General features: G+C 71.2%; 1 protein-coding gene across 1 annotated transcript; it reads right to left on the minus strand.

The window, feature by feature from the left end:
• Positions 1-406: 406 nt before the first annotated feature.
• Positions 407-40,550, minus strand: LOC142825979 (atrial natriuretic peptide receptor 2-like). Its single transcript, XM_075918337.1, is given in 16 exon segments — positions 407-508; positions 510-622; positions 1,428-1,587; positions 1,980-2,008; positions 2,011-2,050; positions 2,952-3,056; positions 3,237-3,314; positions 3,755-3,829; positions 5,312-5,432; positions 7,514-7,597; positions 8,374-8,510; positions 9,007-9,101; positions 9,307-9,441; positions 14,835-14,952; positions 17,529-17,713; positions 39,781-40,550. Coding segments are annotated over 16 exon segments (2,259 nt in total). The 5' UTR covers positions 40,478-40,550; the 3' UTR covers positions 407-421.
• Positions 40,551-68,560: the final 28,010 nt, after the last annotated feature.

Consider the following 68,560-nt stretch of genomic DNA (forward strand, 5'->3'; position numbering starts at 1 on the left):
CCCGGCCCCGCACTGCCCCCCCCAGGGGCCCGGCCGCGCACTGCCCCCCTCCGCACTGCCCCCCCCAGGGCCCCGACCCCGCACTGCCCCCCCCAGGGGCCCGGCCCCGCACTGCCCCCCTCCGCACTGCCCCCCCCAGGGCCCCGACCCCGCACTGCCCCCCCCAGGGGCCCGGCCCCGCACTGCCCCCCCCAGGGGCCCAGCCCCGCACTGCCCCCCTCAGGGCCCCGACCCCGCACTGCCCCCCCCAGGGCCCCGGCCCCGCACTGCCCCCCTCGCGCTCGGGGTCCTGCCCCCCCCTCCTAGGGCCCCCGGCCCCGCACTGCCCCCCCCGCGCTCGGGGTCCTGCCCCCCCCTCCTAGGGCCCCGGCCCCGCACTGCCCCCCCCGCGCTCGGGGTCCAGGACCCTGCCACCCTGACCCTAGGGGCCCAACCCCCACTCACTGTAGGGACCCCGCCCCTCACCCTTGGGGCTCAGGTCCATGCCCTCGATGTAGAAGGGCCCGTTTGCGCAGGGCGATCTCCTGCAGGATGATGCCGAAGCTGTACACGTCGGCCTTCTGCATGGCCTGGGGAGCCAGGGGCCCCTTCTGCAGCAGCTCCGGAGCCGTCCACAGCTTCTCTGGGGAGCAAGGGCACAGCCAGGTCCAGGCGGGACCCACGTCCCCAGCACCGGGCCCCTTCTCCCCCCAACAGGGAGGGGGCAGGCTCCAGAGAAGGATGGGGACGGGCAGGCTCCGGAGAAGGATGGGGAGGGGCAGGCTCCGGAGAAGGATGGGGAGGGAGCAGGCTCCAGGGAGGCCGGAGAGGGGCAGGCTCCGGGGAAGGATGGGGAGGGGGCAGGCTCTGGAGAAGGATGGGGAGGGGGCAGGCTCCGGGGAGGCCGGAGAGGGGCAGGCTCCGGAGAAGGATGGGGACGGGGCAGGCTCCGGAGAAGGATGGGGACGGGGCAGGCTCCGGGGAGGCCGGAGAGGGGCAGGCTCCGGAGAAGGATGGGGACGGGGCAGGCTCCGGAGAAGGATGGGGACGGGGCAGGCTCCGGGGAGGCCGGAGAGGGGCAGGCTCCGGAGAAGGATGGGGAGGGGGCAGGCTCCGGGGAAGGATGGGGAGGGGGCAGGCTCCGGAGAAGGATGGGGAGGGGGCAGGCTCCGGAGAAGGATGGGGACGGAGCAGGCTCCGGGGAGGCCGGAGAGGGGCAGGCTCCGGAGAAGGATGGGGACGGGGCAGGCTCCGGGGAGGCCGGAGAGGGGCAGGCTCTGGAGAAGGATGGGGAGGGGGCAGGCTCCGGAGAAGGATGGGGAGGGGGCAGGCTCCGGAGAAGGATGGGGACGGAGCAGGCTCCGGGGAGGCCGGAGAGGGGCAGGCTCCGGAGAAGGATGGGGACGGGGCAGGCTCCGGGGAGGGGGGCAGCGCCCCAGGGCACTCACTGGCGTACAGCGCGTGGCTGTCCTCGGCGTCGCAGCTGGCGCGGAAGCTGGCCAGCCCGTAGTCCGTGATCTTGAGCACGAAGCGACTGTCCACCACGCAGTTGGAGGACTTGAGGCTGCCGTGGTACCCGATGATGCTGTTGTGCAGAAAGGCCATTCCCTGCGCCAGACACGCTGCTGAGGCCCCGGGCGTTCCGACCAGCCTGGCCCCCCTGCCTGGGATTCCCTGCGCCAGACACGCTGCTGAGGCCCCGGGCGTCCGACCAGCCTGGCCCCCCTGCCTGGGGCAGCCCATCGGGGCAGAGCGACAGAGCTGGCAGGTCCCAGCCACGGCGGCCAAGGGGTTGCCAGTGTCCTGGCCTGGCGAGGGGGCTGGTACCGGGGCAGATGGGGGAGCGTTGCACCCTCCTCGTGGGTGGGGTGGGGATAAGGGGGTCCCCCCAGCTCTGAGCAGGGAGGGGCGCCCGCAGGGCCGTGATGCTCGCTGGGGGGCACCGGAGCCCATGGCGGGGGGGGGCCTGGCTCCGGGACGCGCCCGCCCCACGCTCCTACCTTCACGATGTCGTTGATGAGCGAGTAGCGAACATCCAGTCCAGGTTGATGCTCTCGTTCTCCAGGATGTCCTGGGGGGGCGGAGGGGGGCCTCAGGCAGGCTCCGGGTCCCAGCCGGGCTCCCTGGCCTGTGCTGGGGGTTGTCACACGGCCCAGGCCCTGCCCCCCGCCGGCTCCCGTTTCTGACCCGATGCCTCCCCGCCCCCGCCCGATGGCGGGTCGTCTGGGCCAGCAGCAAACTCGCTGCCAACCCCACCCCTGGCTCCGGCATGTTCCTCCAGCTCCAGCTCCCCTCCGCGCTGGGGAGCCCTCTGGAAGCGGCGGCCCCCGGCCTGGAGCTGCCTCTGCTTGCCCAGTGACTGGGGCCCGGTCTCGCCCACCGGCCCTGGGCAAGTACCAGCCGCCAGGCCAGGGGCTAACTCGCCCGCACCCGCCTCGTGCGCCCCGGGCGGCCGACCCGCCCGACGCTCCTGCAGCGGCCGGACGTGCGGCTCCGGCTCCGGCTCCGGCTCCCTGCGTCGAGGCGACTCCCCCGCTCCGCGCGCCCCTCCCCCGACCAGGCGACCTCCCCCGCCCGCGCGCCCCTCCCCCGACCAGGCCCCTCCCCCGACCTGGCGACTCCCCCCCCAGCGTGCCCCTCCCCCGACCAGGCGACTCCCCCGCCCGCGCGCCCCTCCCCCGACCAGGCCCCTCCCCCGACCAGGCGACTCCCCCCCCAGCGTGCCCCTCCCCCGACCAGGCGACTCCCCCGCCCGCGCGCCCCTCCCCCGACCAGGCCCCTCCCCCGACCAGGCGACTCCCCCCCCCCCGCGTGCCCCTCCTCCGACCAGGCGACTCCCCCCCCGCGCGCCCCTCCCCCGACCAGGCGACTCCCCCCCCGCGCGCCCCTCCCCCGACCAGGCGACTCCCCCGCCCGCGCGCCCCTCCCCCGCCCCCCCGAGGCCGGCGCCGCAGCTCCCCGCGCCGGCTCACCTGCAGGCTGCCCCGGGGGCAGTACTCCGTCACGATGCAGATGTTGGGGGGGTCGATGCAGGCGCCGATGAACCGGGTCAGGTGGTTGAACTGGATGTCTCGCATCTAGGGCCGAGGCAGAGGCGGGACCCTGAGCATCGGGGCCCCGGGCTGGCGGGGGGGCCCTGCACTGCCAATGCAAAGGACGCCGGCGGCTCCTAGCCCCGGGCCCCGCCGTGTCTCGTGGGGGCCACAGGCCGGGCTCCGAGCAGCCGGGTCCCCTCCCCGGCCCGGCCCGGTACCTACGTGTTTGAGCTCGAAGAGCACCTGGCGCGTCAGCTCGATCCGCTTCTTGTTCGTGTGCTTGATCGCCACCACGTTCCCCTGGGGGCGGGGACAGGTCAGCATGGGGCTGGGCGGGGGGCGGAGTGTGGGGCAGGGGCGCGGGGCAGGAAGGGCAGGGATAGGTCAGCGGGGAGGGGCGCAGGGTGGGGGCGCAGGGTGGGGGTGCGGGGTAGGACAGGTCAGTGCGGGGCAGGGGCCGCAGGGTGGGGGCACAGAGTGGGGGTGCGGGGCAGGGGGCGGGGCAGGGACGCAGGGGGGCGGGGCAGGGACAGGTCAGGTCGGCGGGGCGGGCAGGGGCGCAGTGGGCGGGGCAGGGACAGGTCGGGGCGGGGCAGGGACAGGTTGGGGCGGGGGCGGGGCAGGGCGCAGGGGGGCGGGGCAGGGACAGGTCGGGGCGGGGGGGCGGGGCAGGGCGCAGGGGGGGCGCGGGGCAGGGGTGCGGGGGGGGGGCGCAAAGGGCACGATGCCCCTGGACTCACCTTGAAGTGGCGGTGTGGGCGAAGATCTGGTACTTGCCGATGGGCCGTCATGAGGGAGCCGTAGCTGGAGCCCCGCTGGAGGGAACAGGGCGTTAGCGGGGGGGGGGGGGGGGGGGGGGGGGGCGGTGCAGGGCCTGGCAGGGAGGGGACAAGTCGGGATGGTCCGTGGGCGCCTGCAGGTGACGGGGGCGTTCCAGGAGCCACGGGGGCTGGCTGGGGAGGCACCTGGCCAGGTCCTGCGTGGGGCACTGAGGGGGGCCGAGGAGGGTTGAGGGGGCTGAGGGAGGCCGAGGGGGCCGAGGGGGCCGAGGGGGCTGAGGGGGCTGAGGAGGCTGAGGGGCGCCGAGGGGGGTTGAGGGGGCTGAGGGAGGACGAGGGATGGCCGAGGGGATGGGCCGAGGGGGGGCTGAGGAAGGCTGAGGGGCGCCGAGGGGGGCCGAGGGGGGCGTGGGGGGCTGACGGGGGCCGTGGGGGCCGAGGGGGGCTGACGGGGGCCGTGGGGGGCTGACGGGGGCCGAGGGGGCCGAGGGGGGCTGACGGGGGCTGAGGGGGGCTGACGGGGGCCGAGGGGGGCCGACGGGGGCCGAGGGGGCCGAGGGGGGCCGTGGGGGGCTGACGGAGGCCGAGGGGGGCCGAGGGGGCCGGGGGGGCTGACGGGGCTGAGGGGGCTGACGGGGCCGAGGGGGGCCGACGGAGGCCGAGGGGGGCCGACGGAGGCCGAGGGGGCCGAGGGGGGCTGACGGGGGCCGAGGGGGCCGAGGGAGGCCGAGGGGGGCTGACGGAGGCCGAGGGGGGGCCGAGGGAGGCCGACGGAGGCCGAGGGGGGGCCGAGGGAGGCCGAGGGGGGCTGACGGAGGCCGAGGGGGCCGAGGAGGCCGAGGGGGGCTGACGGAGGCCGAGGGGGCCGAGGAGGCTGAGGGAGGCCAAGGGGGGCTGAGGGGGGCCGAGGGGGGCTGACGGAGGCCGAGGGGGGCCAAGGGGGCTGACGGAGGCCGAGGGGGGCCGAGGGAGGCGGAGGGAGGCCGAGGGGGGCCGAGGGGGGCTGACGGAGGCCGAGGGGGCCGAGGGAGGCCGAGGGGGGCTGACGGAGGCCGAGGGGGGCCGAGGGAGGCGACGGAGGCCGAGGGGGGGCCGAGGGAGGCCGAGGGGGGCTGACGGAGGCCGAGGGGGCCGAGGGAGGCCGAGGGGGGCTGATGGAGGCCGAGGGGGGCCGAGGGAGGCTGAGGGAGGCCAAGGGGGGCTGAGGGGGGCCGAGGGGGCTGACGGAGGCCGAGGGGGGGCCAAGGGGGGCTGACGGAGGCCGAGGGGGGCCGAGGGAGGCTGAGGAGGCCAAGGGGGGCTGAGGGGGGCCGAGGGGGCTGACGGAGGCCGAGGGGGCCAAGGGGGGCTGACGGAGGCCGAGGGGGCCGAGGGAGGCGGAGGGAGGCCGAGGGGGGCCGAGGGGGGCTGACGGAGGCCGAGGGGGCCGAGGGAGGCCGAGGGGGGCTGAGGGGGGCGAGGGGGGCGAGGCACAGGGCTCCCCGGGAAGGCGCGGGGCGAGGGGACGGGCGTTCTCACCAGCGACAGGGTGAGCCGGCTGCCGGCCCCTTTGTGGTAGCGCTCGGCACTGCCGAACTGCAGCTCCTCCCAGCGGATCCGCCACAGCATGCTGGCCAGCTCCTTCTCCAGCAGCAGCTTCCTGGGGGCGCAGGGCGTCGGGGTGACACCTCTGGGGGGTCCCCAAGGCCCTGGCCCCAGGGCGGGGACAGACCCCGGTGCCAGAGCCGTGCGCGGGTGCCGACGTGCGCGGTGCACCCTGGGGCCCTGTGACCGTGAGCCAAAGGGGGGGAGGGGCGCTGTCCCTGGGAGCAGCATCCCCAGACCCCCGGCCTCAGTGGGGGCCGCGGCGAGAGGGCAGACGGGAGGGGCCACTGCCGGCACGGTCCCGAGCTGCGCTGCATCCGGCTCCTCGGCCCTGGCTGGGGGGGGGGCCAAGGGCCTGGCCCCCTGCCGCGGGGGGTCACCCCAATGCTCTGTGCTAACCGGCCCTGCCGCACGGAGCCCCCCGCCTGAGGGTGACACACGGGGGGGCACCAACCCCCAGACAAGCCAGTCGGGGGCCCCCTCGCACGAGAGACGAAACCGACCCCCCCCCCGGTCTGGGAACGCGGCGCAGCCAGGCTGGGTCAGAGCAGGAGCCGCCCAGCCACCCCTCCCCCGCCCGGCCCACAGGCACCGAGGGACCCACCCGCCCCGGACCTGCCAGGCTCCAGGCTGGGCCCTGCCCCCTCCCTCCCCCCCGCGGGGCTGGAGCTCAGAGCGGGGGGGGCCGGGCCCCGGCTCTGGGGGAACATGGGGAGGGCCCTCGGCTTGGGGGGGGCGGCCCCCGACTGAGTCTTTTGGGCGTCAGCGGCCCCCGACCCAAAACCAGTTCCCACCCCGGGCAGGAGAATTGCTGGGGGGGCTCCTTGCCGGCCGGGGGGGCGCTGGGTGAGGCTGGTTCGGTGCCGTGCGGGGGGGACCCAGGCTGGCTCTGAGCCCCTCGCCCGGACCCGCCCCCCAGCGCTGCCCCAGACCCGCCTGGTTCACTGCAGTGACCCCTCGGCGTCTGGCTCCTGCTGAGGGGCTGCCGAGGAGCCCCCCACGCACACGGCCTGGCTGTGGGGGGATGGGACACGGGCCCTTCTCCCCCGGGGGCCGGGATCTGACCCGGCTGGGGTGCAGGCGGCCTGGGAGCCCGGAGGCTGGGCCCAGGGATGAGCCCCAACCTGGTCGCTGGGGAAGAGCCTGGCCGGGGTCTCCGGGAGCAGGGGGGTGCCAGCAGTGGCCTGGGAGCGGGGGGGGCGCCGGGAGCGAGGGCCCGGGAGCAGGGGGGTGCCAGCAGTGGCCTGGGACCGGGGGGGGGCGCCGGCAGTGAGGGCCCGGGAGCGGGGGAGGGGGGCGCCGGCAGTGAGGGCCCGGGAGCGGGGAGGGGGGCGCCGGCAGTGAGGGCCCGGGAGCGGGGGAGGGGGGCGCCGGCAGTGAGGGCCCGGGAGCGGGGGAGGGGGGCGCCGGCAGTGAGGGCCCGGGAGCGGGGGAGGGGGGGCGCCGGCAGTGAGGGCCCGGGAGCGGGGGGGGGGGGGCGCCGCGGCAGTGAGGGCCCGGGAGCGGGGGGGGGGGCGCGCCGGCAGTGAGGGCCCGGGAGCAGGGGGGGGGGCGCCGGCAGTGAGGGCCCGGGAGCGGGGGGGGGGCGCGCCGGCAGTGAGGGCCCGGGAGCAGGGGGGCGCCGGCAGTGAGGGCCCGGGAGCGGGGGGGCGCCGGCAGTGAGGGCCCGGGAGCAGGGGGGCGCCGGCAGTGAGGGCCCGGGAGCGGGGGGGGGGGCGCCGGCAGTGAGGGCCCGGGAGCAGGGGGGCGCCGGCAGTGAGGGCCCGGGAGCGGGGGGGGGGGCGCGCCGGCAGTGAGGGCCCGGGAGCAGGGGGGCGCCGGCAGTGAGGGCCCGGGAGCGGGGGGGCGCCGGCAGTGAGGGCCCGGGAGCAGGGGGGCGCCGGCAGTGAGGGCCCGGGAGCGGGGGGGGGGGGGCGCCGGCAGTGAGGGCCCGGGAGCAGGGGGGCGCCGGCAGTGAGGGCCCGGGAGCGGGGGGGGGGCGCGCCGGCAGTGAGGGCCCGGGAGCAGGGGGCGCCGGCAGTGAGGGCCCGGGAGCGGGGGGGGGGGGGCGCCGGCAGTGAGGGCCCGGGAGCGGGGGAGGGGGCGCCGGCAGTGAGGGCCCGGGAGCAGGGGGCGGGCACCGTGGCTGGGTCTCACCTGAAAATCAGGAAGCTGGAGATGCCGAACATGACGAGCGTGAGGCCGGTGCCCAGCGCCACGATGGCCAGCGTGGAGACGGGGCTGCGGACGGGAGCGCAGGCTCGTCAGGGGGCAGGGCTCGTCGGGGGGCAGGGCTCGTCGGGGGGCAGGGCTCGTCGGGGGGCGGGGGGCAGGGCTCGTCGGGGGGCAGGGCTCGTCGGGGGCAGGGCTCGTCGGGGGGCAGGGCTCAGGGCTCGTCGGGGGCAGGGCTCGTCGGGGGGCAGGGCTCAGGGCTCGTCAGGGGGCAGGGCTCGTCGGGGGGCAGGGCTCAGGGCTCGTCGGGGCAGGGCTCGTCGGGGGGCAGGGCTCAGGGCTCGTCAGGGGGCAGGGCTCGTCGGGGGGCAGGGCTCAGGGCTCGTCGGGGGGCAGGGGGGCTCGTCGGGGGCAGGGCTCGTCGGGGGGGCAGGGCTCAGGGCTCGTCGGGGGGCAGGGCTCGTCGAGGGGCAGGGCTCGTCGGGGGCAGGGCTCGTCGGGGGGCAGGGCTCGTCGGGGGGCAGGGCTCCCCACAGGCCCCCAGCTCGCCCTGCGCCCTGGCGAATCTCAGCCCCCTCCCTTGGGGCTCCCGTCACGTGTCGCCCGGGCAGCCACAGGCCTGTGGGCTCCCGGTACCCAGGGGACGGGTCCAGGGGGCTGCAGCCCGGGGGGGGCCTGGGAGGCCGGGCAGGGCAGCAGGCTGCCCACAGCTCTCAGGCTCCTGGCCCAGCTGGGCACTTTCCTGCAGGGGGGGCAGGAGCCCTGGCCCCTGTCCCCAGGGCAGCCGAACGGGAGGCGGGACACCGGGGCTCAGAGACAGGCCGGGGGGGGAGCCCCCCTCACACCCACTTTTGTCACAGGAGGGGTCGTCCGCATCGAAGACGCAGGGGGGGTTGTCGAGGGGGGGCGCCCCCTTCACCCAGCGGATGGGTCTCCCCAGCCAGATCAGCCTCTTCTCCGCGCCCACGTAGTGCCCGACCACCTGCACAGAGAGGGCACGGCTGGGCCTCTGCTCCACCGCCGCCCCGGAAGCCCCCCAGCCGGAGCGTGGGAATCCCAGCCTCCCGCCCCCCCCCCCGGGCAGCCCCCAGCCCGGAGCGTGGGAATCCCAGCCTCCCGCCCCCCCGGGCAGCCCCCAGCCCGGAGCGTGGGAATCCAGCCTCCCGCCCCCCCGGGAGCCCCCATCCCGGAGCGTGGGAATCCCAGCCTCCCGCCCCCCCCGGAGCCCCCCAGCCCGGAGCGTGGGAATCCCAGCCTCCCGCCCCCCCGGGAACCCCCCAGCCCGGAGCGTGGGAATCCCAGCCTCCCGCCCCCCCGGACAGCCCCCCAGCCCGGAGCGTGGGAATCCCAGCCTCCCGCCCCCCCGGGAGCCCCCCAGCCCGGAGCGTGGGAATCCCAGCCTCCCGCCCCCCCCCCCCCGGAGCTCCCCAGCCCGGAGCGTGGGAATCCCAGCCTCCCGCCCCCCCGCCCGCACCCACCTCGTACTCCCCGCTGGCGGGGTCACCCATCGCCCACAGGCTGAAGTCCGTTTCCCGGTCGTTGTTGCTGTCCATGCTCACCAGGCCCGTGACCCCTGCAGGGGGGAGGGGAGGGGAGGGGAGGGGTGAGCACCTGGGGACCCAGAAGGGCCGTGGGGACCACGCGGTGCCAGCTCCCCCGAACAAGGACCAGCAGCAGCTGGGCCTAGGGCCCTTCCCCCCTCAGGCCGGGCGCCCATGGGCCCCGCTGGCACAGGGACGCGGCACCGCCCCTCCCCCACAGGCTCCCCAGGCCGGTACCCTGGAACTTCCGGTCCCGCATCTTCCGCACGATGCGAGCGCCGTCCTTCTTGGAGCCGCCCTCGGCCAGCGTCTCGTTGAGCGCCAGGGCGTAGAGCAGCACGCCGTCGTAGAAGCAGCCGGCACCAGGTTCATCTGCCACAGGGGAGACACGTCAGAGGCCCCCGAGCCATCCCTGACCCTGCGCTAGAGACAGCCCCGCCCCCGGCACTGCCCCTGGCTCCATAGTCCTGATCCCGGACCCTGCGCTAGAGACAGCCCCACCCCCGGCACCGCCCCCTGGCTCCATAGCCCTGATCCCGGACCCTGCGCTAGAGACAGCCCCGCCCCCAGCACCACCCCCTGGCTCCATAGCCCTGATCCCGGACCCTGCGCCAGAGACAGCCCCGCCCCCGGCACTGCCCCCTGGCTCCATAACCCTGATCCCGGACCCTGCGCCAGAGACAGCCACGCCCCCGGCACCGCCCCCTGGCTCCATAGCCCTGATCCCCGACCCTGTGCCAGAGACAGCCCTGCCCCCGGCACTGCCCCCTGGCTCCATAGCCCTGATCCCCGACCCTGTGCTAGAGACAGCTCCGCCCCCGGCACCACCCCCTGGCTCCATAGCCCTTATCCCCGACCCTGCGCTAGAGACAGCCCCGCCTCCTGCAACCACCCCCTGGCTCCATAGCCCTTATCCCCGACCCTGCGCTAGAGACAGCTCCGCCTCCGGCACCACCCCCTGGCTCCATAGCCCTTATCCCCGACCCTGCGCTAGAGACAGCCCCGCCCCCGGCACCGCCCCCTGGCTCCATAGCCCTGATCCCGGACCCTGTGCTAGAGACAACCCCGCCCCCGGCACCACCCCCTGGCTCCATAGCCCTTATCCCCGACTCTGCGCTAGAGACAGCCCCGCCCCCGGCACCACCCCCTGGCTCCATAGCCCTTATCCCCGACCCTGCGCTAGAGACAGCCCCGCCCCCGGCACCACCCCCTGGCTCCATAGCCCTGATCCAGCAAGGATGCAGCAGGGATCAGGGCTTCTCAGAAGCAGCGGGGGGCTGGGCGACTCGGTACAGGCGGGGGCTGTGCAAGAGGGACCCGGTGCGGGGGGGGGCGAGGGCTGACGCGTATCCATCCAAGGCCGGATTTCCCCGATTTCCACCCCCACGGCCTGAGCGACGGGCCCAGGCATGCCGGTGGCCGTGCTCATTAGCAGGGAGACAATGACTGTGGGTGCCGATACACCCCTCAGGAACGGGACTGACTTGGGACACTTGGATAGTGGAAGCACCATGTGACCTGCAGTGACCTGCTCTGGCCAGGAGGATGCCAGGGCAGGTACAAGGCCATGTGGCCCCTCCGTCTGGTCTTGAGTTCAGCTCCTCATCCCAGAAGCATCCTGGCAGGGAATGAGCCAGGAAGAACCGTGGATCCATCCTGCCACAGGATGTAACCAGAGACTTTTAAGCCAGCAGCTGTAACATCTCTGCTAGAGCCTGCATCGAGAACAGGCTTGTAACGTATTCTCCTTAACAACCCCGCTCAGGCTTTTCTTCCTTTTAATAATAAACCTTTCGATTTTAAGATCTTCAGGGGGTAGCTGAGTTCGTCTGTTACAGAAACAAACAACCAATGGGCTGGTAGAATCAGAGAATAATAGGACTGGAAGGGACCTCGAGAGGTCATCGAGTCCAGCCCCCCGCCCTCAAGGCAGGACCAAGCTCCGTCTACACCATCCCTGACAGATGTCTATCTAACCTGTTCTTAAATATCTCCAGAGAGGGAGATTCCACCACCTCCCTTGGCAATTTATTCCAATATTTGACCACCCTGACAGTTAGGAATTTTTTCCTAATGTCCAATCTAAACCTCCCCTGCTGCACTTTAAGCCCATTACTCCTTGTCCTGTCCTCAGAAACCAAGAGGAACAAATTTTCTCCTTCCTCCTTGTGACACCCTTTTAGATATTTGAAAACCGCTCTCATGTCCCCCCTTAATCTTCTTTTTTCCAAACTAAACAAGCCCAGTTCATGACGCCTGGCTTCATAGCTCATGTTCTCTAGACCTTTAATCATTCTTGTCGCTCTTCTCTGTACCCTTTCCAATTTCTCCACCTCTTTCTTGAAATGTGGCGCCCAGAACTGGACACAGTACTCCAGCTGAGGCCTAACTAGTGCAGAGTAGAGCGGCAGAATGACTTCACGAGTTTTGCTTACAACACACCTGTTGATACAACCTAGAATCATATTTGCTTTTTTTGCAACAGCATCACACTGTTGACTCATATTCAACTTGTGGTCCACTATGACCCCTAGATCCCTTTCCGCCATGCTCCTTCCTAGACAGTCGCTTCCCATCTTGTATGTATGGAACTGATTGGTCCTTCCTAAGTGGAGCACTTTGCATTTCTCTTTATTAAACCTCATCCTGTTTACCTCTGACCATTTCTCTAACTTGCTAAGGTCATTTTGAATTATGTCCCTATCCTCCAAAGAAGTTGCAACCCCACCCAGTTTGGTATCATCTGCAAACTTACTAAGCGTACTCTCTATCCCAATATCTACATCATTGATGAAGATATTGAACAGTACGGGTCCCAAAACAGACCCTTGCGGAACTCCACTTGTTATCCCTTTCCAGCAGGATTTAGAACCGTTAACAACTCTCTGACTACGGTTATCCAGCCAATTATGCCCCCACCTTATCGTGGCCCTATCTAAGTTATATTTGCCTAGTTTATCAATAAGAATATCATGCGAGACCGTATCAAATGCCTTACTAAAGTCTAGGTATATGACATCCACCGCTTCTCCCTTATCCACAAGGCTCGTTATCCTATCAAAGAAAGCTATCAGATTAGTTTGGCATGACTTGTTCTTCACAAACCCATGCTGGTGGCACTGTAAAGACTAACGAAACGTGTCGATGGGACCATGAGCTTTTGTGGGCCCAGCCCCCTTCCCCCGATGACCGGAGTTACGAGAAGGGGCATGAAAACTAGAAATAAACAGGAGAGGGGAAGAGAAAGGGAAGAGGAAGGGGGGTGGGGTGGGGGGGGCAGAGCAGCATTAGGATCTGGAGAACGGGTACTTGACCCTACGCAGACAGATCAAAGTCAGTCGCCGATTGCTGAGACAGGGAGGCACCGCTCACATTCAGACGCTGAAGGATCGGCTCAGCGCGATTTGTGGGCAAGGTCCAGAGTGTCAATTGGCTGGGACCTGGGGCTGGTTCCTTGGGACCAGAGAAACCTGTTCGGGGGAGGTGAGGTTGGGGTCTAACCCCTCCCCTGTGTTAGGCCCGGGGCTGATTGTGGCACAGGGAGAGATGGGGTGTGGGAGGGGTTTTGCTCGGGAGGCTTCAGGCAGGCAGCTGAAGCGCTCGGTGCGACTGGTTTGTGGCCTGTTTGGAGAGGTCGCCAGTCGGGGCTGTAAGGAGCCCAGATTTGAGCAATTCGCCCTGAGCGGACGCCCTCAGCTGTGCCCAGACACGGCCCGGTCCATCACAACAAGTGAGAAGCAAAAAAGCCCCAAGCCCCCCCTGGGGTGTGTCCCCCGTCGCACTCCAGAGCCGTGGGGGGCCCAGGCTAGTAGATTGAGAGCTCCAGCCCTGCAGGGGGAGGCCTGAGCCTTGGGGCCCGGATCCAGGCGGGGGCCGGGGGCCGCAGGTTCCCACCCCGGTCCGGAGGGTGCTTGGCCCGGCCGGGAGGGCAGGGGAGCAGGCTTGCTGGCCTCTTGAGGGCCCTGCCGGCTCTGGGATTCAATGGCTGCTGTGTGGATGTCTGGGCCGCAGCCCGGGCCCGGGACCCCCCGAGCTTAGACTGCAGCCCCAGTCCAGACACCCAGACAGCAGGGAAGCAGCCCCAGGCCCCAGGCAGCTGGCACAGACCAGCCTGGGCTTTGCTTGGTCGTCTCATTCTGAATAGCAACAGCCGCACCTTCCCCGGGCTTGCAGCCTCAGTGGCACCTTGTGGCAGTGCGTTCCACAGGCCACTCCCACACTGTGCTCTTCCTGTGACCGGCTGTAGCAGCGCCACCCGCTAGTCTTCCCCCCCGACGCCCCCCAGGCACACACTGCACGTGCACAACGGGCGCCGCTGAGAGCAAGAGCCCAGGCCCCTCCCAGGGCAGCGAGCCGGGTCCACCCGTCCGGATCCGGGCGTTGCTAAGCGACGCTCCTGGAGCGCTCAGAAACCCAGGCACTTAGCAACGGGAGCGACGGGCCAAGGTCGCCCTCAGCCGCCTCCTGCTGTCACCGCGCCGGGCGCTGCGGCGGCCTTAACTCTGCCCCAGCCGGCCGGCAAGTCGCAGCCCATGTGGCCATCCAGGGACGGGAAGCCACAGAGCCACGGGCGAGCGCCCACCGCCGCTGCTCCCAGGGGGCGACATGCCAGACCCGGAGAGCGCCCAGCCCCGTGGCTCTGGAACACGGTGCGGGCATGGCCCCGGCTCACGGCCTCCCTTGCAGAAGAGCAACGTGTGTGCATGTGCACGTGGATATGTGTGCACGTTTGCACAGATGCACGTGGCCATGTGTGTGTGGACACGTGTGCATGTGGACACGCATGGACACGTGTGAATGGATGTGCGTGCATGTGGCCGTGTGTGCGTGTGCACGTGGTTCTTCCTCTCTCCCTGTTTCCTTCTCTCCATCCCTCCTCCTGGTTTGCACCCCACCCGCCCACAAGGAGAAGGCCGGAGCCTGCACACCTGCCTGCTCTATGCCACCTGCACAGCTCGGGAACGCCGGCCTGGCCCAGCCCAGCCACCAGGGGCCAGGACCAACATCCCACAGGCCTTGCCAAGAACACTCAGGCCACGGGGCCCGGCCCACGACCCAGCAGCCAGGCGGCCCGGAGCCAGGGGGCCCGGCCCACAGCCCAGCGGCGAGGAGCCAGGGGGCCCGGCGGCCAGGAGCCAGGCGGCCCGGCGGCCAGGAGCCAGGCGGCCCGGAGCCAGGGGACCCGGCGGCCAGGAGCCAGGCGGCCCGGAGCCAGGGGGCCCGGCCCACAGCCCAGCGGCGAGGAGCCAGGGGGCCCGGAGCCAGGGGACCCGGCGGCCAGGAGCCAGGCGGCCCGGAGCCAGGGGACCCGGCGGCCAGGAGCCAGGCGGCCCGGAGCCAGGGGGCCTGGTGGCCAGGAGCCAGGCGGCCCGGAGCCAGGGGGCCTGGTGGCCAGGAGCCAGGCGGCCCGGAGCCAGGGGGCCCGGCCCACAGCCCAGCGGCGAGGAGCCAGGGGGCCCGGCGGCCAGGAGGCCCGGCCCACGGCCCAGCGGCCAGGAGCCAGGGGGCCCGGCGGCCAGGAGGCCCGGCCCACGGCCCAGTGGCCAGGAGCCAGGGGGCCCGGAGCCAGGGGACCCGGCGGCCAGGAGCCAGGCGGCCCGGAGCCAGGGGGGCCTGGCGGCCAGGAGCCAGGCGGCCCGGAGCCAGGGGGCCCGGCCCACAGCCCAGCGGCGAGGAGCCAGGGGGCCCGGCGGCCAGGAGGCCCGGCCCACGGCCCAGCGGCCAGGAGCCAGGGGGCCCGGCTTGCACAGGCAGGCCCCGCCCACTTACCAGCGTGTAGCCGAGCTCCACCCCGAAGGTCTCCCTGGCTCGCTGGATCAGCTGGGTCTGGAAGTGCTGGTATTCGGGGTTCTGGGGCTCGTGGTAGGTGATCACCAGCACCGTCTGCAAGGCAAAGCACAGGGCCTGGCCTCCGTCCCAGCAGCAAATACCCCAGCCGGCCAGGCCGTCAGCACACGGGGATTCTCTGGAACACCTCTGCAGCTGTGTGCCTCAGTTTCCCCGTGTGCTGCAGTGTCAGCCCGTGGGCAGATGGGGCTGGTGCTCTCTGCAGAGGTCCCAGCTGTCTGGGGCTGCGCTCTGGAGAACAGAGGGACCCCCCCCCCCCAGGCCGCTGATCCCTAGAACCAGCGACACCGCAGGGCCAGGCAGCGTCCGCCCGGCTGGAGAACAGTGGCTGGGGCCGGGGGCTCGGTGCACCCTCTCCCTGGGGCCCAGCGCGCTCAGAGGGGCGGGGCTCGGGGCTCACCCAGGATTTCCTGCGCCGTGCGCCCCCCCCCGACCCGCCTGCCCGCCCACGCCGGGTCCGGTGCCCGTGCTGGCTCAGCACCCTGCGAGGGGGGGGGGACACACTGCTCCCCAGGACTGAATAAGCCTCCCCGGGCGCTGCCCCCTGGGACTCGCTGGTGGCAGGAGCAGGAGGGGTGGGGGCGTGTGCTACTCCAGCCTGGCTGGGCCCGGGGGGGGGGGGGCGTGTGCTACTGCAGCCTGGCTGGGCCCGGGGGGGGGGGGGGGGGGGGGCGTGTGCTACTGCAGCCTGGCTGGGCCCGGGGGGGGGGGCGTGTGCTACTGCAGCCTGGCTGGGTCCGGGGGGGGGGGCGTGTGCTACTGCAGCCTGGCTGGGCCCGGGGGGGGGGGCGTGTGCTACTGCAGCCTGGCTGGGTCCGGGGGGGGGGGCGTGTGCTACTGCAGCCTGGCTGGGCCCGGGGGGGGGGGCGTGTGCTACTGCAGCCTGGCTGGGTCCGGGGGGGGGGGGGCGTGTGCTACTGCAGCCTGGCTGGGCCCGGGGGGGGGGGGCGTGTGCTACTGCAGCCTGGCTGGGCCCGGGGGGGGGGGCGTGTGCTACTGCAGCCTGGCTGGGCCCGGGGGGGGGGGGCGTGTGCTACTGCAGCCTGGCTGGGTCCGGGGGGGGGGGGCGTGTGCTACTGCAGCCTGGCTGGGCCCGGGGGGGGGGGCGTGTGCTACTGCAGCCTGGCTGGGCCCGGAGGGGGGGGCGTGTGCTACTGCAGCCTGGCTGGGCCTGGGGGGGGGGGGGGGGGGCCCTACTCCAGCCTGGCTGGGCCCGGGGGGGGGGGGGGGCCCTACTCCAGCCTGGCTGGGCCATGTGACCCTGGGGGCCCTGCCCGCTGCGCTGGGTGACTCAGGACAGCAGGGCTCCCTGCCGGGCCACCCCCCCCCACACGGAACGAGGCCGCGGGGAGCGGGTGGCCAGGAATCGGGGCGGGGGGCGCAGAGCGAGGCCTGGCCCCGATCCGGGCAGGCGGGTCTGTGTCCGGCCCCGGCCAGCGCCGCCCGCTCAGCAACTTCGCCCCCCCCCTTTTATTCCTTCAACAAAATTCTCCCGGGGGCACCTCTGGCCCATGAGAGTCGCGCAGGCTGCAGGGTCCATGCACGTGCCAGGAATAGTGCTACGGCGGGTGTCACACATGAGGGACAGAGCTAAAGAGGGCCTCGCGCGCCAAGGGACAGGGCCACGGGGGGGGCCTCGCGCGCCGGGGGACAGGGCCATGGGGGGGGCCTCGCGTGCCGGGGGACCCGGCCACGGGGGGGGGCCTCGCGCGCCGGGGGACAGGGCCACGGGGGGGGGGCCTCGCGCGCCGGGGGACCCGGCCACGGGGGGGGGCCTCGCGCGCCGGGGGACAGGGCCACGGGGGGGGCCTCGCGCGCCGGGGGACCCGGCCACGGGGGGGGGCCTCGCGCGCCGGGGGACAGGGCCACGGGGGGGGGGCCTCGCGCGCCGGGGGACAGGGCCACGGGGGGGGGGCCTCGCGCGCCGGGGGACAGGGCCACGGGGGGGGGGCCTCGCGCGCCGGGGGACAGGGCCACGGGGGGGGGGGGCCTCGCGCGCCGGGGGACAGGGCCACGGGGGGGGGGGGCCTCGCGCGCCGGGGGACAGGGCCACGGGGGGGGGCCTCGCGCGCCGGGGGACAGGGCCACGGGGGGGGGCCCTCGCGCGCCGGGGGACAGGGCCACGGGGGGGGGCCTCGCGCGCCGGGGGACCCGGCCACGGGGGGGGGCCTCGCGCGCCGGGGGACCCGGCCACAGGGGGGGCCTCGCGCGTCGGGGGACACGGCTATGGGGGGGGCCTCGTGCGCCGGGGGACATGGCCACGGGGGGGGGGGCCTCGCGCGCCGGGGGACACGGCCACGGGGGGGGGGGCCTCGCGCGCCGGGGGACCCGGCCACGGGGGGGGGGGCCTCGCGCGCCGGGGGACAGGGCCTGTGCAGGGGGACCCGTTCCAGGCAGGAGGCGGGGGGCAGGGCCAAGTGGCCCCTGGGGGCAATCTCCATTTCTCTGGCCCGTGTGGAGCACCCCGGCTGGGCCCTGCAGACCCGCCCCGGCTCCCACCGTGCGCCGGAAGCAGCTGGCGCCGCAGCAGCACCTCATGGGGAGCCGGGACGGGCACCCAAAGGCCCCGCTCTGGACCTGGGGGCCGTGTGCGGGCCGGGCCGGCTGGGTACCTGGAAGGCCTGGCGCAGGGCCCCGTCCTGACTCTGCCCGTCCTGCCAGGGCCTGGCGCCGGCTCGCAGGCTCTCCCCGAACACGTCCACGTAGAAGAAGACGTAGTCACCGTCCGTCATGCTCTCCCGCTGGGCCGCCCGCATGATCCGGTGCAGCATCGCCAGGGGGCCGCAGATGTAGATCACTGTGGGGAAACACGGGGCAGCTTCAGTCCCTGGGGGGAGGAGATGGGGGGTCGGGGCGATGCTGGGGGGCAGCGCCGGGCGGGGGGCGGGGCGGTGCTGGGGGGGCAGCACCGGGCAGGGGGTGGGGCGGTGCTGGGGGGCAGCGCCGGGCGGGGGGGCGGGGCGGTGCTGGGGGGCAGCGCCGGGCGGGGGTCGGGGCGATGCTGGGGGGCAGTGCCAGGTGGGGGTCGGGGCGATGCTGGGGGACAGCGCCAGGTGGGGGGTGGGGCGGCGCTGGGGGCAGCGCCGGGCGGGGGGTGGGGCGGTGCTGGGGGCAGCGCCGGGTGGGGGGCGGGGGCGGTGCTGGGGGCAGTGCCGGGTGGGGGCGGGGCAGTGCTGGGGGCAGCGCCAGGTGGAGGGTTGGGGCGGCGCTGGGGGCAGCGCCGGGCAGGGGGTGGGGCGGTGCTGGGGGCAGCGCCGGGTGGGGGCGGGGCGGTGCTGGGGGCAGTGCCGGGTGGGGGCGGGGCAGTGCTGGGGGCAGCGCCAGGTGGAGGGTGGGGCGGCGCTGGGGGCAGCGCCGGGCGGGGGGTGGGGCGGTGCTGGGGGCAGCACCGGGTGGGCCGCAGAGCTCCCCACTGCACCCCGGCTCCAACGGGCACAGCTGGGTTCAAGTGCCACCTCCCCTTGGACCCGGCGAACCCGCCGCTCCCCGTGGAACACGTGGCTGGAGCCCAGAGTCTGCCCAGCCCCGGCCGAGCCCACGTCCCACGTCGCCGGCTCCCGGGCTCCTGCTCTCTCCTTGCCGGGGTGAGTTGAGGAGGTTCCCTGCCAACCCGGCCTGCTGCATCTGGCAACCACGCGCCCCACAGAAAGCCTCAGCGTCCGCCGGCCCGGCCCCTCCCCCCCGCGGGCGCCCCGCCAGACCGGCCCCTCCCCCCACGGGCGCCCCACCCCCGTGCACTAGGGATGGTAAGGACTAGTTACTGGACAGTCAGTCGACTAGTCGATTTTCCCCGCCCCTCCCCTCGCTGCCTCTAGCGCCGCGTGTCCCACGTTTATTCGGCCACGGGACCCTTTGGAACTCGGAAGAATTTTGCAGGACCCCTGAGAACAGTCTGACCCGTGGATTGGGGAAGGAGAGCGCATGGACGGGAGGATAATAATAAACAAGGGCGTGAGCGTGTCACGTGATCCGCGCCTGAGAGCGAGGGCGGGATTGACGGGGTAACGACCAGGCGCCCGACGACTGACTGCGCGCGGCGCTGAGCAGCGACTCCCCCGTGGCTCGGGCGTGGCACAGCGACACTCACGTGGCAAACACGCGGAAATTGTTTTCAATACAACTCGGAAAGGCTTCGATTGAATGATTATTTTTTAACCCATGAAATGTTCTTGCAATGGAATTCCGCTTTGCGGTGCCGGGGCTCCGGGAACACCGCCCGGGAAACACTGCTCTGTCCGACAGAGGCAGCAAGGCGGGGGGGGGGGGGATTCAAAGCAGCAGCGCCGCACGCCTGGGCCCGGGATCAGCTGGGCGCGTTTCAAAGGGGCAGCTCCCTGGAGCCCGGGATCAGCTGGGCGCGTTTCAAAGGGGCAGCTCCCTGGAGCCCGGGGTCAGCTGGGCGCGTTTCAAAGGGGCAGCTCCCTGGAGCCCGGGATCAGCTGGGCGCGTTTCAAAGGGACAGCTCCCTGGAGCCCGGGGTCAGCTGGGCGCGTTTCAAAGGGGCAGCTCCCTGGAGCCCGGGATCAGCTGGGCGCGTTTCAAAGGGGCAGCTCCCTGGAGCCCGGGATCAGCTGGGCGCGTTTCAAAGGGGCAGCTCCCTGGAGCCCGGGATCAGCTGGGCGCGTTTCAAAGGGGCAGCTCCCTGGAGCCCGGGATCAGCTGGGCGCGTTTCAAAGGGGCAGCTCCCTGGAGCCCGGGATCAGCTGGGCGCGTTTCAAAGGGGCAGCTCCCTGGAGCCCGGGGTCAGCTGGGCGCGTTTCAAAGGGGCAGCTCCCTGGAGCCCGGGGTCAGCTGGGCGCGTTTCAAAGGGGCAGCTCCCTGGAGCCCGGGGTCAGCTGGGCGCGTTTCAAAGGGGCAGCTCCCTGGAGCCCGGGGTCAGCTGGGCGCGTTTCAAAGGGGCAGCTCCCTGGAGCCCGGGGTCAGCTGGGCGCGTTTCAAAGGGGCAGCTCCCTGGAGCCCGGGGTCAGCTGGGCGCGTTTCAAAGGGGCAGCTCCCTGGAGCCCGGGGTCAGCTGGGCGCGTTTCAAAGGGGCAGCTCCCTGGAGCCCGGGGTCAGCTGGGCGCGTTTCAAAGGGGCAGCTCCCTGGAGCCCGGGGTCAGCTGGGCGCGTTTCAAAGGGGCAGCTCCCTGGAGCCCGGGGTCAGCTGGGCGCGTTTCAAAGGGGCAGCTCCCTGGAGCCCGGGGTCAGCGGGGGACTCTGACTCACTCGAGTCCCTCGCTAGCCTGCGCTTCTGCTGTGAAACGTACAAGAGCCAGCTGGGGCCTTTCGTACATTTCACAGGGGGAATGCGGAAGGGCCTCGTGACAGCGCGTGGGGAGCCCGACCCTGCACCCCAGAGGGGACTCTGCCAGCCAGTAGCATAGACATGGGCTGATTGCTTCTCCGAGATCCAGCCCAGCGCAGGCTTCATGTAGGCCCTAGTGCCCTGGGGGGCGGGGTCACAGGCCCCTGAACCCCGTACTGGCTTTTAGTCTCCTTCCTCCGTGCTTCCCCACGCTCCGACTGCCCCGCCCCAGGCCCCGCCCCCAGCCAGGTGGCATCTCCGCCTCCCTCCCTTTGTCTCTCTTCCCTGCCCAGGCTGGGACTAGGTGTCTGGGCCAGTAACATGTGGGCGAGTCAGTGGGAAGTGCACCCAGGTGGGGACAGCGGGTTACAGAGCAGACAGCCCCCCCCCCCCCCGGCGTCCCAGGGCTTTCGACGAGTCGACGGAAATTCCATCCACCACGCGACTAGTCAATTAACCGATATTTAACATCCTCACTCTGCACCCACATCCACCCAACGGTGCACCCTCCGCACCCCACCCCCGCACGATGCCCACCTCTTTATGGCTGACCTTGCACGTTTCCTCAGGTCTCCCCCAGCCCCTGTCCTCTACCTACGCTACGGTGGTGACACCTGCGCCGCACGGACCCGCGGGGACCCTGGAAGAATTCCACAGGGATTTCAACAACTTCCAGCAAGCTCAGCCTGACCAGTCCACACGAGAGACCCACGTCCTTGACCCTCCAGTACAAGTGCACAATCGACTCATTTCCACCACCTGTACCGGAAACCTGCCGACCTACACGCCTCCATCCCCGACACATTCCTCAATCTATTGTACACTGCCAGGCCCCACGGTACAACCGGATTGCCCCAGTCCCACGCAGAGACAAACTCCCACAGGATCTCTGGCGAGCATTCCTCACCCGGAAATACCCACCCGGAGACGTGAAAAAACATCCACGGAGCCAAAAACGTACCCAGACAGGAACTACTCCAAGAGAAACCAACAGAATCCCCCCAGCCACAAGTCAACCCCCCCCAGGCATTATCCACAATCCACAGCCTGTCCTGGAAAACCACCCCCCGCTCTCACAGGCCTTGGGGGACAGGCCAGTCCTCCCCACAGACACCCCCAACCTCAGACTGCCCAGCACCCACGCACCATGCGCATCCAGGACCCCAACTGCAACCAGCCCCTCTGCCCACACAGCTACACACGAGACAGCACCACAGGACACAAGCACATCAACGGCTCCTTTAACTGCCCATCCACCAGCGTGCTCCGTGCCAAGGCCCCGCGGCCTCGGATACTCAGGAATGACCTAGAGAAAGGGGTGAGCAGTGTGACGTAGTGGGGATACCTGGCTGGTTTCTATGCTGCTGGCTCTGGGGTAACCCCCACTGGCTGCCGTGGGTACCACGACCCAGCAAAACAGGATGAGTCACTATGCAAACCAGTGGCCAGACATCCCCCATGGAGAGGAACAAAGGAAGGTGAATGCTGCCCTGGCTGGGGGGCAGGGCTGGAAGTGAGTGAGTTGGTTGCTGTCTGGGAGCATGGAGGAGACAGCCTAGGGGAAGGGGCTGGAGTTTAGGGGCCCAGTCTCCCCCATCTCAAGGGGGCCTGAGGCATCCTAGCCCAGCTCTGTGACCAGATTCCATCTGTGCTGTGCTGTATCCTGGAGAGGCAATAAACTTCCTCTATTCCACCGGCTGGTGCGGTCTGTTTGTGCCATTTCGGGGTGCAGGAGACGGGGGACCCCCAACGCGCCGTCACAGCAGCGAGGTGGCAACATTTGCAGATGAAACCAAACTGCTCAAGGAAGTTAAGACCAAAGCAGCCTGAGAAGAGATTTCCCCAAACTCAGGGTCTGTCTACACTACCCTCCTAGTTCGAACTAGCGGGGTAATGTATGCATACCGCACTTGCAAATGAAGCCCGGGATTTGAATTTCCCGGGCTTCATTTGCATAAGCGGGGAGCCGCCATTTTTAAATCCCCGCTCGTTCGAACCCCGTGTAGCGCGGCTACACGGGGCTTGAACTAGGTAGTTTGAACTAGGCTTCCTATTCCGAACTACCGTTACTCCTCATTCTCAAGGAAGTGGGGGTGCACCCGCACTTGCCCACCGACGTGCTGATGCGGAATGACCTAGAGGAGTGGCCCCATGAATCCCAGCGGGCTCTAGTCACCACCCGGAGCCAGAGCCAGCGAGGGGCTGACAACCTGGGTCCAGGGAAGGACTCCTGGCAGCGTCCTCAGGGTCCCATCCCAGTGGACACGGGGTCCAGCCAGGGCAAAGGTGGGGGACAGGTCCCGATCCCTGCCTCAGCAGCTGAATTCCAGGCTGAGGTGCAGGCAGACCCCTCCTTGCAGAGGCTGAGGGACCAGGCTGGCCTCCGTGCAGCTCAGCCCCGGGGGAGAGGTGGCCAGGAGAGATTCCTGCGGGAGCGTGGACTCCTGTTCCGGGAATGGCTTCCCCCCAGGAAGGTGAGGGCATGGGGGGTCCAGCGGCAGCTGGTCGTCCCCCAAAAGTATCGCCTCAAGCTGCTGTATTTGGCCCACGACGTCCCCGTTGGGGGCCACCGGGGGATCCGGAGCACCCGGCTGAGGCTGCTCCAGCACTTCTATTGGCCAGGAATCTTTACAGCCGTGCAGCGGTACTGCCGGTCCTGTGACTCCTGCCAGAGGGGCGGGAAGGCCCAAGACAGGAGGAAAGCAGCTTGGGGGTCCCTACCCCAGATAGAGGACCCTCTGGGTTTGCTGAGAGAGTTATGGGAGGGGAAGACCTCCTTGGATGGAGCATCGGGGGTGGAAGCCGCCCTGGCTGTCCAGAGAAGGCTCGCTGGGATCATGGCCCCGGCCCGAGAGACCCTGGCCAGAGATCAAGGCCAGCGGAAGGGTGGGTGTGACCCCCAAGGACAGGCCTGTGCCAGTCGCCCTGGAGCGGGGTGGCGAGTGGACAGAGGGAACCAGCTCATGTGGGGCCTCGCCACGGCCGGCCCGAGTCAAGGGGAGCGCCCAAGTCCCCAGGGCGGGTTCCCACGCAGAGGACCCGAACTTCCCTAGGTCACGAGCGGAGTGACCCTGCTCAGTTCGCTCTCGGAGGGGGGAGAACTGTGACGTAGTGGGGGTACCTGGCTGGTTTCTATGCTGCTGGCTCTGGGGGAACCCCCACTGGCTGCCGTTGGTACCACAGCCCAGAAGGACAGGCCATGAGCCATTATGCAAAGGGTCTCTCAACAGGTCTGACCAGCTACCCCCCACCGGAGAGGAACAAAGGAAGGGGGATGCTGCCCTGGCTGGGGGGCAGGGCTGGAGGAGGGTGAGTTAGTTTCTGTCTGGGAGGATGGAGGAAGCAGCCTCAGCAACAGGCTGGGGGGTTTAGAAGCCGAGACCCCCCCCATATCAAGGGGGGCTGAGGCATCCTAGGCCTGCCCTGGAACCAGATGACATCTGTGCTGTGCTGTATCCTGGTGAAGCAATAAACTCCCTCTGTTCTACTGGCTGGGGGAGTCTGTTCGTGCCATTTTGGGGGTGCAGGAGATGGGGGACCCCCAATGCGCCGTCACAGCTTGTGGTGCCCGTGCTCCACCAATATCTGGAACTGGAGCTGGTCCTGACCCCGCGCGCGTCCTCCCAGCCCGGCCCCAGAGCGTCTCTCCCCCGTCCCTGGACCCTGGACCCTGGACCCTGGACTCGTCCCTGCCGTGCGCAACCTTCCCTGAGCTCCCCCTGTCTGGCTGCTGCTGCCGCCCTGCGCAGCATGCTCAAACCAGTGGGTGGGGAGACGCCCGGACGTGACATAACGTCACAGCCCGGGATTTTAAACTTGCTGGGCGCTGTGTTGCGCCGCCGCATGGCTGAGTTGCGGCTTCGGAGTCCGGGGACAGAGCACAGACTCCGGCCCCACAAAGTGGAAGGCAGAAGGTACGGGAGAGGGAGGAGAGGGGAGGGGAGGGGAAGGAAGAGAAAGGGGAAGGGCTGGGAGAGGAAGGTGCTTGTGCGGAGGCGGAGGGGAAGCGGAAGGCACCGAAGGGACAGGGGTGCAGGAGAGACAAATGCCAGGGGGCCAAGCGCAGACAGTGAGGAAAAGGGCAGGAGGGGAGGTGTCAGTGGCAGGGGGACAGGGTGATGCTGGGAGGGGAGAGGGGAAGGGCATTGGGGGCTAGAGGGGTGAGGGGAGGTGCTGGGAGAAGGCTTGAAAGAAGGGGTGGGCATGAAGAAGGCTGGGATGGAACAAGGCATGTGAGAGGGCACAGGGGCAGGAGGGGAATGGGGGCAGAGGGTGGTGAGGGGTGGGCATCAGGGAGAAATGGAGGAAAGGGGGCAGGGGCAGTGAGGGAAGGGGGAGGCACCAGGAGGGTGCAGGGGTAAGGGAAGGTGCAGGTGCCAGGGGATTCTGGGCAGACACCTGCCCAGGGGAGGGACCAGCACCAGAGGAGAGAGGCAGGGCAGGTGTGCAGAGGGAGGTGTTAGAAGAGGGGATGAGGAGGGTAGCTCACCTGATCAGAGTGGGGCTACTGGAGGAGTGGGCACAGGGGGAGAGAAGGGCTGGTGGAGGGGGCAGGCTGCAGGAGGGCTGAGGACAGTGAGAAGGGCAGGAGTCAGGACAGCAGAGGAGGGTGCGGAGTCGGGGGCAGCAGGCAGCAGGCACCAGGGGAGCTGACGTGGCGGCAGAGGGAAAAGGTAGAGGGTTACAAATATTTATCAATAACGTGGGTGGCACATCCAAACAAGCCACATGAACTCAGGACTGGTGCACGACACAAAATTCAGTTTGCTCACGTGAGGAAACTCTCAGGCTACGTCCACACTGGTTGTTTCTTGTGCAAGAACACGTCCACTCCTCCACGTGCGAGCTGTGCTTTGCACAAGAGCATCTATGGCAGTGTGGACACTCTCTTGCCCAAGAACGTGCCGATGGCCATTTTAGCCATAGGGGTTTCTTGCTCAAGAAATTCCTGTTGCCTGTCCACACTGGCCTCTTGCGCAAGAACAGTTGCTCAAAAGGGCTTATCCCTGAGCGGGAGCATCGTCGTTCTGGGGCAAGAAGCCCTGATTTCATACATGAGAACGTCAGTGCACTTGGCAAGAACACACGGCCAGTGGAGACAGGCAGCACATTTCTGCGCAAGAGCGGCCGCTTTGGCGCGAGATCTCGCCAGTGTAGACACAGCCAAGGGGAGGGAGGGAGGCAGGGGCAGGGAATCAGCACCTGGCTCAGCATGTCTGCATGGCTTGGGGGAAGGTGCAGGGAAATGGAGCTCAGCTGGGTTGCAGAGTGGGGAGGTCTGGGGGGCTGGGCTGGGCAGTGGGGGGGTTGGGGGGATGGTGTGTGTGTGTGTGTGTGTGTGTGTGTGGAGCTCAGTTTGGCTGCAGGAGGAGGGAGGTGCCGGGAACCGGGGCTAGACTCAAGGGGGGGAGGGACAGGGAATCGGCTCTTGGCTCAGCAGTTTTGAGGGGCTTGCAAACGGGGCTCAGCTGTGCTGTGGGGGAGGCAGGCAGGGGACCAGTGCAGGGCTCAGCTGGGCTGAGGTGGATGGGGGAGGGCACACAGCTCAGCTGGGCTGGGAGGGGCTGCAGGGAACTGGTGCTGCTCCCTTGGATTGTGGGGGGTGGTTTTGGGGGAAGTGCAGGGAGCCAGCAGGGGTGGGCAGCTCTGTTGGGTTGCAGGGGATAGAGGTGCAAAGAAGCCTAGTGGGGAAGGGGGGGGACCAGGAGCCCTGAAATGACCTCCCCTGGTCCAAAAATTCCTCATCTGGGACCAGTCAGGTCTAGAGGTGCCAGATCAGGGAGGTCCAACTCCTACCCAAGTCCCCTCCTCGCACCCTCCCTCATAGCCAGACACCCTACATCCAGCCTGCTTCTGCACCCTGCCTATCTGGTCTGCACCCTGCCCAGACCTTGTCCCCTTCCGCCCCCCAGCTCCCTCCCAGATCCTGCACCCCCTCCCTGTCCCGCTCCTTGGCAGCCCTGCCAGCCACCCTAGCACCGCCCTGGCCCCAGCACCTTGCCTCACACCCCAGGACTCAGCACCACCCTGGCCCTGGCCCCAGCCCCAGCACCCTGCCATCCACCCTAGCACCGCCCTGGCCCCAGCACCTTGCCTCACACCCCAGGACTCAGCACCACCCTGGCCCTGGCCCCAGCCCCAGCACCCTGCCATCCACGCTAGCACCCAGCAGCACCCTGTTCCTTGTCCCAGCACCCTGCCAGTCACCCTAGTGCCCAGCAGGACCATGTCCCTGACCCCAGCACCCTGCCACCTGCCTGTCCCAGCACCCTGCCCCAGCACCCTGCCACCTGAGCCAGCATCCTTCCACCCAACAGCACCCTCTCCCCAGCCCCAGTACCCACTAGCACTCTGTCCCCTACCCCCACCAGCACATTTGGGACCACATTAGTGAGGCTTGGGGGTTTTTGGAGGAGCTTTTTTTTTGTTTTTTTGCATCTCACTTGTGTGGCCCCAACTGACTTTTCTGTGGGTCAGTGACCTTTGACTCAAAACAGGTTCCTCCCCCCTCTCCCAGATAAAGACAATGCTAAACCTTTTGAGTTTGACAGAATATTTTATTTAAAAATGAAGCCCCCAATTGGGACCAAACCCCCATTTCACTGCAACATCATAACACTCCTGCACCACCTGACCCCAAACCTGAGCCTGTCATACACTGGAACCCCCGTCCTGAGCCTCTTACACCCCCACACTCCTGCACCCCCACAGCCTCAGTCTTCTGCCACAACGTTCCTCCACCATCCACCCATCACAAATCTGTGTCCTGAGCCCATCATACTCACAAACTTCTTGCCCTGAGTCCCTCACATATCCAGCCCAAACTCCTGCACCCTCATATCCACAAGCCCTGGCTTGCTCAGCACCCCAACCTTCCTCCTGAACCCAACACTCCCCAGCCTAGAGCCCCCTCCCCGAGTCAACAGCCCTTTCTCCTGCATCCAAATTCCCTCCCGGAGCTTGTACTTCTCACCCCTTCCCACCCCCAAATCCCTCATTCCCACCCCACACCTCACTCACTAGGTTGAGACAGGCATAAGGGCTGGGGGTAGCAAGTGATGGAGAGGAGGGGACCAGAGCGGATGAGGCCTCATAGAAGGGAGATGGGGGTGTCTTGGGGAAGGAATGGGAATTTCATGAACTGGTGGGTCCCTTTCTCCTCCCCCACCCCACTCCCACTCCCACCCTTTTTTTTGTTTTTTTGCTTGACAAGCCTAGGGGTTCCTCGACCAAATTTTGAAAAGCTGAAAAGGTTCCTCGGCCAAATCCAATTGGGAAACACTGAACTAGACAGTGCTGGGTCCTGCCATGGGGGCCGGGACTGGACTCGATCGCTCTCGAGGGCCCTGCCAGTCCTAGTGATCCGTGATTCTATGAAATGTCAAGTAATGCCCATTGGGAAACAGAATCCCAACTCGACAGACAACACGATGGGGACGAATTCAGCTCCAACTACTCAGGAGAGATCTCGGAGTCGCTGTGGAGCATTCTCTGCAAACATCCGCTCAGGCGCAGCGGCCGCCACAAAAGCAAACAGAACGTTAAGAATCATTATAAAAGGGACAGAGAACAAGACAGAGAATATCTCCCTGCCTCTGCATAAAACCCTGGGACGCCCACGTCTGGAATCCTGTGCACAGATGTGGTCTCATGTCAAAAAGGATCTCTTGGCATTGGAAAGGTTCAGAAAAGGGCAATAAAACTGATGAGGGGTTTGGAACAGGGCCCGTATGAAGAGAGATTAAAGAGACGGGGACTTTTCAGCTTAAAAAGAGGCGACTAAGGGGGGATCTGGCCGAGGTCTATAAAATCATGACTGGTGTGGAAAAAGTGAATAAGGAAACGTTTATTTATACCCACAATATAAGAACAAGGGGTCAGCAAATGAAATGAACAGGCAGCAGGTTTAAAACAAACCAAAGGAAGTTTTTCTTCACTCAGCGCACAGTCAACCTGTGGAACTCCTTGCCGGAGGATGTGGTTGTGACGTAGTGGGGGTACTTGCTGGGATGTGGTGACCTCTGCTGTCTGGAGCAAGACCCAGCAGGGAAAACCTCACTAGGCCAAGGTAATGCCAAACTTGTTGAACCAGTGGCCAGACACCCCCCATGGAGAGGAACAAAGGAAGGTGAATGCTGCCCTGGCTGGGGGGCAGGGCTGGAAGGGAGTTAGTTGGTTGCTGGCTGTCTGTGAGGATGGAGGAGACAGCCTAGGGAGAGGAGCTGGAGTTTAGGGGCCCAGTCTCCCCCCAACTCAAGGGGGCCTGAGGCATCCTAGCCCAGCTCTGTGACCAGACTACATCTGTGCTGGGCTGTATCCTGGAGAGGCAATAAACTTCCTCTATTCCACCGGCTGGTGCAGTCTGTTTGTGCCATTTCGGGGTGCAGGAGACGGGGAACCCCCAACGCGCCGACACAGTGGTGAAGGCCAGGACTTGAACAGGGTTCAAAAAAGAGCTAGATAGATTCCTGGAGGGTAGGTCCATCGATGGCTGTGAGCCAGGCTGGGTAGGGATGGGGTCCCTGGCCTCTGTTTGTCTGGAGGTGGGTGACAGAAGGATCACGTGAGGATTCCCTGGTGTGTTCCCTCCCTCGGGGGCACCTGGCGCTGGCCACTGTGGGCAGACGGGACCCTGGGCTGGATGGGCCGTTGGTCTGACCCAGTCTGGCCGCTCTCATGTTCTTCTATTGGCCAATCTGGACAGTCCCTCCGGGGCCAATCCCACGAACCAAACGCACAGGCAAGCCCAGGACCGAACTGCGTTCACAGGTTTGAGTCCTAGCACAAAGGAGACACTGGCTGGCCGGGCGGCTGCCTGCCGGCCCCACTGACCGAGCGCCGCACAGCGGGGACGGGCGCACCGCGCACCACCCCTGCAGCTGGCGTGGCACCGAGACTGACTATTCCTTCCCCTCCTCTGCCTGCCGGCCCCACTGACCGAGCGCCGCACAGCGGGGACGGGCGCACTGCGCACCACCCCTGCAGCTGGCGTGGCACCGAGACTGACTATTCCTTCCCCTCCTCTGTCCGAGCACCACACAGCGGGGACGGGCGCACCGCGCACCACCCCTGCAGCTGGCGTGGCACCGAGACTGACTATTCCTTCCCCTCCTCTGTCCGAGCACCACACAGCGGGGACGGGCGCACCGCGCACCACCCCTGCAGCTGGCGTGGCACCGAGACTGACTATTCCTTCCCCTCCTCTGCCTGCCGGCCCCACTGACCGAGCGCCGCACAGCGGGGACGGGCGCACCGCGCACCACCCCTGCAGCTGGCGTGGCACCGAGACTGACTATTCCTTCCCCTCGTCTGTCCGAGCGCCGCACAGTGGGGACGGGCGCACTGCGCACCACCCCTGCAGCTGGCGTGGCACCGAGACTGACTATTCCTTCCCCTCCTCTGTCCGAGCGCCACACAGCGGGGACGGGCGCACTGCGCACCACCCCTGCAGCTGGCGTGGCACCGAGACTGACTATTCCTTCCCCTCCTCTGTCCGAGCACCACACAGCGGGGACGGGCGCACTGCGCACCACCCCTGCAGCTGGCGTGGCACCGAGACTGACTATTCCTTCCCCTCCTCTGCCTGCCGGCCCCACTGACCGAGCGCCGCACAGCGGGGACGGGCGCACTGCGCACCACCCCTGCAGCTGGCGTGGCACCGAGACTGACTATTCCTTCCCCTCCTCTGTCCGAGCACCACACAGCGGGGACGGGCGCACCGCGCACCACCCCTGCAGCTGGCGTGGCACCGAGACTGACTATTCCTTCCCCTCCTCTGCCTGCCGGCCCCACTGACCGAGCGCCGCACAGCGGGGACGGGCGCACTGCGCACCACCCCTGCAGCTGGCGTGGCACCGAGACTGACTATTCCTTCCCCTCCTCTGTCCGAGCACCACACAGCGGGGACGGGCGCACTGCGCACCACCCCTGCAGCTGGCGTGGCACCGAGACTGACTATTCCTTCCCCTCCTCTGCCTGCCGGCCCCACTGACCGAGCGCCGCACAGCGGGGACGGGCGCACTGCGCACCACCCCTGCAGCTGGCGTGGCACCGAGACTGACTATTCCTTCCCCTCCTCTGTCCGAGCACCACACAGCGGGGACGGGCGCACCGCGCACCACCCCTGCAGCTGGCGTGGCACCGAGACTGACTATTCCTTCCCCTCCTCTGCCTGCCGGCCCCACTGACCGAGCGCCGCACAGCGGGGACGGGCGCACTGCGCACCACCCCTGCAGCTGGCGTGGCACCGAGACTGACTATTCCTTCCCCTCCTCTGTCCGAGCACCACACAGCGGGGACGGGCGCACTGCGCACCACCCCTGCAGCTGGCGTGGCACCGAGACTGACTATTCCTTCCCCTCCTCTGCCTGCCGGCCCCACTGACCGAGCGCCGCACAGCGGGGACGGGCGCACTGCGCACCACCCCTGCAGCTGGCGTGGCACCGAGACTGACTATTCCTTCCCCTCCTCTGTCCGAGCACCACACAGCGGGGACGGGCGCACCGCGCACCACCCCTGCAGCTGGCGTGGCACCGAGACTGACTATTCCTTCCCCTCCTCTGCCTGCCGGCCCCACTGACCGAGCACCGCACAGCGGGGACGGGCGCACTGCGCACCACCCCTGCAGCTGGCGTGGCACCGAGACTGACTATTCCTTCCCCTCCTCTGCCTGCCGGCCCCACTGACCAAGCGCCGCACAGCGGGGACGGGCGCACCGCGCACCACCCCTGCAGCTGGCGTGGCACCGAGACTGACTATTCCTTCCCCTCGTCTGTCCGAGCGCCGCACAGTGGGGACGGGCGCACTGCGCACCACCCCTGCAGCTGGCGTGGCACCGAGACTGACTATTCCTTCCCCTCCTCTGTCCGAGCGCCACACAGCGGGGACGGGCGCACTGCGCACCACCCCTGCAGCTGGCGTGGCACCGAGACTGACTATTCCTTCCCCTCCTCTGCCTGCCGGCCCCACTGACCGAGCGCCGCACAGCGGGGACGGGCGCACTGCGCACCACCCCTGCAGCTGGCGTGGCACCGAGACTGACTATTCCTTCCCCTCCTCTGCCTGCCGGCCCCACTGACCGAGCGCCACACAGCGGGGACGGGCGCACTGCGCACCACCCCTGCAGCTGGCGTGGCACCGAGACTGACTATTCCTTCCCCTCCTCTGCCGGCCGGGCCCCACCCCGTTGAGTGTGGTGTGGGCCCGTAACAGCTCCCTCCTTGGGGAAGCTCGTGACACGTTTGTTCCTCTCCAGGGGGCTGCAGGACCGTTCTGTGCCGCAGGCCAGGGGCAGGTGCAGCCGGCGGAGGAGGGGGGGGAGGGCTCTCGGTGCTTCAAGGCCGGTTGGGCCCGGTGCTGCCGCGGGCAGTAGCGCTCGGTACCCGCGGCTGCAGGGGCAGCAGCTGGAGGCCTCTCCCGAGGGCCCAGCTCAGCACAGCCCAGGGCGCAGCTAATGGTGCCCAGCACCAGAGCAGGGTGACTCCCCGCTGCTCCCCCAGGGCCCCCTGCTTTGGGGTTTGGCGCTTTTGTTCTGACGGGGGGGCAGTTTTCAGAAATTCGACAGTCGGCAACCCCCTCGCACCTCCCCCATCTGTGAGGAAGTGGGGATGTTGTTAATGGTCTGACTACTGTGCGTGCCTCAGTTTCCCTTCACCTAGCCAGGGGGCAGGTAAGGGGGGAATCGCTGCAGAGGGCCCTGCAGGGCAGGTGGGCCTGCGAGCGGCTGCCAGGCGCAGACAGTGGCCGATGCTCAGGCCCTGGCAGCCGGGGCCACCCATGAGACCCAGCCGGGCTGCAGGACAAAGAGAAGTGGGGCCAGGGACGGACCAAGCCTCCGGCTGGCGGAGCAGCGGGGGAGGGGGAGCAGGGGCGGACGCTGGAGCCGAAAGCTGGAAGGCGCGGAAGCCGAGCCAGCTCCGTGCCCTGGGGGGTATGTGCTGAGGGGAGCCCAGAGCCTGAAGGGGGTGGAGGGCAGTGCAGGGGGGTTCATGGCCGGGTGGGGGGCAGTGCAGGGGGATTCATGGCCGGGTGGGGGGGGCAGTGCAGGGGGATTCATGGCCGGGTGGGGGGGCAGTGCAGGGGGGTTCATGGCTGGGTGGGGGGTAGTGCAGGGGGGTTCATGGCCGGGTGGGGGGGCAGTGCAGGGGGGTTCATGGCTGGGGGGGGCAGTGCAGGGGGGTTCATGGCCAGGTGGGGGGGGCAGTGCAGGGGGGGTTCATGGCTGGGGGGGCAGTGCAGGGGGGGTTCATGGCCAGGTGGGGGGCAGTGCAGGGGGGTTCATGGCCGGGTGGGGGGCAGTGCAGGGGGGTTCATGGCCGGGTGGGGGGGCAGTGCAGGGGGGTTCATGGCCGGGTGGGGGGCAGTGCAGGGGGGTTCATGGCCGGGTGGGGGGCAGTGCAGGGGGGTTCATGGCCGGGTGGGGGGCAGTGCAGGGGGTTAGTGGCCAGCGATAGCACGGCGCGCACCGCTGACCTCCTGACCAGTGTACAGCGGCTGCCCCGGCCCCAGAAGCAGCTGCACAGGGTGGGGGGGAGGGAAGCCCTGAGCCCCATGGGGGGTGAGGGGAAGCAGGCGGCCTCGGGTAACTGACCAGGGCCCCGTGGATTGGACGCGTGGCCCCTTGAGCCCCCCATCTCCACCCACAGCACGGCCGTCCAGCGCCTCCCGGCCCCCTCAGCAGACTGCTCTGCCTGCAGCCACTCGGAGCCACATGGATCCGGGCTCCTGCTCCGGCACGGGAACGTGGCTGGGCTGCTCTAGCCACATTCCTGGCCCGTGGCAGCGACTGGCAGCCACACGGACTGTGCGCGCAGACGCAACAAGGTACCACGTGACTCTTCCAAGTACCCAAGGAATATGCAAATTCAGTACAATCCACATGCAAACACTCCCGTGCCGGTCCGCAAGCGGCTTTGGAAGGCGGTTGCGGGTCCTTGGTGTGAAAGGTCAGGAGCCACCGGGAACCAGAACACGCCCGCCGGGAAGCCCCGCCGCCAGCACTGGGGTGTGAAACGGCGAGTACCCGACTGACCCTCGCACTTGGCATCGAGCGTTCGACGAGCCGACAGGCGCCTGCGCGACTCCGCACTGTCTACACAGGCTCAGCGAGCTGGGCTAACCCGTGAGCGGACACCCCGGCCGAGAGACCCGGCGGCGTCAGCACAAACCGCCCGAGGCCCCCGCCTGCCTGGGGGAGCTGCCGATCGCCTGAGAGCCCACCTCCGCCGAGTGTTACAGGTGGGAAGGGAACAGCGAGAGACCCGGCGTCGTCAGCACCAACCGCCCGAGGCCCCCGCTTGCCTGGGGGAGCTGCCGATCGCCTGAGAGCCCACCTCCGCCGAGTGTTACAGGTGGGAAGGGAACAGCGAGAGACCCGGCGTCGTCAGCACAAACCGCCCGAGGCCCCCGCCTGCCTGGGGGAGCTGCCGATCGCCTGAGAGCCCACCTCCGCCGAGTGTTACAGGTGGGAAGGGAACAGCGAGAGACCCGGCGTCGTCAGCACCAACCGCCCGAGGCCCCCGCCTGCCTGGGGGAGCTGCCGATCGCCTGAGAGCCCACCTCCGCCGAGTGTTACAGGTGGGAAGGGAACAGCGAGAGACCCGGCGTCGTCAGCACAAACCGCCCGAGGCCCCCGCCTGCCTGGGGGAGCTGCCGATCGCCTGAGAGCCCACCTCCGCCGAGTGTTACAGGTGGGAAGGGAACAGCCCCACACGGAAATAAAACGCTTTTCAGTCCCGTGCTAACTTCGGGATGAACGTCCCAACCAACGGTCTGGAGCACGCAGACACAAGCAGGGAGCTGGGGCCCATCCACGGCGCGGTGCGCTCGTCTGCGAAGCGCGACCGGACCGACTGCCGGTCGCTGCGCTTGCCGTGTGCAGACTGACTCGGCCACCCGGCCCAGGGAGCGCCAAGCGCAAAAGAAGGATCAGTCTTGCCTTGAAGGTGCTTGGAGCTCTGCAGTTTAACGGCCAAACTCACCAAAACTCCTGCTAGCCGCCCCCCCCCCCCCCCCGAGCCCTGCGCTGCCCCAGAGATCGGACTGGCAGCTGGAACCCAAATGTCTTTGCCGGCTGCAGCATGGGGCCCTAGGCAACCCCCTCGCCCTAAGCCCTTCCTGGGCCACCCTACCTCAGCGCAAACAGGCTGGGCCAGGCCTGACTCCACAGCCAGCGAGTGCTCGAGGCTCTAGCCAGTGGCTCGCAACCTTTCCTTCCCCAAGGCAGCGCTGGGCAACCGAGGCAGCGAGTGACCCTCCTTCACCGCAGGGGGCTGCCGATTGTCCTACCCCAGACGCCGTCCCGGGCCAGGCAGTTCTGCTCCCTGCGCTCACGTGCCTAGAACATGCGGGGGGGAAGGCTGAACCGGAGCAGCACTGTGACCGGCTGCAGAGGGAGCGCCCGGCTCCCACAGTCAGTGCTGGGTGCAGTCAGCAGGCACCTCCCTCTACGTGCCGGGGTGCGGTGACGGCGGTAGGGAAAGCGGCAGGGACGGACGCCAGCCGCATCTGGCAGCCCTGCACAGGGGCACCGGCACAGAACGACTCACGCCCCCCACACAGACCCCGGGGGCTGCAGGCTGCCCAAGGCCTCCCTAGGCCACAGTACAAACCGCACCCCACCCCCACCCCCAGCACAACAGCTGTTAGTGCCAGGCTGGGCTGGCAGCAAGCCCTGCCGGGGGGCCCAGAGGCTGGGAGAGGCTGGTCTCAGTAGCGAGGGATGGCAGAGCGAGGAGCAATGGGCCCAAGTGGCAGGGGGGCAGGTCTAGGGTGGAGATTCCCCCGGGCGGGTGGGAAGCGCTGGGAGGGTTCCCGAGGATTCTGCTCAGACCACCCCTCCGCCAGCCCCCTCCCCCCACCCCCTCCAGCCAGCCCCCTCCCCCCACCTCTGCAGCCAGCTGCCCCCGCCCCCTCTGCCAGCCCCCTCCCCCCACGTCTGCAGCCAGCTTCCCCGCCCCCTCCGCCAGCCCCCTCCCCCCACCTCTGCAGCCAGCTGCCCCCGCCCCCTCTGCCAGCCCCCTCCCCCCACGTCTGCAGCCAGCTTCCCCCGCCCCCTCCGCCAGCCCCCTCCCCCCACCTCTGCAGCCAGCTGCCCCCACCCCCTCTGCCAGCCCCCTTCCCCCCACCCCCTCCGCCAGCCCCCTCCCTCCACCTCTGCAGCCAGCTTTCCCCGCCCCCTCCGCCAGCCCCCTCCCTCCACCTCCGCAGCCAGCTCCCCCGCCCCCTCCGCCAGCCAGCTCCCCCCGCCCCCTCCGCCAGCCCCCTCCCCCCACCTCTGCAGCCAGCTCCCCCCCGCCCCCTCCGCCAGCCCCCTCCCCCCACCTCTGCAGCCAGCTCCCCCCGCCCCCTCCGCCAGCCCCCCCCGCCAGCCCCCTCCCCCATCTCTGCAGCCAGCTGCCCCCGCCCCCTCTGCGAGCCCCCTTCCGCCCACCTCTGCAGCCAGCTCCCCCAGCCTCCTCCACAAGCCCCCTCCCCCATCTCTGCAGCCAGCTCCCCCCCGCCCCCCGCAGCCAGCTCCCTCCCCCACCTCTGCAGCCAGTTCGGAGCTCCGCCAGCCCAGGGCCTTCCCTCCAGGGCTCTCACACAGGCCCCGGCTGCTCTGTGGCCTCTGTGTGGGGCAGAGGAGCGCTGGGGCAGCCTGCTGCGAGCCACCCCCTTGGCTGGGGGCCCCCGGCGCCCGCGGGGCAGAGCCTGGCGCAGGCCAAAGCACCAGGCTCCACGCGGGGGGGTGGGGACGTGGCCGTGTGGGGGTTTGTGGTGCAGCGGCAGGAATGTGCAGGTCCCTGGATCCCGGCCCCTCGCGCCGCCCAGGAGCTAATTGGAAACAGAGCGGCTGCCCTGCCCGCGGCTCCAGCCCCCCCCGGCCGCGCCCCGCACCCGCCCTGCCCACGGCCCGGCCCCCCCGCTGCAACCCCCCCCGCCCGCGCCCCGCACCCGCCCTGCCCACGGCCCGGCCCCCCCCCCCCGGCCGCGCCCCGCACCCGCCCTGCCCACGGCCCGGCCCCCCCGCTGCAACCCCCCGCCCGCGGCCCGGCCCCCCCGCTGCAACCCCCCGCCCGCGCCCCGCACCCAGCCCTGCCCACGGCCCGGCCCCCCCGCTGCAACCCCGCGCCCCGCACCCGGCCCTGCCCACGGCCCCCCCCGCTGCAACCTCCCCGCCCGCGCCCCGCACCCAGCCCTGCCCACGGCCCGGCCCCCCCGCTGCAACCCCCCGCCCGCGCCCCGCACCCGGCCCTGCCCACGGCCCCCCCCGCTGCAACCCCCCCGCCCGCGCCCTGCACCCGGCCCTGCCCACGGCCCGGCCCCCCCGCTGCAACCCCCCCCGCCCGCGCCCCGCACCCGGCCCTGCCCTCGGCCCGGCCCCCCCGCTGCAACCCCCCCGCCCGCGCCCCGCACCCAGCCCTGCCCACGGCCCCTCCGCTGCAACCCCCCCCGCCCGCGCCCCGCACCCGGCCCTGCCCATGGCTCCTCCGCTGCAACCCCCCCGCCTGCACCCCACACCCAGCCCTGCCCACGGCCCGGCCCCCCCGCTGCAACCCCCCCGCCTGCACCCCACACCCAGCCCTGCCCATGGCCTGGCCCACCCCCACCCCACCGCCCCCGCTGCAACTCACTCCACCCGCGCCCCGCACCTGGCCTCTCCGCTGCAATCCCCCCCCCACCCAGCCCTGCCCGCGGCTCGGCCCCCGGCTGCAATCCCCCCCCCAGGCCGGGGGCAGAGAGCCCCAGCATTGAGCAAGCGGCAGCAGGAATGTCACAGGCAGCTGTGGCCAAAACCCTGCACAGACACGCCCACGCCCTGCAGCGGGGAGGGGACGGGAGCCAGGCGGCAGCGGGACGGGGAGACGCCAGACCCTGGTAGCAAACCCACCCGCCCGGCCGAGAGCCTGGGCCACACTGCTCCCCCCCCTCCCCCGCCCGGCCGAGAGCCTGGGCCACACTGCTCCCCCCCTCCCCCGCCCGGCCGAGAGCCTGGGCCACACTGCTCCCCCCCCCCCCCCCGCCCGGGACCCCAGACCCACAGCACAAACCCCCCGGGGAGGCACCTGCAGGCCAGGGCCGAGCCAAACCGCCCGCCAGGCCTTGACCCCCATGGGGAGCCAGCACCGGCCCTGGCGAGAGCCCCTGGGGCAAGGGCAGCCCAGCCACAAGGCAGGTGGAGCCGGCCCGGCTGCTCCCAGTGAGCATGGGACTCGACTCCCCACTGGGGCACCCCAGGCCTGATGGCCCTGCTGCTGGGGAGACGCACCCACCTGCTCTGCCTCTCCCTGGCCTCTTCCAGCCAGAGCCCAGCAAGGAACTCCAGCCTGGGGACACAGGGGTCAAGCGGCTCCGGGGACACGGGGGCCAAGCGGCTCCGGGGACATGGGGCAGGGGGGCCAAGCGGCTCCGGGGACACGGGGGCCAAGCGGCTCCGGGGACACGGGGGCCAAGCGGCTCCGGGGACACAGGGGCCAAGCGGCTCCGGGGACACAGGGGCCAAGCGGCTCCGGGGACACGGGGCAGGGGGCAAAGCGGCTCCGGGGACACGGGGCAGGGGGGCAAAGCGGCTCCGGGGACACGGGGCAGGGGGGCAAAGCGGCTCCGGGGACACGGGGGCCAAGTGGCTCCAGGAACAAGGAGCAGGGGGGCCAAGCGGCTCCGGGGACACGGGGGCAAAGCGGCTCCGGGGACACGGGGGCAAAGCGGCTCCGGGGACACGGGGCAGAGGGGCCAAGCGGCTCGGGGACACGGGGCAGGGGGGCCAAGCGGCTCGGGGACACGGGGCAGGGGGGCCAAGCGGCTCGGGGACACGGGGCAGGGGCTGCTCTCCTGAACCCTAACCCCAGCCCACGCTCAGCCCAGCGCCTCCAGGCTGCTCTCAGGCCCAGGAGCCAAGCAGAGGCCTGCGGGCCCCACAAGGCGCTCGCCACCGGCCTGGGCGCGGCGCTGACACATTCGCCTGGGCCACGCGGTCCCAGGAACCGAGGGGACGAGTCTCTGGCGTCTCCCCACCCCCGCAAGGGGCGGCTGGGACCAGGCCGGCTGCTGCCACCTGTACAAAGCACTCCAGCATGTCTGGAGCAGGGACTCTACCCGCGCCCCCGGCCCGGGACCCCTCCCACCCCCGCCTCTGGCCTGGCCCAGCAGCTGCCTGTTGCGAGCCCCAGAGCCCTGCCCCCAGCCTCCGGGCTGCGCTCAGGGATGCGAGGCCCCGAGGACCAGGTCACGGCAGCCCCTGGGCCCGGGCCCCTTCTCCCAGCAGGCGTGTGGGGCAGGAGCCATGCGAGTCCCCGAGGGCCCCGCCCTGCAGCCCCGCCGGCTCCACAGCCCCGGCTCCCTGCCCGTCCTAATGACACAGCGTCTCAGAATCCATTAGCCAGCAGCTGCCTCCGGAATCAATAACCCTTCTCATCAATAAGGAGCCGCCTCGGGCTGCCCTTGGGCTCCAGCTGCTCCGTAACCCCCTCCATTTCCGCCGCCGCGCCAGCACCCCGGGCAGGGCGGCCCCTCCCGGGCCGGGATCCCAGCTCCCTCCATCTGCCGGGAAGTCAGGCCCCTCTGCGGCTCCAGCCCGCTGCCCCTCGGGGGCCCGGCCCAGCGGCGTGTGCCCGACCGGCTCTGCCCCGCCCCCACCTGCCAGGGCTCTGCCCCGAGCCAAACACCCACCGGGGCTTAGCGTGGCCTTTGCCTCCACCGCCCGCCCCCCGCCCGGGGTCTCTGCAGCCGCCCGGCCCCCAGCGCCCAGGTGCGGGGGTGACACGCGCTCTCCAGAGCCAGGAGCTGCGGGCCCAGGCCAGGCTGCAGCGCTCGTGGGGGCGGGGGGGCTGCAGGTCAGTCACCGGCAAGTTCCTTCCCCTCTGGGCTGGACCCGCCGGGGCGCTCTCCCGCCTGCTCGTTACCCTCCGGCGGGGGCCGCCGACCCCCCCCCCGCCCCACAGCCGCCCTCGCGGCGAGTCCCGGCCCCGGCCCGGTGTTCCCCGCCCAGCGCCGCGGAGAGTTCATCGGCCCGGGGCCCGATGGGAGCTGGGGGGCGAGTTCAGGGCGCGGGCCCGGGCGAACTCCCCGGGCTGGCAGCGAGGCTCCTCCGCGCCGGAGACGTCTCCTGCGCGGACACTTAGCCCGATTTCCAAAGAGCTGCGCGCCCTGAGAGCCCACCCAGAGAGCAACACGGGGGTGCCGCCCCGAGTCCGCCCCCTCGCCCCCCTCCGCGCTGCCCCCATCCCCGCGCGCCGCCCCCTCGCCCCCCCTCCGCGCTGCCCCCATCCCCGCGCGCCGCCCCCTCGCCCCCCCTCCGCGCTGCCCCCATCCCCGCGCGCCGCCCCCTCGCCCCCCCTCCGCGCTGCCCCCATCCCCGCGCGCAGACCCTCCGCCCCCCTCCGCGCTGCCCCCATCCCCGCGCTGCCCCCTGCCCTCGCCCCCCTCCGCGCTGCCCCCGTCCCCGCGCGCAGACCCCTCGCCCCCCTCCGCGCTGCCCCCATCCCCGCGCGCAGACCCTCCGCCCCCCTCCGCGCTGCCCCCTGCCCTCGCCCCCCTCCGCGCTGCCCCCGTCCCCGCGCGCAGACCCCTCGCCCCCCTCCGCGCTGCGCCCTGTCCCTCACCGCGGCCGCTGTTGCGCAGGAAGTGCACGGCGCTGTCGGCGCCGCCCTCCTCGGGCGCGTAGACCTGGGAGCCCACGGTGAGGTTGGGCGCCTCCTGCAGCGCCTGGAACACGCCCTCGATGGTGAAGTAGTAGGGCCGGTCGTCCGTGCGGTGGTCCGCGTAGAGCAGCGCGGCGCGCGCGCTCCAGTTGAAGTGCGCGTGCAGCTGCGCCACGAAGGCGCCCAGCTGGGGCGCGGAGGGCCCGGTGCGCACCGTGGTGCCGTAGTGCTCCTGCTTGCGGCTGAAGCCCGCGGCCACCGCGCCCGCCGTGATGAGCGGCAGGCGCCAGTGCGAGGCGAAGCGGCCCACGGAGGCGGCGGGGTAGACGCAGCCCGGCCCGAAGAGCACGTCGGGGTCGTGGTAGAGCCGCAGGTCCACGGCGTTGAGGGGCGCCACGTACTCGGAGCAGGCGCCCTCCAGCTCGGAGCTGCGGAAGTGGAGCCGCGCGGCCAGCGGGCGAGGCAGCAGCGGGGGCTCCCCGCGCTCCAGCGCCTCCAGCGCCAGCCCGATGGCGGGGCCCACGCGCGGCCAGGCCCACGCGTAGCTCACGTTGCGCTCGGGCAGCACCACGGCCAGGCTCAGGCTCAGGCTGCGGTTCGCGCCCTCGGGCTGCGCGCCGGCGGTGGCGCAGAGCGCGGCCAGGAGCAGCAGCGCCATGGGGCGGCCCGGCGCGGGCTCCGGCTGGCTCCCGACTGCGCCGCGCTCCCCGGGCGAGGCGCCTCCCCCGGCCCCGGCCCCGGCCCCGGCCCGCTGCCCTGCGCCTCCCTCCGGACGTGACTGCGCTGCGCCCGCGGCGGCGCCCAGCGCCCCCTGCCGCCCGCAGGCCGCGGCGCGGGCAGCGGGATCGGGGCCGCCCGAGCGCTGCTCCGGCCCGGCGGTCCCGGAGGCCGAGCGCCCGTCCTCCTTCGGGGCCAGAGTCCAGGGCCCGGGGAGCGACACCCCCACACGCTGCCTGGCCCCTGCTGCGCTGCGGGCGCGAGGAGCTGTGGCCCAAGGGCCGAGCGTCGCAAGTGGTCCCCTTGCGGGCAGCCTGTCCGGGTGGCCCCTCCACAGCACCCTCCCGCTCGCCCCCCAGGAACCCAGGCCGCCTGCTGCTCCCCAGGCCCAGGGCACAGCTGGGACCCCCCCCCAACCAGCTGCTGGCCCATGTAGCTTTAGGGGTGGCTGGCACGGGAGTGCGCTGGGGCATGGGGGGGCCGAGATGGGGGCTGGAGAGGCTCTCCGCTGGGAGGCCAGTGGGGGTCCAGCTCTGCTCCTTGTGCACTTGGGCCAGGAGGTCTCCTGGTGCCTGGGCCCGCAGGCTGAGCAGTCCCTTCTCCGCTGCGTGTGGCTGGCGCTGGCCGGTGGGGTGCGAACAGGGCACAGGATCTACAGAGCTGCTCCCCCCGGGGCAGGCCACGGAGCGCGCTCCAAGGCTCTTTCTGTGCCGGCTGCAGCCTCAGGCCCGGCAGTGCGGCAGGCTGCCAAGCAGGGGCCCACAGCCGGGGGCCTAGCACGGCTCCCCAGTACAGAACAAGCTGGGCTCTCCTGGGCCAGGGCGCTGCTGGCGAGCTCCCGCCCGGGGGCAGCGTCCGGCAGGCTGGGGAGTGCTGCTGTGGGCCCTGTCTCCTGTGCCGGGGGGGGTACCCCTGGCTGGCGGAGAGCATTGTGAGAGGGACGTGCCCAGACGTGTCCAGTGGCCAGGCAGGGCTGTTCCACCTGTCTGAGCACTGCTGGGTGCTCCAGGCCGTCTCGGCCCACGGCTAAGTGCTCGCGGAGCCCCGCGGCTCGTGCCCAACCTTTGCCAGGGAGGAGCTGGGCGAGCTGTGTGAACGTAGGCGCTGAGGGTCCAAGTACAGGAGGTGACCCGGGGTGGGTCGGGGCTCCGCTAACTCACCCAAGAGCCAGAGCCAGCGTCTGTCCAGCCCACCCCGGGCACAGTTCCCCCAGGCCTGGGCAGCGAGGGACAAGGGGACCCCGAGAAAAGCCTCTGAAGGGCTCTGAGAGCTGCCTGGAAGGGCAGGGAAAGCTCATCAGAACGGCCAGGCAGGGTCAGAGCAACGGCCCATCCAGCCCAGGGTCCTGCCTGCCCACAGTGGCCAGCGCCAGATGCCCCAGGGGGAGGGATCACTATAGGGAGTCCTCACGTGATCCCTCCCGTCACCCACCTCCAGAGAGACAGAGGCCAGGGACACCATGCCTACCCCCTGGCTAACAGCCATCGATGGACCTAACCTCCACGAATGTATCCAGCTCTGTTTGAACCCTGTTCAAGTCCTGGTCTTCACCACATCCTCTGGCGAGGAGTTCCACAGGTTGGCTGTGCACTGAGTGAAGAAAAACTAGGAAGAGCCTGAAGCGTTGGGACCGTGCGAGGGAGGCAGGGAAGGCACCAGGCCGTGTGGTTACGGGGGAGACGCGCGTCTCGGGAGTGGCCCCGGCTCTGGGTAGGACACGCTATGCGGGCTGATGGGTGTGGGCAGACAGGCCCGGAGCCGGTCCATACGCAGGTTGTGCCGGGCGTTTCCCACCCTCTGGCCTGCTGCTGCCCGGCTGTGAAACGTGGCTCTGGCCGGCTCCGGCGGGGCCAGACGCTCTGAGCTAAGGGGAGCAGCCCCCCACCCTTTAACTGCTTGACAAACCCAGTCTCCATCCCCAGTGGCTGCACGGCTGCCCCTCCCCCGGGCAAACGCTTTGTGGAGCCAGGTCCCTGAAACAATAGCGGCCTCCACCCAAAGCGCGGGCAGTGCCGGGGGGGGGGGAGGGCGCTGCCGGGGTATTGTTCGGGGAAGTGTCTGTCTCCGTGACAGGAGCAGGAGGGACAGCAGAGATGCAGCCCCGGCCGTCCCTGCCTCGTTGGCAGCTGTGCAGCGGCTCACCCCGCGGGGCGCTAGAGACGCGCCCGCCCGAGGGAGAACTCCAGGCGAGAGCCCTCGGCTAGGGGCAGTCAGACAAGCCCCTGGGGACCAGGACTAGGGATGGAGCAGCGGAGTCGATTAGCCAATAAGCTGCCAGGCTAATGCTCTAGCCGACCCGTGTTCCCCTCCCCCACCTTGCCGGTACCTTTGGTAGCAGGCTGGCCACTGCCCGGCTCCGGTCCAGAGCCCCTCTTGCCGCAGCTCTGCACCGAGGTGTCGGAGCCAGGCAGCCCGGCTCACGCTGGGTCCAGGAGCTCAGATCCCTACTGGGGCTGCTGCATCCGGCCCCGCCCCGGGTCGATAGAATAGTCGAGTAACCGGTAAGAATTCACGAGGTCACTCGGCTTCAGCGAGCTGATACTTCACCCCCCGGTGTGACGCCCGGCTCTGCCCCCGATTCCCCTCCTGCCCCCAGCCCCTCCCAGCCTGTGCCGCTGGTCCCCCCGCCCGTCCAGCTGCCCCAGGGCCAGCCCTCCTGCCCCCAACCCCTCCCAGCCTGTGCCGCTGGTCCCCCCGCCCGTCCAGCTGCCCCAGGGCCAGCCCTCCTGCCCCCAACCCCTCCCAGCCTGTGCCGCTGGTGTCCCCCCCCCCCGTCCAGCTGCCCCAGGGCCAGCCCTCCTGCCCCCAACCCCTCCCAGCCTGTGCCGCTGGTCCCCCCGCCCCCCGTCCAGCTGCCCCAGGGCCAGCCCTCCTGCCCCCAGCCCCTCCCAGCCTGTGCCGCTGGTCCCCCCGCCCGTCCAGCTGCCCCAGGGCCAGCCCTCCTGCCCCCAACCCCTCCCAGCCTGTGCCGCTGGTCCCCCCGCCCCCTGTCCAGCTGCCCCAGGGCCAGCCCTCCTGCCCCCAACCCCTCCCAGCCTGTGCCGCTGGTCCCCCCGCCCCCCGTCCAGCTGCCCCAGGGCCAGCCCTCCTGCCCCCAGCCCCTCCCAGCCTGTGCCGCTGGTCCCCCCGCCCGTCCAGCTGCCCCAGGGCCAGCCCTCCTGCCCCCAACCCCTCCCAGCCTGTGCCGCTGGTCCCCCCCCCCCCGTCCAGCTGCCCCAGGGCCAGCCCTCCTGCCCCCAACCCCTCCCAGCCTGTGCCGCTGGTCCCCCCGCCCCCTGTCCAGCTGCCCCAGGGCCAGCCCTCCTGCCCCCAACCCCTCCCAGCCTGTGCCGCTGGTCCCCCCGCCCCCCGTCCAGCTGCCCCAGGGCCAGCCCTCCTGCCCCCAACCCCTCCCAGCCTGTGCCGCTGGTCCCCCCGCCCCCCGTCCAGCTGCCCCAGGGCCAGCCCTCCTGCCCCCAACCCCTCCCAGCCTGTGCCGCTGGTCCCCCTGCCCCCCCGTCCAGCTGCCCCAGGGCCAGCCCTCCTGCCCCCAACCCCTCCCAGCCTGTGCCGCTGGTCCCCCCGCCCCCCGTCCAGCTGCCCCAGGGCCAGCCCTCCTGCCCCCAACCCCTCCCAGCCTGTGCCGCTGGTCCCCCCGCCCGTCCAGCTGCCCCAGGGCCAGCCCTCCTGCCCCCAACCCCTCCCAGCCTGTGCCGCTGGTCCCCCCCCCCGTCCAGCTGCCCCAGGGCCAGCCCTCCTGCCCCCAACCCCTCCCAGCCTGTGCCGCTGGTCCCCCCCCCCCCGTCCAGCTGCCCCAGGGCCAGCCCTCCTGCCCCCAACCCCTCCCAGCCTGTGCCGCTGGTCCCCCCGCCCCCTGTCCAGCTGCCCCAGGGCCAGCCCTCCTGCCCCCAACCCCTCCCAGCCTGTGCCGCTGGTCCCCCCGCCCCCCGTCCAGCTGCCCCAGGGCCAGCCCTCCTGCCCCCAACCCCTCCCAGCCTGTGCCGCTGGTCCCCCCGCCCCCCGTCCAGCTGCCCCAGGGCCAGCCCTCCTGCCCCCAACCCCTCCCAGCCTGTGCCGCTGGTCCCCCTGCCCCCCCCGTCCAGCTGCCCCAGGGCCAGCCCTCCTGCCCCCAACCCCTCCCAGCCTGTGCCGCTGGTCCCCCCGCCCCCCGTCCAGCTGCCCCAGGGCCAGCCCTCCTGCCCCCAACCCCTCCCAGCCTGTGCCGCTGGTCCCCCCGCCCGTCCAGCTGCCCCAGGGCCAGCCCTCCTGCCCCCAACCCCTCCCAGCCTGTGCCGCTGGTCCCCCCCCCCCGTCCAGCTGCCCCAGGGCCAGCCCTCCTGCCCCCAACCCCTCCCAGCCTGTGCCGCTGGTCCCCCCGCCCCCCGTCCAGCTGCCCCAGGGCCAGCCCTCCTGCCCCCAGCCCCTCCCAGCCTGTGCCGCTGGTCCCCCCGCCCCCCGTCCAGCTGCCCCAGGGCCAGCCCTCCTGCCCCCAACCCCTCCCAGCCTGTGCCGCTGGTCCCCCCGCCCCCCGTCCAGCTGCCCCAGGGCCAGCCCTCCTGCCCCCAACCCCTCCCAGCCTGTGCCGCTGGTCCCCCCGCCCCCTGTCCAGCTGCCCCAGGGCCAGCCCTCCTGCCCCCAACCCCTCCCAGCCTGTGCCGCTGGTCCCCCCGCCCCCCGTCCAGCTGCCCCAGGGCCAGCCCTCCTGCCCCCAACCCCTCCCAGCCTGTGCCGCTGGTCCCCCCGCCCCCTGTCCAGCTGCCCCAGGGCCAGCCCTCCTGCCCCCAACCCCTCCCAGCCTGTGCCGCTGGTCCCCCCGCCCGTCCAGCTGCCCCAGGGCCAGCCCTCCTGCCCCCAACCCCTCCCAGCCTGTGCCGCTGGTCCCCCCCCCCCCCGTCCAGCTGCCCCAGGGCCAGCCCTCCTGCCCCCAACCCCTCCCAGCCTGTGCCGCTGGTCCCCCCGCCCCCGTCCAGCTGCCCCAGGGCCAGCCCTCCTGCCCCCAACCCCTCCCAGCCTGTGCCGCTGGTCCCCCCGCCCGTCCAGCTGCCCCAGGGCCAGCCCTCCTGCCCCCAACCCCTCCCAGCCTGTGCCGCTGGTCCCCCCGCCCGTCCAGCTGCCCCAGGGCCAGCCCTCCTGCCCCCAACCCCTCCCAGCCTGTGCCGCTGGTCCCCCCCCCCCGTCCAGCTGCCCCAGGGCCAGCCCTCCTGCCCCCAACCCCTCCCAGCCTGTGCCGCTGGTCCCCCCGCCCCCCGTCCAGCTGCCCCAGGGCCAGCCCTCCTGCCCCCAACCCCTCCCAGCCTGTGCCGCTGGTCCCCCCCCCCCCCGTCCAGCTGCCCCAGGGCCAGCCCTCCTGCCCCCAACCCCTCCCAGCCTGTGCCGCTGGTCCCCCCCCCCCGTCCAGCTGCCCCAGGGCCAGCCCTCCTGCCTGTGGCGCAGTGGGGGGCTGTCTGCTCTGTGACCTGGGGTCCCCCTTCGCTGGGCTGGGAGATTCCCACTGACTGGGGGGGATTGGCCCAGACACCTGGTAAAGAGGCTCTTTCCCCAGGGGAGAGACACAGGGAGGGGGCGGAGACGGACGCCTGGTTTGGGGGCAGGGACTGGGGCGAGGAGTCTTGGGCTGGAGCCATGAAGGAGACGGACTAAGGAGGGGCTGGAATCGAGGGGCCCAAGGACCCATCTCAAGGGGGCTGAGGCGTCCTGGCCCTGGCTCCTGTAGCCACGTCACGTCTGTGCTGGGCCGTGTCCCGGAGCAGCAATAACCCCCCCCCCCCCCCCCGTTCTACCGGCCGGCGGAGCCTGTTCTTGCGGCTACGGGGGTGCAGGGTCGGAGGAACCCGACTCGCTGTCACACCACCCCCGGCCAGGGACTCAGCAGCCTCCCTCGCAGAGCCTGGGAATCACTGGTCAGCCAGGTGCAGTGTCCAGCCCCCCCCTCACTGGCACCCCCCACCCCCCGGAGGCAGACGCCAGGGGGCATGGAGAGGCTGTGGGAGGAGGGGGCGAGAGACAGACGCGGAGGGTGGGGGGATGATGCATGCTGGAGGGGGGGAAACAGACGGGGGTTGTGGGGGGTAGACAGACGGGGGGTGGGGGGATGATGCTGGCGGGGGGAGACAGACGGGGGTGGGGGGATGATGCAGGCTGGCGGGGGGGAGACAGACGGGGGTGGGGGGATGATGCAGGCTGGTGGGGGGAGACAGACGGGGAGGTTGTGGGGGGGAGACAGACGGGGGTGGGGGGATGATGCAGGCTGGCGGGGGGAGACAGACGGGGAGGTTGTGGGGGGGAGACAGACGGGGGGTGAGGGGATGATGCTGGTGGGGAGGAGACAGACGGGGGTGGGGGGATGATGCTGGCGGGGGGGAGACAGACGGGGGTGGGGGGATGATGCAGGCTGGCGGGGGGGAGACAGATGGGGCGGTGGGGGGATGATGCTGGCGGGGGGAGACAGACGGGGGGGGTGGGGGGATGATGCTGGCAGGGGGAGACAGACGGGGTGGGGGGATGATGTTGGCGGGGGGAGACAGACGGGGAGGTTGTGGGGGGGAGACAGACGGGGGGTGGGGGGATGATGCTGGCGGGGGGAGACAGACGGGGTGGGGGGATGATGCAGGCTGGCGGGGGGAGACAGACGGGGAGGTTGTGGGGGGGAGACAGACGGGGGGTGGGGGGATGATGCTGGCGGGGGGAGACAGACGGGGTGGGGGGATGATGCAGGCTGGCGGGGGGGAGACAGACGGGGTGGGGGGATGATGCAGGCTGGCGGGGGGGAGACAGACGGGGTGGGGGGATGATGCTGGCGGGGGGGAGACAGACGGGGGGGTGGGGGGATGATGCTGGCGGGGGGGAGACAGACGGGGGTGGGGGGATGATGCTGGTGGGGGGGAGACAGACGGGGTGGGGGGATGATGCAGGCTGGCGGGGGGGAGACAGACGGGGTGGGGGGGATGATGCTGGCGGGGGGGAGACAGACGGGGGGGCGCACTGAGCCCCACCATCTCAGGCAGGCTCTGCAGGAGCCACCAATGGCACAAGCGGGACTGGCCCTGCCTGTTGGGGCTGCCCCCCTTGTTTAGGGGCAACATGGCCACTGCCCCCGGCAGGGCACAGGGCCCGAGGCCTCCCGCCCGGCCGCCCCCCCCCCCCCGGTCTCCAGGCCGCTGGCTGGGCCTGGCGCTGGGCCTGGGCCTGCAGCACGAAGCAGGTTTGCTTGTCAGACTCGCGCGGCGCATTCCTCTCATTCCTGGGCAGGCGCCGTGGGGCCGTCTGGGGGCAACGCCTCTCGCACGACGCAGCCGGCTCCCGGACCCCCCCACGGCCAGCTTCCCCCCCCGGCCTGCCCCACACAGTGCACCTGGCTCCCGGCCGCTGGGAGACCCCCCCACGGCCAGCTTCCCCCCCCCCCCCGGCCTGCCCCACACAGTGCACCTGGCTCCCGGCCGCTGGGAGACCCCCCCCACGGCCAGCTTCCCCCCCCCGGCCTGCCCCACACAGTGCACCTGGCTCCCGGCCGCTGGGAGACCCCCCCACGGCCAGCTTCCCCCCCCCCCCCGGCCTGCCCCACACAGTGCACCTGGCTCCCGGCCGCTGGGAGACCCCCCCACGGCCAGCTTCCCCCCCGGCCTGCCCCACACAGTGCACCTGGCTCCCGGCCGCTGGGAGACCCCCCCCACGGCCAGCTTCCCCCCCCCCCCCCCGGCCTGCCCCACACAGTGCACCTGGCTCCCGGCCGCTGGGAGACCCCCCCACGGCCAGCTTCCCCCCCCCCCCCGGCCTGCCCCACACAGTGCACCTGGCTCCCGGCCGCTGGGAGACCCCCCCACGGCCAGCTTCCCCCCTGGCCTGCCCCACACAGTGCACCTGGCTCCCGGCCGCTGGGAGACCCCCCCCCCCACGGCCAGCTTCCCCCCCGGCCTGCCCCACACAGTGCACCTGGCTCCCGGCCGCTGTGAGACCCCTCCCCCCCCACACACACATGGGCAGCTTCCCCTCCTTTCCCCCCCCCCCCCGCCTGGCCTGCCGCCTGGAGCAGGCTGTGGGAAAAGACCCCTTGCCGGCCGGATGTGCAGACCCCAGGGCACCAGACCCCACCCCAGGGAGCCAGGCACAAGCCGCTGTCCGGCAGCACCTCGGAGCAGACGGGCGGGGGGCAGGCGAAGGGGTGGGGGGAGAGGCAGAGCAGGGGCCTGGCAGGGCCTGGGGTAAGGCCCAGGGCTGCGAGAGGGGGCAGGGCCCAGTAGGGAAAGGTGGACAGTGGCCCGGGGGGGGGCATTTCCCCCTGCACCCTGGTCCTCATGCGGAGACACTAGGCCTGCGGGAGGAGCGGGGGGCAGGCCCCTCCAGGGGTAAGGCCCTGGCCCCGGGGGGCACACTCCAGCCAGGGGCATGCTTTAGGGTGGGCGCAAGCCTGGGGCAGGTGCAGATTTCTCCTGCCACCCACCCGCGCACGCACAGCCCCACTGGCTGCCCCACAGACCCCCGCGGGGCCTGGCGCTGTGTCCACGCCGGGGCCGGGATGCAGGAGAGCGAGCGTGGGGCAGGGGGAAGGCCCCGGTTCTGCGCTTCCCTCCGCCCCGGCCCGGGCTGGGACCCGTTGGGCTGCAAAGGGCAGGAGGAGCCAACCCACGTGGGTCGCGGCTACGAACGGGTCTGAGTGAGCCCCACGCGCGGGTGGGCAGAGGGGAAGCCAAACTCCGTCGGCTCCCGTCGGCTCCCGGGCAGCCGGCCAAGGGGCCGGGCCGTGGGGCAGGGGCCCCCAGGCACAACCGACTGACTGACACGTGCAGAGCGGGGCCAGGCCTCCGGCTCTCGAGCGCCCGCGCCTCTGCGGAGCTGCAGCCAGACGCCGGAGCTCGCCTTACACAGCCGGGCCCCTCTTCCCCGCCTGGCTCTGCGATTAGCTCCGCACTGCCCCCCCCACCCAGCCATTAACCCCCCCCCACCCAGCCATTAACCCCCCTGCACTGCCCCCCCACCCAGCCATTAACCCCCCCCACCCAGCCATTAACCCCCTGCACTGCCCCTCCCCCACCCAGCCATTAACCCCCCTCCACCCAGCCATTAACCCCCTGCACTGCCCCTCCCCCACCCAGCCATTAACCCCCCTCCACCCAGCCATTAACCCCCTGCACTGCCCCCCCAGCCATTAACCCCCCTTCACTCAACCATTAATGCTCCCCCACCCAGACTGCCCCTCCCCCCCAGCCATTACGTCTGTCCCTTCCCTCAGCGATTCATTCTGCTCCCCAGTCTCGCTCTCTCCCAGCCATGCTGTGCTCAGGCTGTAGGTCTGGGCGGACCCTGCCCCGCACAGGCCCTAGGGCCGCTCTGACACATGGATTGGTAACTGGTTAAGAGACAGGAACCAAAGGGGAGGAATCAATGGTCAGTTTCCCCAGTGGAGAGAGGGAACTAGCGGGGTCCCCCAAGGGTCTGTCCTGGGACCATCCTGTTCAACTGATTTATAAAGGATCAAGAGAAAGGGGGAAACAGGGAGGTGGCAAAATGTGCAGATGATCCCAAACTGGTTGAGATAGTTCAGACCAAAGCAGCCTGGGAAGAGCGTCAGAAAGTTCTCCCCAAACTCGGTGACAGGTAACAGCACGGCAAATGAAAGAGAATGTGGGTAAATGTAAAGTGATGCACGTTGGGAAAAATAACCCAACTCGACATACAACACGATGGGGGCTGATTTAGCTACAACTACTCAGGAGAGAGATTTGGAGTCACTGTGGAGAGTTCTCGGAAGACGTCCGCTCAGGTGCAGTGGCAGTGAAAAAGCAAACAGAACGCTAGGAGTCATTTAAAAAGGGACAGAGAATTAGACAGAGAATATCTCCCTGCCTCTGCATGAATCCACGGGACGCCCACATCCTGAATCCTGCGCACAGATGTGGTTGCCTCATCTCACAAAACATCTCTTGGCATTGGAAAGGGTTCAGAGAACGGCAACAAAAATGCTGAGGGGTTTTGACGGGTCCCACATGGAGAGAGATTAAAAAGACGGGGACTTTTCAGCTTAGAAAAGAGGAGACTAAAGGGGATATAATAGGCATCTATAAAGTCATGACTGGTGTGGAAAAAGTGAATAAGGAAACATTATTAACTTGTTCCCACAATACGGGAACTAGGGGTCACCAATTGAAATGAACAGGCAGCAGGTTTAAAACAAACCAAAGGAAGTTTTCTTCCCTCAGTGCAGTCAACCTGTGGAACTCCTTGCCGGAGGATGTGGTGTAGACCGGGACTTGAATGGGGTTCAAAAAAGAGCTAGATAGATTCCTGGAGGGTAGGTCCATCGATGGCTGTGAGCCAGGGTGGGTAGGGATGGTCTCCCTGGCCTCTGTTTGTCTGGAGGTGGGTGACGGGAGGGATCACGTGAGGATTCCCTGGCAGGGCCCCTGGTGACTGTGGGCAGACAGGACACAGGGCTCCACGGCCCTTTGGCCTGACCAAGTCTGGTCCTTCTCCTGTCTCCCCCGCCCCCCGTCCTGGGCTCTCCCCCCCCCCCGCCCGGGGCTTTGAGCAGCTGCAAAGCCTTGGTCTGCAGGCAGAAGGCGCTGGGGCCGCGGGCGCTGGGAGGCAGCTGGCCGGTAGCACAGGCTGCAGGGCAGACTCCTGCTTTTCGAAGGGATCTCAGTGCCACTAGGCGGGCAGTGCACCTGGGATTGGGGTTCCCCAGCCACCCTCTGCTCCAACCTGAGCCCCCTGCCCCTCACCCCTCCGCCCTGGCACACGCCCCCGGGCCCAGACGGGCCAGGGTAGCTGACTAAGGTCTGGGTGCAGCAGAGCCGAGCTGGGGTGCAGAGTGCGGCAGAGCTCGGGGCTCTCCCCATCCCGGGGCGCTGCCCCCTAGCTCTCGGGGCCCCCCGGGCGGGGCTGCAGCTGCTGAGTGCAGGCCCCCGGAGTGCTAGGCAGCGGGGCCAGGCATGGGGCAGGCCCCCGGAGTGCTAGGCAGCGGGGCCAGGCGTGGGGCAGGCCCCCGGAGTGCTAGGCAGCGGGGGCCAGGCGTGGGGCAGGCCCCCGGAGTGCTAGGCAGCGGGGCCAGGCATGGGGCAGGCCCCCGGAGTGCTAGGCAGCGGGGCCAGGCATGGGGCAGGCCCCCGGAGTGCTAGGCAGCGGGGGCCAGGCGTGGGGCAGGCCCCCGGAGTGCTAGGCAGCGGGGGCCAGGCGTGGGGCAGGCCCCCGGAGTGCTAGGCAGCGGGGGCCAGGCGTGGGGCAGGCCCCCGGAGTGCTAGGCAGCGGGGCCAGGCGTGGGGCAGGCCCCCAGAGTACTAGGCAGCGGGGGCCAGGTGTGGGGCAGGCCCCCGGAGTGCTAGGCAGTGGGGGCCAGGTGTGGGGCAGGCCCCCGGAGTGCTAGGCAGCGGGGCCAGGTGTGGGGCAGGCCCCCGGAGTGCTAGGCAGCGGGGCCAGGCGTGGGGCAGGCCCCCGGAGTGCTAGGCAGCGGGGGCCAGGTGTGGGGCAGACCCCCGGAGTGCTAGGCATCGGGGCCAGGCGTGGGGCAGGCCCCCGGAGTGCTAGGCAGCGGGGGCCAGGCGTGGGGCAGGCCCCCGGAGTGCTAGGCAGCGGGGGCCAGGCGTGGGGCAGGCCCCCGGGGGGCTGGCTCGTGCAGAGTTGCCGGGTGCTGCCAGCGTTCCAGCTGAGGCTGTCCCCGTGCCGGCCTGCTGGGTGCCCCTCGCAGCTCAGGGGACGCCATGGCCAGGCCCAGCTTCGCCCACGCTGGGCGCCGGGGGTTTTCCTGCCACTTGCCTCGCTGGCAACTTCTCAGCCCGCGCCTGCCGCCAGCGTGGGGCCCTGGTTCTGCAGGCGGCTTCGCCCCAGCCAGCCTCGCCTGCTAAGGGCGCCCGGCCCCTGCTCCCGCCCTTCCCAGCGCCCTGGCCAGGTTGTGACCCCGGGCAGCCCTTCGCCCCGCACCCCACGGCCCACAGGAGACCCGCAGGCTGCGTCGGAGGGGGCGCCCTGCCCCCAAGTTACCGGGTCCATGAGACAAGGGCAGAGGCAGTTGGTTGTTTCAGAGCCCAGCCCAGAACCGGTGCCCCGGTGCCCCCTGCTCAGAGGGACACGGCGGGGTCTGGCCGGACACAGACAAGGGGCGGCGGGGTGGGGGGGACCCCCGTCAACGGGCCCAGCGAGGGGGGGAACATTGGACGGGGGAGGGGGAGAAGAGGGGACCAGGCGACCCTGGTACCTGGGGAGACAACGGCTGGGGAGGGGCTGTTGCTGGGAGCTTCGGATCTGGAGGGGGGGGGGCAGGGCAGGCAGGACTCAGCCGGCCGTGGGGAGACTGACGTGGGGCCGGGGGGGCCAGGCCGACTGGCCGGAGGGATCGTTGCTGTTCAACGCTCCACAGCCCTCCTGCTGGGCGCTGGCCGGGGGGCGCTGGGGCGGGAGAACAGGCTGCGCTAGTCCCTCGGGGGGGCGGCCCCTGAGCTCCAGAGGGAGGGAACCCCCGAGGGGCTCACGGCGGAGGAGGCGGCTGGAGGCCGTGAGAGGCACCGGCCCGGAGGCGGAGGGGCAGACCCCTGGCCGTGAGAGTGGGCCCCCGAGGTTCACGGGCAGCGCTCCCTGCAGCCGTGACGCGGGGCGACGGGGAGCGCTGCCGGGTGACCCCGTCGCCCCGCGTCACGGCTCCAGGGAGCGCTGCCGGTGACCCCCGTCGCCCCACGTCACGGCTCCAGGGAGCGCTGCCGGTGACCCCCGTCGCCCCGCGTCACGGCTCCAGGGAGGGCTGCCGGTGACCCCGTCGCCCCCGCGTCACGGCTCCAGGGAGCGCTGCCGGTGACCCCGTCGCCCCGCGTCACGGCTCCAGGGAGCGCTGCCGGAGACCCCGTCGCCCCGCGTCACGGCTCCAAGGAGCGCTGCCGGTGACCCCGTCGCCCCCGCGTCACGGCTCCAGGGAGCGCTGCCGGTGACCCCCGTCGCCCCGCGTCATGGCTCCCAGGAGCGCTGCCCGTGACCCCGTCGCCCCCGCGTCACGGCTACCGGGAGCGCTGCCGGTGACCCCGTCGCCAGGGAGCGCTGCCGGTGACCCCGTCGCCCCGCGTCATGGCTCCCAGGAGCGCTGCCCGTGACCCCGTCGCCCCGCGTCACGGCTACCGGGAGCGCTGCCGGTGACCCCGTCGCCCCGCGTCACGGCTCCCGGGAGCGCTGCCGGTGAACCCGTCGCCCCGCGTCACGGCTCCCGGGAGCGCTGCCGGAGACCCCCGTCGCCCCGCGTCACGGCTCCCGGGAGCGCTGCCGGTGACCCCGTCGCCCCCGCGTCACGGCTCCAGGGAGCGCTGCCGGTGACCCCGTCGCCCCGCGTCACGGCTCCCGGGAGCGCTGCCGGTGACCCCGTCGCCCCGCGTCACGGCTCCCGGGAGCGCTGCCGGTGAACCCGTCGCCCCGCGTCACGGCTCCCGGGAGCGCTGCCGGAGACCCCGTCGCTCCGCGTCACGGCTCCCGGGAGCCGTGATGCGGGGCGACGGGGTCACGGGCAGCGCTCCCGGGAGCCGTGACGTGGGGCGACGGGGTCACCGGCAGCGCTCCCTGGAGCCGTGACGCGGAGCGACGGGGGTCACCGGCAACGCTCCCTGGAGCCGTGACGCGGGCAACGGGGTCACGGGCAGCGCTCCCGGGAGCCGTGACGCGGGGCGACGGGGTCTCCGGCTAGCGCTCCCGGGAGCCGTGACGCGGGGCGACGGGTTCACCGGCAGCGCTCCCGGGAGCCGTGACGCGGGGCGACGGGGTCACCGGCAGCGCTCCCGGGAGCCGTGACGCGGGGCGACGGGGTCACCGGCAGCGCTCCCTGGAGCCGTGACGCGGGGCGACGGGGTCACCGGCAGCGCTCCCGGGAGCCGTGACGCGGGGCGACGGGGTCTCCGGCAGCGCTCCCGGGAGCCGTGACGCGGGGCGACGGGGGTCACGGGCAGCACTCCCTGGAGCCGTGACGCGGGGCGACGGGGGTCACCGGCAGCGCTCCCGGGAGCCGTGACGCGGGACGACGGGGTCACCGGCAGCGCTCCCGGGAGCCGTGACGCGGGGCGACGGGGTCACGGGCAGCGCTCCCTGGAGCCGTGACGCGGGGGCGACGGGGTCACCAGCAGCGCTCCCGGGAGCCGTGACGCGGGACGACGGGGTCACCGGCAGCGCTCCCGGGAGCCGTGACGCGGGACGACGGGGTCACCGGCAGCGCTCCCGGGAGCCGTGACGCGGGACGACGGGGTCACCGGCAGCGCTCCGGGAGCCGTGACGCGGGGCGACGGGGTCACGGGCAGCACTCCCTGGAGCCGTGACGCGGGGCGACGGGGTCACCGGCAGCGCTCCCGGGAGCCGTGACGCGGGACGACGGGGTCACCGGCAGCGCTCCCGGGAGCCGTGACGCGGGGCGACGGGGTCACGGGCAGCGCTCCCGGGAGCTGTGATGCGGAGCGACGGGGTCACCGGCAGCGCTCCCGGGAGCCGTCACGCGGGGCGACGGGGGCCACCGGCAGAGCTCCCTGGAGCCGTGAAGCGGGACGACGGGGTCACCGCAGCGCTCCCGGGAGCCGTGACGCGGGGCGACGGGGTCTCCGGCAGCGCTCCCGGGAGCCGTGACGCGGCGCCACGGGGTCCCCGGCAGCGCTCCCGGGAGCCGTGACGCGGGGCGACGGGGTCACCGGCAGCGCTCCCGGGAGCTGTGACGCAGGGCGACGGGGTCACGGGCAGCGCTCCCGGGAGCCGTGACGCGGGGGCGACGGGGTCACCGGCAGCGCTCCCGGGAGCCATGACGCGGGGCGACGGGGTCACGGGCAGCGCTCCCGGGAGCCATGACGCGGGGCGACGGGGTCACGGGCAGCGCTCCCGGGAGCCGTGACGCGGGGCGACGGGGTCACCGGCAGCGCTCCCTGGAGCCGTGACGCGGGGCGACGGGGTCACCGGCAGCGCTCCCGGGAGCCGTGACGCGGGGCGACGGGGTCACCGGCAGCGCTCCCGGGAGTCGTGACGCGGGGCGACGGGGGCCACCGGCAGAGCTCCCTGGAGCCGTGAAGCGGGACGACGGGGTCACCGGCAACGCTCCCTGGAGCCGTGACGCGGGGCGACGGGGGTCACGGGCAGCGCTCCCTGGAGCCGTGACGCGGGGTGACGGGGTCACCGGCAGCGCTCCCGGGAGCCGTGACGCGGGGCGACGGGGTCTCCGGCAGCGCTCCCGGGAGCCGTGACGCGGGGCGACGGGGTCCCTGGCAGCGCTCCCGGGAGCCGTGACACGGGGCGACGGGGTCACCGGCAGCGCTCCCGGGAGCCGTGACGCAGGGCGACGGGGGTCACGGGCAGCGCTCCCGGGAGCCGTGACGCGGGGCGACGGGGTCACCGGCAGCGCTCCCTGGAGCCGTGACGCGGGGCGACGGGGTCACCGGCAGCGCTCCCGGGAGCCGTGACGCGGGGCGACGGGGTCACCGGCAGCGCTCCCGGGAGCCGTGACGCGGGGCGACGGGGTCACGGGCAGCACTCCCTGGAGCCGTGACGCGGGCAACGGGGTCACCGGCAGCGCTCCCGGGAGCCGTGACACGGGACGACGGGGTCACCGGCAGCGCTCCCGGGAGCCGTGATGCGGAGCGACGGGGTCACCGGCAGCGCTCCCGGGAGCCGTGACGCGGGGCGACGGGGTCACCGGCAGCGCTCCCGGGAGCCGTGACGCGGGGCGACGGGGTCACGGGCAGCGCTCCCGGGAGCTGTGATGCGGAGCGACGGGGTCACCGGCAGCGCTCCCGGGAGCCGTGACGCGGGTCGACGGGGTCACGGGCAGCACTCCCTGGAGCCGTGACGTGGGGGCGACGGGGTCACCGGCAGCGCTCCCGGGAGCCGTGACGCGGGACGACGGGGGTCACCGGCAGCGCTCCCGGGAGCCGTGACGCGGGGCGACGGGGTCACGGGCAGCGCTCCCGGGAGCTGTGATGCGGAGCGATGGGGTCACCGGCAGCGCTCCCGGGAGCCGTCACGCGGGGCGACGGGGTCACTGGCAGCGCTCCCGGGAGCCGTGACGCGGGGTGGCAGCGCTCCCGGGAGCCGTGACGCGGGCGAAGGGGTCTCCGGCAGCGCTCCCGGGAGCCGTGACGCGGGGCGACGGGGTCACGGGCAGCGCTCCCTGGAGCCGTGACGCGGGGCGACGGGGTCACCGGCAGCGCTCCTGGAGCCGTGACGCGGGGCGACGGGGTCATGGGCAGCGCTCCCTGGAGCCGTGACGCGGGGCGACGGGGTCTCCGGCAGCGCTCCCTGGAGCCGTGACGCGGGACGACGGGGTCACCGGCAGCGCTCCCTGGAGCCGTGACGCGGGACGACGGGGTCACCGGCAGCGCTCCCGGGAGCCGTGACGCGGGGCGACGGGGTCACGGGCATCGCTCCCGGGAGCTGTGACGCGGAGCGACGGGGTCACCGGCAGCGCTCCCGGGAGCCGTGACGTGGGGCGACGGGGTCACCGGCAGCGCTCCCTGGAGCCGTGACGCGGGGCGACGGGGTCACCGGCAGCGCTCCCGGGAGCCGTGACGCGGGGCGACGGGGTCACCGGCAGCGCTCCCCGGGAGCCGTGACGCGGGGCGACGGGGTCACGGGCAGCGCTCCCTGGAGCCGTGACGCGGGGCGACGGGGTCACCGGCAGCGCTCCCGGGAGCCGTGACGCGGGGCGACGGGGTCACCGGCAGCGCTCCCTGGAGCCGTGACGCGGGGCGACGGGGTCATGGGCAGCGCTCCCTGGAGCCGTGACGCGGGGCGACGGGGTCTCCGGCAGCGCTCCCTGGAGCCGTGACGCGGGACGACGGGGTCACCGGCAGCGCTCCCGGGAGCCGTGACGCGGGGCGACGGGGTCACGGGCAGCGCTCCCGGGAGCTGTGACGCGGAGCGACGGGGTCACCGGCAGCGCTCCCGGGAGCCGTGACGCGGGGCGACGGGGTCTCCGGCAGCGCTCCCGGGAGCCGTGACGCGGGGCGACGGGGTCACTGGCAGCGCTCCCGGGAGCTGTGACGCGGGGCGACGGGGTCTCCGGCAGCGCTCCGGGAGCCGTGACGCGGGGCGACGGGTTCACGGGCAGCGCTCCCTGGAGCCGTGACGCGGGGTGACGGGGTCACCGGCAGCGCTCCCTGGAGCCGTGACGCGGGGCGACGGGGTCACGGGCAGCGCTCCCTGGATCCGTGACGAGGGGCGACGGGGTCTCCGGCAGCGCTCCCTGGAGCCGTGACGCGGGGCGACGGGGTCTCCGGCAGCGCTCCCTGGAGCCGTGACGCGGGGCGACGGGGTCACGGGCAGCGCTCCCGGGAGCCGTGACGCGGGGCGACGGGGTCACCGCAGCACTCCCTGGAGCCGTGACGCGGGGCGACGGGGTCACCGGCAGCGCTCCCTGGAGCCGTGACGCGGGGCGACGGGGTCACCGGCAGCGCTCCCGGGAGCCGTGACGCGGGGCGACGGGTTCACGGGCAGCGCTCCCTGGAGCCGTGACGCGGGGTGACGGGGTCACCGGCAGCGCTCCCTGGAGCCGTGACGCGGGGCGACGGGGTCACGGGCAGCGCTCCCTGGAGCCGTGACGTGGGGCGACGGGGTCTCCGGCAGCGCTCCCTGGAGCCATGACGCGGGGCGACGGGGTCTCCGGCAGCGCTCCCTGGAGCCGTGACGCGGGGCGACGGGGTCACGGGCAGCGCTCCCGGGAGCCGTGACGCGGGGCGACGGGGTCACCGGCAGCACTCCCTGGAGCCGTGACGCGGGGCGACGGGGTCACCGGCAGCGCTCCCTGGCGCCGTGACGCGGGGCGACGGGGTCACCGGCAGCGCTCCCGGGAGCCGTGACGCGGGGCGACGGGGTCACGGGCAGCGCTCCCTGGAGCCGTGACGCGGGGCGACGGGGTCACCGGCAGCGCTCCCTGGAGCCGTGGCGCGGGGCGAAGGGGTCACGGGCAGCGCTCCCTGGAGCCGTGACGCGGGGCGACGGGGTCTCCGGCAGCGCTCCCTGGAGCTGTGACGCGGGACGACGGGGTCACCGGCAGCGCTCCCTGGAGCCGTGACGCGGGGCGACGGGGTCACCGGCAGCGCTCCCTGGAGACGTTGACGCGGGGCGACGGGGTCATGGGCAGCGCTCCCTGGAGCCGTGACGCGGGGCGACGGGGTCTCCGGCAGCGCTCCCTGGAGCCGTGACGCGGGACGACGGGGGTCACCGGCAGCGCTCCCTGGAGCCGTGACGCGGGACGACGGGGTCACCGGCAGCACTCCCGGGAGCCGTGACGCGGGGCGACGGGGTCACGGGCAGCGCTCCCGGGAGCTGTGACGCGGAGCGACGGGGTCACCGGCAGCGCTCCCGGGAGCCGTGATGCGGGGCGACGGGGTCACCGGCAGCGCTCCCGGGAGACGTGACGCGGGGCGACGGGGTCACCGGCAGAGGTCCCGGGAGCCGTGACGCGGGGCGACGGGGTCACCGGCAGCGCTCCCGGGAGCCGTGTACGCGGGGCGACGGGGTCTCCGGCAGCGCTCCCGGGAGCTGTGACGCGGAGCGACGGGGTCACCGGCAGCGCTCCCGGGAGCCGTGACGCGGGGCGACGGGGTCACCGGCAGCGCTCCCTGGAGCCGTGACGCGGGGCGACGGGGTCATGGGCAGCGCTCCCTGGAGCCGTGACGCGGGGCGACGGGGTCTCCGGCAGCGCTCCGGGAGCCGTGACGCGGGGCGACGGGGTCACGGGCAGCGCTCCCGGGAGCTGTGACGCGGAGCGACGGGGTCACCGGCAGCGCTCCCGGGAGCCGTGACGCGGGGCGACGGGGTCTCCGGCAGCGCTCCCGGGAGCCGTGACGCGGGGCGACGGGGTCACTGGCAGCGCTCCCGGGAGCTGTGACGCGGGGCGACGGGGTCTCCGGCAGCGCTCCCGGGAGCCGTGACGCGGGGCGACGGGTTCACGGGCAGCGCTCCCTGGAGCCGTGACGCGGGGTGACGGGGTCACCGGCAGCGCTCCCTGGAGCCGTGACGCGGGGCGACGGGGTCACAGGCAGCGCTCCCTGGATCCGTGACGAGGGGCGACGGGGTCTCCGGCAGCGCTCCCTGGAGCCGTGACGCGGGGCGACGGGGTCTCCGGCAGCGCTCCCTGGAGCCGTGACGCGGGGCGACGGGGTCACGGGCAGCGCTCCCGGGAGCCGTGACGCGGGGCGACGGGGTCACCGGCAGCACTCCCTGGAGCCGTGACGCGGGGCGACGGGGTCACCGGCAGCGCTCCCTGGAGCCGTGACGCGGGGCGACGGGGTCACCGGCAGCGCTCCCGGGAGCCGTGACGCGGGGCGACGGGTTCACGGGCAGCGCTCCCTGGAGCCGTGACGCGGGGTGACGGGGTCACCGGCAGCGCTCCCTGGAGCCGTGACGCGGGGCGACGGGGTCACGGGCAGCGCTCCCTGGAGCCGTGACGTGGGGCGACGGGGTCTCCGGCAGCGCTCCCTGGAGCCGTGACGCGGGGCGACGGGGTCTCCGGCAGCGCTCCCTGGAGCCGTGACGCGGGGGCGACGGGGTCACGGGCAGCGCGCTCCCGGGAGCCGTGACGCGGGGCGACGGGGTCACCGGCAGCACTCCCTGGAGCCGTGACGCGGGGCGACGGGGTCACCGGCAGCGCTCCTGGCGCCGTGACGCGGGGCGACGGGGTCACCGGCAGCGCTCCCGGGAGCCGTGACGCGGGGCGACGGGGTCACGGGCAGCGCTCCCTGGAGCCGTGACGCGGGGCGACGGGGTCACCGGCAGCGCTCCCTGGAGCCGTGGCGCGGGGCGAAGGGGTCACGGGCAGCGCTCCCTGGAGCCGTGACGCGGGGCGACGGGGTCTCCGGCAGCGCTCCCTGGAGCTGTGACGCGGGACGACGGGGTCACCGGCAGCGCTCCCTGGAGCCGTGACGCGGGGCGACGGGGTCACCGGCAGCGCTCCCTGGAGACGTGACGCGGGGCGACGGGGTCATGGGCAGCGCTCCCTGGAGCCGTGACGCGGGGCGACGGGGTCTCCGGCAGCGCTCCCTGGAGCCGTGACGCGGGACGACGGGGTCACCGGCAGCGCTCCCTGGAGCCGTGATGCGGGACGACGGGGTCACCGGCAGCACTCCCGGGAGCCGTGACGCGGGGCGACGGGGTCACGGGCAGCGCTCCCGGGAGCTGTGACGCGGAGCGACGGGGTCACCGGCAGCGCTCCCGGGAGCCGTGATGCGGGGCGACGGGGTCACCGGCAGCGCTCCCGGGAGACGTGACGCGGGGCGACGGGGTCACCGGCAGAGGTCCCGGGAGCCGTGACGCGGGGCGACGGGGTCACCGGCAGCGCTCCCGGGAGCCGTGACGCGGGGCGACGGGGTCTCCGGCAGCGCTCCCGGGAGCTGTGACGCGGAGCGACGGGGTCACCGGCAGCGCTCCCGGGAGCCGTGACGCGGGGCGACGGGGTCTCCGGCAGCGCTCCCGGGAGACGTGACGCGGGGCGACGGGGTCACTGGCAGCGCTCCCGGGAGCTGTGACGCGGGGCGACGGGGTCTCCGGCAGCGCTCCCGGGAGCCGTGACGCGGGGCGACGGGTTCACGGGCAGCGCTCCCTGGAGCCGTGACGCGGGGTGACGGGGTCACCGGCAGCGCTCCCTGGAGCCGTGACGCGGGGCGACGGGGTCACGGGCAGCGCTCCCTGGAGCCGTGACGTGGGGCGACGGGGTCTCCGGCAGCGCTCCCTGGAGCCGTGACGCGGGGCGACGGGGTCTCCGGCAGCGCTCCCTGGAGCCGTGACGCGGGGCGACAGGGTCACGGGCAGCGCTCCCGGGAGCCGTGACGCGGGGGCGACGGGGTCACCGGCAGCACTCCCTGGAGCCGTGACGCGGGGCGACAGGGTCACCGGCAGCGCTCCCTGGAGCCGTGACGCGGGCGACGGGGTCACGGGCAGCGCTCCCGGGAGCCGTGATGCGGGGCGACGGGGTCACCGGCAGCGCTCCCGGGAGACGTGACGCGGGGCGACGGGGTCACCGGCAGAGGTCCCGGGAGCCGTGACGCGGGGCGACGGGGTCACCGGCAGCGCTCCCGGGAGCCGTGACGCGGGGCGACGGGGTCTCCGGCAGCGCTCCCGGGAGCTGTGACGCGGAGCGACGGGGTCACCGGCAGCGCTCCCGGGAGCCGTGACGCGGGGCGACGGGGTCTCCGGCAGCGCTCCCGGGAGACGTGACGCGGGGCGACGGGGTCACTGGCAGCGCTCCCGGGAGCTGTGACGCGGGGCGACGGGGTCTCCGGCAGCGCCTCCCGGGAGCCGTGACGCGGGGCGACGGGTTCACGGGCAGCGCTCCCTGGAGCCGTGACGCGGGGGTGACGGGGTCACCGGCAGCGCTCCCTGGAGCCGTGACGCGGGGCGACGGGGTCACGGGCAGCGCTCCCTGGAGCCGTGACGTGGGGCGACGGGGTCTCCGGCAGCGCTCCCTGGAGCCGTGACGCGGGGCGACGGGGTCTCCGGCAGCGCTCCCTGGAGCCGTGACGCGGGGCGACAGGGTCACGGGCAGCGCTCCCGGGAGCCGTGACGCGGGGCGACGGGGGTCACCGGCAGCACTCCCTGGAGCCGTGACGCGGGGGCGACAGGGTCACCGGCAGCGCTCCCTGGAGCCGTGACGCGGGGCGACGGGGTCACCGGCAGCGCTCCCGGGAGCCGTGACGCGGGGCGACGGGGTCACGGGCAGCGCTCCCTGGAGCCGTAACGCGGGGCGACGGGGTCACCAGCAGCGCTCCCTGGAGCCGTGGCGCGGGGCAATGGGGTCACGGGCAGCGCTCCCTGGAGCCGTGACGCGGGGCGACGGGGTCTCCGGCAGCGCTCCCTGGAGCTGTGACGCGGGACGACGGGGTCACCGGCAGCGCTCCCTGGAGCCGTGACGCGGGGCGACGGGGTCACGGGCAGCGCTCCCGGGAGCCGTGACGCGGGGCGACGGGGTCACCGGCAGCACTCCCTGGAGACCGGCAGAGGGTCCCGGGAGCCGTGACGCGGGGCGACGGGGTCACCGGCAGCGCTCCCGGGAGCCGTGACGCGGGACGACGGGGGTCACCGGCAGAGGTCCCGGGAGCCGTGACGCGGGGCGACGGGGTCACCGGCAGAGGTCCCGGGAGCCGTGACGCGGGGCGACGGGGTCACCGGCAGCGCTCCCGGGAGCCGTGACGCGGGGCGACGGGGTCACCGGCAGCGCTCCCGGGAGCCGTGACGCGGGGCGACGGGGGTCACCGGCAGCGCTCCCGGGAGCCGTGACGCGGGGCGACGGGGTCACCGGCAGCGCTCCCTGGAGCCGTGACGCGGGGCGACGGGGTCACTGGCAGCGCTCCCGGGAGCCGTGACGCGGGGCGACGGGGTCACGGGCAGCGCTCCCGGGAGCCGTGACGCGGGGCGACGGGGTCACGGGCAGCGCTCCCTGGAGCCGTGTCGCGGGGCGACGGGGTCACTGGCAGCGCTCCCGGGAGCCGTGACGCGGGGCGACGGGGTCACCGGCAGCGCTCCCTGGAGCCGTGACGCGGGGCGACGGGGTCACCGGCAGCGCTCCCGGGAGCCGTGACGCGGGGCGACGGGGTCACGGGCAGCGCTCCTGGGAGCCGTGACGCGGGGGTGACGGGGTCACCGGCAGCGCTCCCTGGAGCCGTGACGCGGGGTGACGGGGTCACCGGCAGCACTCCCAGGAGCCGTGACGCGGGGGTGACGGGGTCACCGGCAGCACTCCCGGGAGCCGTGACGCGGGGGTGACGGGGTCACCGGCAGCGCTCCCGGGAGCCGTGACGCGGGGTGACGGGGTCACGGGCAGCGCTCCCGGGAGCCGTGACGCGCGGTGACGGGGTCACCGGCAGCGCTCCCTGGAGCCGTGACGCGGGGGTGACGGGGTCACCGGCAGCGCTCCCGGGAGCCGTGACGCGGGGCGACGGGGTCACCTCAGCGCTCCTGGGAGCCGTGACGCGGGGTGACGGGGTCACGGGCAGCACTCCCAGGAGCCGTGACGCGGGGTGACGGGGTCACCGGCAGCGCTCCCGGGAGCCGTGACGCGGGGCGACGGGGTCACCGGCAGCGCTCCTGGGAGCCGTGACGCGGGGTGACGGGGTCTCCGGCAGCGCTCCCGGGAGCCGTGACGCGGGGCGACGGGGTCACCGGCAGCGCTCCCGGGAGCCGTGACGTGGGGCGACGGGGGTCACCGGCAGCGCTCCAGGGAGCCGTGACGCGGGGTGACGGGGTCACGGGCAGCGCTCCAGGGAGCCGTGACGCGGGGCGACGGGGTCACGGGCAGCGCTCCAGGGAGCCGTGACGCGGGGCGACGGGGTCACGGGCAGCGCTCCAGGGAGCCGTGACGCGGGGCGACGGGGTCACGGGCAGCGCTCCCGGGAGCCAGGCGCTGGTGCGGTCCTCAGGAGAGAAGCGGCTCTGCCCAGCTGTCTCTCAGAGCGCCCCAGCCCTGGGCCACGCTCACAGCTGCCTCGGGGCACAGAACAAGCTGCACCCGCCCACGGCTGGAGGAGATGGGGGGGACATTGGTCACCACTGACGAGCACCCACCCTTGGGGCAGTCACGAGGGGGCAGTTCTGGGCTTGTCTCTGCCCCCTGCAGAGGGGCGGAGCGGGGGTAGGCGCAGGCCAGGCTGGCTGGGCTCCGGCCAGGGCAGCAGTGTCCCTCGCCGTGGGGCTGTCGCAGGCTGGCTGCCCCAGGGGAGGCGGTTAGGGCCGTCCGGGGAGCTGTCCAAGGGGTGTCTCCTGCGCTGGGCACAGCACTGGGGAGGAGTAAGGACCTCGCTGCGCGCGCTCGATGGATGGGAGCCGCCCCCCCCAGGGACAGGGTCCCCCCCCCCGGGTGGTCTGCAGGGGCACCGAGCGCTCGGACCGTGCACGGCCTGGGGGGTGGGCCAGGACCCCCCTCCATGGGCAAATGGGGGCAGGAGGCAGCCGCTCCCGGCCTGTCTCATGTTCCCAGCAGCCTGGCTCTGAGGGGAAGAGCACCCCCTGGCCGGGCAGTGAACGCAGGCCCCACGGCCGCGCCTCCTGACCCCTCGGCCCCACTGGCACGGCCACAGCAGGGGCAGGGGGGGGCAGGAGGAAACTCCCCATTTAGCAGCTTAGAGTTTGGTGGGGGGAGGGGTGGTGCACCCCCCTGCCTGGGCACTGAGCCCCCCCATGCAGCCCCCCTGAAACCCCAAAACTCCCTCCCCTCGTCACATCCCAGTTACACCCCTGGGCACTGAGCCCCCCCCATGCAGCCCCCCCGAACCCCCAAAACTCCCTCCCCTCGTCACATCCCAGTTACACCCCTGGGCACTGAGCCCCCCCATGCAGCCCCCCCGAGCCCCCAAAACTCCTCCCCTCGTCACATTATCCCAGTTACACCCCTGGACACTGAGCCCCCCCATGCAGCCCCCCTGAAACCCCAAAACTCCCTCCCCTCGTCACATTATCCCAGTTACACCCCTGGGCACTGAGCCCCCCCTGCAGCCCCCCTGAAACCCCAAAACTCCCTCCCCTCGTCACATCCCAGTTACACCCCTGGGCACTGAGCCCCCCCAATGCAGCCCCCCTGAAACCCCAAAACTCCCTCCCCTCGTCACATCCCAGTTACACCCCTGGGCACTGAGCCCCCCCATGCAGCCCCCCTGAAACCCCAAAACTCCCTCCCCTCGTCACATCCCAGTTACACCCCTGGGCACTGAGCCCCCCCAATGCAGCCCCCCTGAAACCCCAAAACTCCCTCCCCTCGTCACATCCCAGTTACACCCCTGGGCACTGAGCCCCCCCATGCAGCCCCCCTGAAACCCCAAAACTCCCTCCCTCGTCACATTATCCCAGTTACACCCTGGGCACTGAGCCCCCCCATGTAGCCCCCCCGAAACCCCAAAACTCCCTCCCCTCGTCACATTATCCCAGTTACACCCCTGGGCACTGAGCCCCCCCATGCAGCCCCCCTGAAACCCCAAAACTCCCTCCCCTCGTCACATTATCCCAGTTACACCCCTGGGCACTGAGCCCCCCCATGCAGCCCCCCTGAAACCCCAAAACTCCCTCCCCTCGTCACATTATCCCAGTTACACCCCTGGGCACTGAGCCCCCCCATGCAGCCCCCCTGAAACCCCAAAACTCCCTCCCCTCGTCACATTATCCCAGTTACACCCCTGGGCACTGAGCCCCCCCCATGCAGCCCCCCTGAAACCCCAAAACTCCCTCCCCTCGTCACATCCCAGTTACACCCCTGGGCACTGAGCCCCCCCATGCAGCCCCCCCGAACCCCCAAAACTCCCTCCCCTCGTCACATTATCCCAGTTACACCCCTGGGCACTCAGCCCCCCCCATGCAGCCCCCCCGAACCTCCAAAACTCCCTCCCCTCGTCACATTATCCCAGTTACACCCCTGGGCACTGAGCCCCCCCATGCAGCCCCCCCGATCCCCCAAAACTCCCTCCCCTCGTCACATTATCCCAGTTACACCCCTGGGCACTGAGCCCCCCCATGCAGCCCCCCTGAAACCCAAAACTCCCTCCCCTCGTCACATTATCCCAGTTACACCCCTGGGCACTGAGCCCCCCCCATGCAGCCCCCCTGAAACCCCAAAACTCCCTCCCCTCGTCACATCCCAGTTACACCCCTGGGCACTGAGCCCCCCCATGCAGCCCCCCCGAGCCCCCAAAACTCCCTCCCCTCGTCACATCCCAGTTACACCCCTGGGCACTGAGCCCCCCCATGCAGCCCCCCCGAGCCCCCAAAACTCCTCCCCTCGTCATATTATCCCAGTTACACCCCTGGGGTATGTCTACACTACCCCGCTAGTTCGAACTAGCGGGGTAATTGTATGCATACCGCACTTGCTAATGAAGCCCGGGATTTGAATTTCCCGGGCTTCATTAGCATAAGCGGGAGCCGCCATTTTTAAATCCCCGCTGCTTCGAACCCCGTGTAGCGCGGCTACACGGGGCTCGAACTAGGTAGTTCGGACTAGGGTCCTATTCCGAACTACCGGTACTCCTCGTGAAACGAGGTGTACCGGTAGTTCGGAATAGGCACCCTAGTCCGAACTACCTAGTTCGAGCCCCGTGTAGCCGCGCTACACGGGGTTCGAAGCAGCGGGGATTTAAAAATGGCGGCTCCCCGCTTATGCTAATGAAGCCCGGGAAATTCAAATCCCGGGCTTCATTAGCAAGTGCGGTATGCATACATTACCCTCCTAGTTCGAACTAGGAGGGTAGTGTAGACATACCCCTGGGCACTGAGCCCCCCCAATGCAGCCCCCCTGAAACCCCAAAACTCCCTCCCCTCATCACATTATCCCAGTTACACCCCTGGGCACTGAGCCCCCCCATGCAGCCCCCCTGAAACCCCAAAACTCCCTCCCCTCGTCACATTATCCCAGTTACACCCCTGGGCACTGAGCCCCCCCATGCAGCCCCCCCGAAACCCCAAAACTCCCTCCCCTCGTCACATTATCCCAGTTACACCCCTGGGCACTGAGCCCCCCCATGCAGCCCCCCTGAAACCCCAAAACTCCCTCCCCTCGTCACATTATCCCAGTTACACCCCTGGGCACTGAGCCCCCCCATGCAGCCCCCCTGAAACCCCAAAACTCCCTCCCCTCGTCACATTATCCCAGTTACACCCCTGGGCACTCAGCCCCCCCCATGCAGCCCCCCGAACCCCCAAAACTCCCTCCCCTCGTCACATCCCAGTTACACCCCTGGGCACTGAGCCCCCCCCATGCAGCCCCCCTGAAACCCCAAAACTCCCTCCCCTCGTCACATTATCCCAGTTACACCCCTGGGCACTGAGCCCCCCCATGCAGCCCCCCCGAGCCCCCAAAACTCCCTCCCCTCGTCACATCCCAGTTACACCCCTGGGCACTGAGCCCCCCCACGCAGCCCCCCCGAACCCCCAAAACTCCCTCCCCTTGTCACATTATCCCAGTTACACCCCTGGGCACTCCTCATTTCACGAGGAGTAACGGTAGTTCGGAATAGGAAGCCTAGTCCGAACTACCTAGTTCGTGCCGTGTGTAGCTGCGCTACACGGGGTTCGAAGCAGCGGGGTTTTAAAAATGGCGGCTCCCCGCTTATGCAAATGAAGCCCGGGAAATTCAAATCCCGGGCTTCATTTGCAAGTGCGGTATGCCTACATTACCCTCCTAGTTCGAACTAGGGTGGTAGTGTAGACATACCCTGAGAGGCTTACCAAGCTGATCAAACCGTCGGATCGCTACCCCTTCCTGCTTCTCCACGTGGGAACTAATGATACGGCCAAGAATGACCTTGAGCGCGTTACTGCGGATTATGTAGCCCTGGGAAGAAGGATCCAAGAATTTGGAGCGCAAGTGGTGTTTCTCGTCCATCCTCCCTGTTGAAGGGAAAGGACTGGGCAGGGATCGTCGAATTGAGGACGTCAATGCGTGGTTGCGCAGGTGGTGTCGCAGAGAGGGCTTTGGTTTCTTCGACCATGGAACTCTATTCCGGGCACAAGGATTGTTAGGAAGAGATGGGATCTACCTAACGAAGAGAGGAAGGAGCATCTTCGCGGGCAGGCTTGCAAACCTAGTGAGGAGGGCTTTAAACTAGGTTCGTCGGGGGATGGTGACCAAAACCCTGAGGGGAGAGGGAAAGTCGGATACCGGGAAGAAATGCAGAGAGGAAGGGGCAAGAAAGGAGGACCCATGTTTCGAATGGAGAAGATAGGACGATCAACTGGTTACCTGAAGTATTTGTACACTAATGCGAGAAGCCTGGGCAACAAACAGGAAGAACTGGAGGCCCTGGCCCAGAGCAAGAAATATGATTTAATTGGGATAACAGAGACTTGGCGGGATGACTCGCATGACTGGAGCGCTGTCATGGAAGGGTACAGACTGTTCAGGAACAACAGGCAGGGGAGAAAAGGAGGAGGAGTTGCGCTATATGTAAGAGAGCACTACGATTGCTCTGAACTCCAGTATAAAGAGGGAGAAAAGCCTGTTGAGAGTCTATGGGTTAAGTTTAAAGGAGCAAACAACAGCAGTGATGTTGTGGTTGGTGTTTGCTTCAGGCCACCGGATCAGGGGATGAGGTAGATGAGGCTTTCTTGGGACAACTGAGCGAAGCTTCCAGATCGCAGG

This window comes from Pelodiscus sinensis, unplaced genomic scaffold, assembly GCF_049634645.1.
Source record: "Pelodiscus sinensis isolate JC-2024 unplaced genomic scaffold, ASM4963464v1 ctg169, whole genome shotgun sequence".
In the NCBI taxonomy this organism is placed as follows: domain Eukaryota; kingdom Metazoa; phylum Chordata; order Testudines; family Trionychidae; genus Pelodiscus; species Pelodiscus sinensis.